Source organism: Erythrolamprus reginae, chromosome 6 (assembly GCF_031021105.1).
Source record: "Erythrolamprus reginae isolate rEryReg1 chromosome 6, rEryReg1.hap1, whole genome shotgun sequence".
Taxonomy (NCBI): Eukaryota; Metazoa; Chordata; class Lepidosauria; order Squamata; family Dipsadidae; genus Erythrolamprus; species Erythrolamprus reginae.
Window position 1 is genome coordinate 55,519,540 of NC_091955.1, and position 72,089 is coordinate 55,591,628.

Consider the following 72,089-nt stretch of genomic DNA (forward strand, 5'->3'; position numbering starts at 1 on the left):
GCTACTAACTGGGGAGAGGGGCCCCCCCGGGGGTCTCAGGCTGCTCTCCCTCCTCCTCTTCCTGACGTTCCTCTCCCCCGTCTGCCTGGTCCTCCCCCTCCTATTCACTGTCGTCCTCCTCCTCTGGGCATGGATCCGGCAGAGATCCAGCCGGTCCCTGAGGAGCCTCAGGCTGAATCACAACAGATAAGTAATGATAAAAAGTAACAAAAGAAGACAAGGGACGGTAGGCACAGTGGTGCGCTTATGCATGCCCCTTACAGACCTATTAGAAAGGGGGAGAGGTCAACTGTAGATAGTCTAAGGATAAAGGTTTTGGGATTAGGAGTAGAAACCACAGAACCAGGTAGTGCATTCCAGGCTTTGATTACTCTGTTGCTGAAGTTGTATTTTTTGCAGTCAAGTTTGGAGCGGTTGACGTTTAGTTTAAATTGATTTCGTGCTCATGTGTTGTTGCGGTTGAAGGTGAAGTAGTCGTTAACAGGTAGGACATTTTGGTATATGATTTTATGAACTATAATCTCTCTGATATCCCTACAAAGAAGGAATCAGTGGAAGGATGTGTGCATGGAGGGCTTAGTGTGTATGTCTGCACGTATATCAGTTTGGTGCAGAAATTAAAGTCACCAGATTAGAAACTGGGAAACTATGAATTCTATTTCTCCCTTATAGGCACAACATTTTTGCCAGTCATTCACTCCTGAGTCCTAGACAGGAAAATTAAAAAAAATCTATTTACCCATTTGCACTAGACCAGCATGGTAGACTATATCCATAATATTCTTCAATAAAAGTCTTATTTCAGAAATGGATTGATTCAGGCTAATCATGTGTACACACATACACCCACGTGTGTGTGTGTGTGTGTGTGTGTGTGTGTGTTTGTGTGTATTATTATTAGTTATTAGATTTATATGCCTCCCTTACAACATATAAAAAAGTAGTATACATCGAGATACAGTTAACATTAGATTATATTTTAAAAGTTACATGTAAAAACTAAAAAACCTATTAAAATACACACATATCCATTCAAACAAACTCATTATATATTCATTGACCAGGGGGCAGAATCTAATAATCCCAAGCTTGGTGGCATAGGTGAATCTTTAGACCAGTTATGGCGAACCTATGGCATGGGTGCCACAGGGGGCACACGGAGCAATATCTGCTGGCATGCAAGCTGTTGCCCTAGCTCAGCTCCAATGTATATGTGTGTGCCAGCTAGATTATTTTTGGTTCTCACAGAGGCTCTGCGGTGTTGTTTTTGGATTCCAAGAACCTCCGGGGGGTGGATAGGGGAGGACGTTTTTACCATCCCCTGGCTCCAGGGAAGCCTTTGGAGCCTGGGAGGATGAAACATGAGCCTACTGGGCCCATCAGAAATTGGGAAACAGGTTATTTCCAGCCTCCAGAGGGCCTCCAGGGTGCAGGGGAAGCTGTTTTCGCCCTACCCAGGCATTGAATTATGAGTGTGGGCACTCGCACATGCGCGATAGCACATGCCTAATCTCTTGCAGTACCCGAGGAAAAGAAGGTTCATCATCTCTGCTACATCTTTCGAAAGGCGAGGAGGGTGGGGGCAATATGAATCTCTGGAGGGAGCTGATTCCAGAGGGCCAGGGCCCCCACAGACAAGGCCCTTCCCCTAGGTCCCACCAAGTGACATTGTCTAATTGACGGGACTCTGTGGGACCTAACCGGTCACTGGGATTCATGGAGCAGGAAGCGGTCCCATAAGTAATATGGTCCCATGCCATGTAGGGCTTTATAGGCCATGACCAACACTTTGAATTGAGTCCAGAAACCAATTGGAAGCCAATGCAGACCGTAGAGTGTTGGAGAGATGTGCATCTAGTGCTTCTCTATCCAGCTGACTGCAATTGCACTTCATAGTGAAGAGAGTCCTAGAATAGAAGGCGATGGGTGCCTCAATGCCATTGGGTAGGGGATGACTAAGGTCAGCCCTGGCACCAGAGGTCATAGGTCAACACAAGTGGCAAGGTCTGCAGAAAGTAGGCATTTGAAAGGGGGTATTTGAAAGGGAATATTTTCTCTCCCAAATGGAGGACTTCACTGAAGCTATGTGCTTCAGTCTTAGAATGTAACAATATCATTCTTTTGGTTTATAAATTTGTGCATATTTATAAATTTGTAAGTCATAATCCAATTTCATTTGTAAATCTAGTATTCCCATTTTAAAATTCATTTTTATTTTATTTAATGAGGCTTTTTCCTCTTCAATAGCACATTTTAGTTCCATTATTATCAGGCTCCCAGGAATCCAAAAAGATGCATGTAGTTAGTTCTGGACAGTTTCATTTACTGCTTCTCAAGTACAGAGGAATCTTGCCACAATTAAGGCAATTATTTATGTCACTTTAGATATATATCTGAGAATTAGTAGGAAGGAGCCATTTAAACTCTCTTTCTCCCAACCAAACTTTCCATGCTTCCCTGGTTCTAGAATGCAGTCTCTTCCTCTTGGGAATGCAGACTATATTCCATCATAATTATAGAGTTAAATAGCTCAAGAACAGCATGAACCCAAGTGCCAGACATCTCCTTTAAAGTAGCCTGGTGCTTCAAAGTACCCAAACCTCAAGGTCTTCTTGTCAGTTTATAACATAAATAAATTCTTCCCATGAGAGAGGATCCTTTTAATTAACTTCAATGTCTTGCTTTAATTCAGTTTCCTCACAACCCTTAGTCCATTTAAAAGTACTTTCTAAAATCAACACTATAGTAACTCTTTGGCTGCATATTACAAAAATTCTGTAGGCATATACATTTCTTTCTAAATTATTATTTTTTAAATAATATGTTTGGACTCCTAAAGTAATTTTTGATATAGAAGGAAAGGAAGGAAGGAAGGAAGGAAGGAAGGAAGAGGGAGGGAGGGAGAGAGAGAGAAAGAAAGAAACAAAAAACAAAAACAAAGAAAGAGAAAGGAAGGAAGAGAGAGAGAGAAAGAAAGAGAGAGAGAGAGAAAGTAGGAAAGAAAGAAAGAAGGAAAGAAAGAAAGAAGGAAGGAAGGAAGGAAAGAAAGAGAGAGAGAGAGAGAGAGAACGAAAGAAAGAATGAATGAAAGAAAGAAAGAAAGAAAGAAAATAATCTCACCTGGTGGGGGAGGACTTGCAATTCTCAAGTTTTCAATTTTTAATAAACAGGAAAAATAAAAGAAAATTCCAAAATGTTTAAAAAGATAAGGTTTGGTCAAACTTTGAGGCCCCCCCCCCCAAAAAAGACTACATTAACAGCTCAGAGACTCATGAATTCCATGACTCCCAGTTGATTGCAAGTGAATGCAAAAATGTCAGTTACTGCCATTTGTTCACTATAAACAGCTGGCCAGAGTGCATATGGGTAATCTCAAACTTACTGTACCTTGTCCTTCATCTGGAGAGAAATTTTAGCAGTCTGCATCCAATATAAGAATAAGAAAATCTAGGAACAGTGTTAGGTATAATATTCTTTTCAGCCTAAGATTTATGTGTTATCATTTCTATGCACAAGCTTTTTCCTTGTATATTTTGTGCAAATAAGTATTTTTTTGTTACAAGTTGCTTCATGAGATCTATTTAGATTAGAACCTTATCTTTTTTGGTTATTTTCCCTTATCCTATCATGCTCCCTGTAGGTTGTTTCAGTATGAAACAAATCCCACACAAAAATAAGAACACAGCAACACTAAATTTAAAATGTTTCTTAATATTCTCTCTTTTCCTTTATAAATGTTATTTAATAAATTGTTAGTGATACTGGTCTATTTCCATGCAAAAAAAGAGGGGGAGAAAGGATCTCATTTCCTTACCACAGAACTTAATTTGAGTGGACTGGGGTATGGTGCATATCAAACATATTTCCTTTAATCAGGTTTTTTTCTTTCTTTTTACTTGCCAGTAAGGTACATAAACACTGGGAGAGAGGTGGGTTCCTCCCAGTTTGTACCAATTCTATAGAATCGATAGCAAACCACTGGTGACATCATGGTGGCATCACAGAACCGGTTCTCTTGGTACTGGTCCATGGACGCTGTCATCTTTTTTTAAATTAATTTTGAATTTTTGAAGAGGAATTTTTTAAAACAATTATTTCTTTTTTTTTTCTTCTGTGCATATGCAGAACCTGAGTTTCTGGCACTGTACATGCATCAATAACTTGTTTATTAAAAAACTTTGGAATTTTTGGCACTGTGCCCAAGCGGCAGCAAGATAAGTTAGAACCCACCCATGTACTTGGACACCAGGTCTCTCATGTGGGGTGGGCTGACATGGTTCTGGATGAAGGCATCTCCCAGGAAAGCAAGTAATAGGAGCAAGAAATGGTTAGTAGATTCAGAGCCAGAAGCTGTTCACCTGGAATATGAAATATAGGAACATTTTTAACATGTTTACCTTTTTCTCCCCTTGCCAGTCCTCTATTTGATTTTATTTAGTATTCAATGGACCTGATTTCAAATTCTATGACTTAGTTGACATATGCAATTCATTAACATTTTACCATTAAAAAAATAATAACAGGCTAGATATACTAGAAGAGAAAAGTGCATTAATATGGACCATTGGATTTCATCATAGAAACATAGAAGTCTGACGGCAGAAAAAGACCTCATGGTCCATCTAGTTTGCCCTTATACTATTTCCTGTATTTTATCTTAGGATGGATATATGTTTATCCCAGGGATGTTTAAATTCAGTTACTGTGGATTTACCAACCACGTCTGCTGGAAGTTTGTTCCAAGTATCTGTATTGTTGTTAGCCGCCCCGAGTCTTCGGAGAGGGGCAGCATACAAATCTAATAATAAATAAAATAAAATAAAATCTACTACTTTTTCAGTAAAATAATATTTTCTCCTGTTGCTTCTGATCTTTCCCCCAACTAACCCCAGACTGTGCCCTCTTGTTCTTGTGTTCACTTTCCTATTAAAAACACCTCTCCTGAACCTTATTTAACCCTTTAACATACTCTATTTAAATGTTTCAATCATGTCCCTCCTTTCCCTTCTATCCTCCCGCCTATACAGATTGAGTTCATTAAGTCTTTTCTGAAAAGTTTTATGTTTAAGACCTAAGACATGGTTCTGGATGAAGTCATCTCCCTGGAAAGCAAGTAGTAGTAGCAAGAAATGGTTAGCAGATTCAGAACCAGAAGCTGTTCACCTGGAATATGAAATATAGGAACATTTTAAATATGTTTACCTTTTTCTCCCCTTGCCAGTCCTCTATTTGATTTTATTGAGTTTTCAATGGATCTGATTTCAAATTCTATGACTTAGTTGACATATGCAATTCATTAATATTTTACCATTAAAAAAAACAATAACAGGCTAGATATACTAGAAGAGAAAAGTGCAGTAATATGGACCATTAGATTTCACCATAGCTTAAAGAACAGGGGGAATAGTGCCTTCCATTAATGTTACAATCTTTTACTCACTTATATCTGCATGTGAGCTGAGTTAAAGTAAATGGGACACAGTTCTGCACTTAATTCTTCTACAGTTTTGTCTGTTGAGATAGAGCACATTTTTACTTCCATTTGTGAAAGCCCCTCTAAATTGGGTTCACAGAGTTTTTTGGCACACATATTCCAAATGACAATTTTTCTTTTGCAATCAGAAAAAATAAAGGTTCACAGTAAAAACAACTCAAGCAATACTAGGAAGCATTGCTCACTAAAATATGCCATTTTTAAAGATTATGCTAGCTAATTATCTGTCATGCCATCCTGTCTAACATCCCAAATGGATTCAAATATTGCAATACTTTAACTAAAAATTCACAAGAAACATTAAGAAACTTTCTATAGAATTACTCAGCATAGTTTGTCATAATTATAAGCTGATCTTTTGCCTCTTTAGGAAATGTGCTCACTCAGGAAGCCTGGAATTAATTGATTAAAAAAGTAAAGAACAGACTGGTATATATCCTCCCAGAGTAAAAACTCATATAAGTTTATTAAAGTTTGGAGGAGTGGAAATTGTTCTTAGGTAGTTGCCCTAAAAGACAGTATATTTGCTGGAAGGAAATAATTACTTATGTGAATTTCACACAGCATCTATGAGTCATAGCTATGTGTCACCATCTGCAGCATTTAAACTGGCCTTTATTATTACCATTTACCTCATAATCAAAGGAAGATGCCAGTTTATGACAATAAATTATATTAGTTTTATGAAAGAAACTTTAAAATGATTCATAAAAGTGGGACTCAAGCACAGAATAAATACAATAAATAAATAAATAAATTCAAAAGAAAGTGAGAGAAAGCATAGCATAGTACCTCAACTTTTGTGAAGAAAAGATAAATTTTATACAACTGGTGGAATGTGTTGCATTGATTCTCATATAATAATCTAAGAAAAGCCCTAGTGTATAAATTCAAGAGCTCATCAAGTGCTGACAAGGACTAAGTCGGGACTTTTATTATATCTTACGCACAACCTGATCTCAGCCTTAACTGATGACCTCCAGAGCATTATCCTGCCACTGCCATGGGCTGAAACAATCCACACAGGTAGGAGTAGAAACACATAGCATCATCATCATCCCCAATTCCCAGCCTTTCTAGGTGTCCCAGAAACATACTGTGATTGAAGACCACAGGAGCCACCACTTCCCCGATCCATTATGTTGTAGCTTGCACCTGCAAATTTGGACCAAGCATTTGAACTGTGAAATATACCAGGATAAATGATTTCTCTTATTCTCTTCTATTATCAAATCTGCATTTTATGCTGTAGTTGTATTTATTCAAAGGTTTGCTCTGTACCTGTGACAAGAAAGAACATATCATGAATGAAGGCAAATACATGTGTCCCAGGACAATGATGAATCCACAAACAGATGTGAGGTTGAACAAACAGCCTTGTGGTGTAATGGAATAACCTGGAACTGAACACACTCAAAACTGTAGAAATGGTAGTAGACTTTAGGACACATCCTCCTATATTTTCACCTCTTACAATACTAGACAACGCAGTATCAACAATAGAGACCTTCAAATTTTTAGGTTCTACTGTCTTGCAAGATCTAAAATGGACACCTAACATCAAAAACATTATTTAAAAAGCACAATAAAGAATGCTCTTTCTGCACCAACACAAAAAGCTCAAACTGCCCAAGTAGCTGCTGATACAGTTCTACAGAGGAATTATTGAGTCTGTCATCTGCACCTCTAAAATGGTCTGCTTTATAGCATCATTTGGTTTTGCAATCCAACAAGACAGACATAGACTTCAGAGGATAATTAGAACTTCAGGAAAAAACAATTGCTACCAACCTGCCTTCCACGGAGGACCTGTATACTGCATGAGTCAAAAAGAGAGCCGTGAAAATATTTACAAACCCCTCACATCCTGGACATAAACTGTTTCAACTCCTACCTACAAAATGATGCTATAAAGCACTGTCTACCAGAGCAACTAGACACAAGAAATTTTTTTTACAAACATCACTCTGAAAAACAAATAATTCCTTCAACACTGTCAAATTATTTACAAAGTCTGCACTATTATTAATCTTCTCATCATTCCTATCACCTATCTCCTCCCACTAATTACTATATGACTGTAACTTTGTTGCTTATATCCTTACAATTTATATCGACTGGTTCCAAATATGATTTGGTTGCTTATTTATACTTGGACTATCATTAAGTGTTGTACCTTATGATTCTTTTATGTATACTGAGAGCATATGCACCAAGACAAATTCTTTGTGTGTCCAATCACATTTCACCAATAAAATTCTATTCTATTCTAGTGTACCCCAAGGTTCAGTTTTGGGACCTTTACTTTTTAATTTATTCATTAATAATCTGAATGTAGAAGTAAATAGTGAGGTAGCAAAGTTTGCTGATGTTCTGGTTAGTGAAAAGTGAAACAGATTATCGAGAGCTCCAGAAAGATTGCTCAAAATTGAGTGAGTGGGCAACAAAGTGGCAAATGCATTTTAACCTAAACAAGTGCAAAGTTATGCATATTGGGGCAAAGAACCTCAATTATACCTATCAACTGATGGGGACAAAGCTTTCTGAGACAACCCAAAAAAGAGATCTTGGGGTTTTGGTGGACAGCTCAATGAAGATGTCAACACAGTACACAGCAGCAGTAAAAAAAAAAAAAAAGGAAATTCCATGCTTGGCATAATTAGGAAGGGAATCAAAAATAGGTCCGCAAGTGTTTTGTTGCCTATGTACAAATTGATGGTGAGACCACATTTGGAGTATTGTGTACAGTTCTGGTCACCGCACCTCAAAAAGAATATAATGGAACTGGAAAAAGCGCAAAAAAGTGCAACAGGAATGATCAAGGAAATGGAGCACCTCCTATATGAAACCAGGTTGCAACGCCTTGATCTCTCCAGGCTTGAAAGATGGCATTTAAGAGGTGTCTTGATTGAAGTGTACAAAATCATGCATGGGATAGAAAAGGAGGTAAGAGAAAAAATTCTTTTCTCTATCACACAATACGAGGACAAGGGGGCACTCCCTAAAGCTCATAGGTAAGAAAGTGAGGACAAATAAAGGGAAATATTTCTTCACACAGAGGGACATTGGTTTATGGAATTCACTTCCAGAAGATGTCGTGACAGCTATCAGTCTGGATATCTTCAAGGCAGGATTAGACAGATTCATGGATGCCAAGTGTATTGGTGGTTATTGAAACGGATGTCCAAGTGCCACCTCTATGTTGGTTGAGACAGGCAGGATTCCCTTGGGTACCATTTGTTGTGGGTCAAGGGAAAGGGATGGTTTTGCCTTCTCTATCTGCTCAAGATCCCCGTGTACAATTGGTGGGCCACTGTGTGACACAGAATGCTGGACTCGGTGGGCTTTGGCCCGATTCAGCATGGCTCTTCTTATGTTGTTATGCATTCTATATCACAGATTCCAATCTGGGTTGGCCACTTACCATATCTCAGGTTCTAGTGCAATAACTATAAAACTTTACCCAACTGTCTCTCATTCCTATACAAACTCATCAATCATAGAGGATCTCATTATGAGTCAGGGCTATCTCAACACTCATTAATTTTGGTTATAGGAAGTGGCATAAACTAACATAGTAAAGTGATTAATGTATTGGACTTGTAATGGGAACACTCAGATTTAACTATAAATCTTATTGTTGACTGTAAATCTTATTGTTGACTGAAACTATCTCATGAGATTTACAGTTTAACAGCTGTATTTCTCTCTTAAATTTAAAAAAGATAGATTATTTTTCATATAATCCAAGGTAGTCTACAATAACTGACAACTAGTCATGAAACTAAAAACTACTTCAGGACAATAGCCAGATTCCTGGAGATTAGGAAATTCCCAAGTGATCAGATTATCAGCAAACAGGCCAAGCATTAAAGCTTTGACTGACATATCAAGTCAAACATATGGGTTCTTGTAGGATTAATACCCCTTAATCACAATGTCTAAAATTTCTTAATAGTACCATTATTGACAATTCCTTAGGGTCTGAACAAAGTCAGATTATCCTTATCTTGGATATAGCCTTTATTTTTGGCATTATTTAGGACTGGTTTATAATATCAGAGTAAATACATTTATATCATTTTATTTTGTGCTTTCTTTCTATTTTCTGAGGTCCACACCAAGTTTTGACATTTTAAATGGAGTGTTCACAAATGTTTTTTATCTGCATCTGTTTGACTGCAACTATCATCTAATTTCTCATTAATAATTATTTTCACAAGTTATTGCTATAGCAATAGCATTTAGTCTTATATACCGCTTCACAGTGCTTTGCAGACATCTCTAAACGGTTTACAAGGAGTAAGCATATTGCCCCCAACAATCTGGGTCTTCATTTTACCGACTTTGGAAGGATGGAAGGCTGAGTCAACCTTGAGCCTACTGAGATTCGATCTGCCAAACTGCACCACCAAGGCTATGAAAGTCTGTAAAGTGATACACAACAGAACATTAAATAGGTTTACTAGAATTTTAAAAATAAGGATGCTAAATTTAGTTTAGTATTTGCAATAAATTCCTCAGAATGTAAGTATGGTTTATTGTATAGAAAATGAACACATTTGTACTAAATAAATTAAACAACAAAACAAGCCTTATTTTTTATTTAAAATTTATCTTGGAATGATCCTGCAATCTTTTATTTTTTCTTATTCATTAATGTGTTACCATATTTTAACACTGATTTACACTACTACGTTTTGACAGAGATTTTCCCTAACATTCTTGGGAAAATTAAATAACTGAATCAGAAAATTCCAAGAGTTTGGTTCATGGACAGCAAATACTGTACTATGAACTGCAGCCATTCCAAAAAAGATATTTTTTATGTCCTGGTGTTACTAAATGTGTTGAAGTACTAACCTTTGTTTCAGTTCTTCATATGTGCATTTTAATAACCATCTGTAAATTAGACCATGGTCCCTAAGTTTTTGAACCTCAGGGACCACCAAGGTCATAATTTTAAATCCCATGGACCACCAAATTCATAATTTTAAATCCCATGGACACTAATTCATAATTTTAAGTCCCGCAGACAACTACTATGATTTGATTTTTTTAAAAAAGATAAATACATTAGTAAAATAATGATCAGAGAACTTTCATTTTATCAATATGAAATACACCTATTTAATTATAATAAAATTGTAAATGCTTATTTAATCATAACAAAATCTTTAAATGTTGTTTTATTAAAGCTATTGTAATTATTACAAAATAATTGAAGCTTATTTGATGGTGGCTTGCTGATATTGTTGGGAAAGTCAGTCTCATATTCCACAGCTGTAGCTGTAATCCCTTTCCTTCCCACTCCTATCTGCACTTCCCCCTTCCCCCTTTTCCTTTTTCCTTTTCCTTTTCCTTTTTCTGTACTAGGGTGGAGGAGCTGCTCCAGATGTCTGGAAAGGGATGGCCAATGTAATAATAATAATTTTAAAAAATCACAATCAAAGGGGATTTGGGCAGCCAATGCTGGAAAAGTGAGCTTTGGAAAGCGCCAGCTGGGTACAAAAAGAGGAAGGGGTCTTTTTTCTTCCCAGACGTAGCCACCCAGCTTCTGAAGATCTCATCCAAAAGGCTGGCCGGGGGCAGAGGATGGAAGAGGTGGTAAGGGCTTTGTGGGGTCTCCCAGTCGGGGGTGACTTGATGTAGAGAAAGGGCTTGGCTTGGCATACAAGAACCAGCACTGGGCTGGAGGAGAGCTGCTGCGGGGTACTGACAAGGTGGCATTTGGGGCTTGGAATGGTAAACCATGTCCAGGAAGCAGTACAGCAGAGAGAAGTAGCTGGAGTCAATTCTAGCTTTGCTGTCCATTACGGATGCTAGATCGCCTCCCTGCAAACTCTCATCTCTCAAGAAGCTCAGCCTTTGCATCCTGATTCTTAATGATCTTGTGGCAAGTAAAATGGGAAATAGTGTGGTTCTGGTGATTTAAAACATCTTACAGATTGCTCATGCTCTGAACCTGTAAAATATAGTTATTATGTTCATAAACCCATATTATGTTCATAAAATATATTAGACAGCTAGACTTTTCTCTTATAGGATTTTTTAAATTGGTGGTATTCACTTCCAGCTATTAATTCTACTCCCGTACAAATGAATTCAATAACATATAACTTCATGTAACTTCATATAACTTCTGTATAACTTATAACAAATCTAATAAATAAATCTAATAAATAAATATACCTCATGATTCTTGACAAATGTATTTTTTCTTTCATGTACCCCGAGAGCATATACATCAAGGTTAAATTCCTTGTCCAGTCACACTTGGCCAATAAAGAATTCTATTCTGTTCTGACTGATAGGACAGTAAAAGTGGACAGAGTTCATCATTAATATGGATAAGACTGGCACTTTTCATTTTGGAGACTTTATGCAAAGATTTCTCTGAAGAAGACTCTAATGCTGGGAAAGGTGGAAGAAAAGAGGAGAGGAGAGGCAGTAACAAGGTGAATGGACAAAGTTACAATGGCAATGAGTGCAGTGCTGGGAGATTTGAAAGAATGGAATGGAGATACAGTAGATTGTCATGGAAAAAGCCTCTATATTTATTTATTTATTTTATTTATTTATTTATTTATTTATTTATTTTGTCCAATACATAATGTAGGATTCGGAGGATATTATCATAGTAAAATATAATAAATAAATAATAAATAAAATAAATAAATTGAAGAAAAGATATAGGAATAATATGGAAGAAATACTAGAGTTCATAAACATATACATGTAGTTCATAGAAATAAAAGAGAAGTATTAGGACTGGGAAAGGAAGGCACGCTGGTGCACTTATGTAAGCCCCTTACTGACCTCTTAGGAATTGGGAGAGGTCAACCGTGGATAGTCTAAGGGTAAAAATTTGGGGTTTAGGTGATCATTAGAAATTGACAATGAAATAATGGCACACCATCATAATCCAGACACTTTCCTCATCTAGTTTATGCCTAGTTTAGGATATAAAGATTTTTTTTGTTTTTTTACATTTTGTTTCTCAGAAGTGGGGAAGGCAGGAGTTCCTTCTAGCCATGAAACCTCAAGTAAGCCATTCTGCCTTAGGTGGCTAGTTACAAATTTTAGATTAGAATTTTTATCTAATAATGCCCAGTTCTTGGTGGATTAGAAAGTAAAACTAAGGCAGAAATTGGATTGGATGTTTGTATTTTAAAATATGGTTCTGCATTGGTTGGGTGGGGGGAGAGAGAAAGACGTCTTTCATTTTCTATAAAAGATTTAAAATTATTTTCATAATCTCTTTTTTATTTACTTCATTTAAAAAAAATGAACACAGAGAAAAATAGTATATAAAAGTAGAGAGGTAACTAAAAACCATTACCTTGAAATACGTTCAAGGATTTTTTTTGCTTAATAAGAAGTTAATATTTGATGTACATCAAATATTTTAGACGAGATTTTGCTATGTCTTCGGCTGTGATGCTACACCTCCCAGCTAGATGTCTATTAGGGTAGATTAGATCAGAATATATCAGCGTCTTCTTCTTGTTGTTGGGATTCTCCTTGCTTGCTTTCACTAAAGAGCATCTTGATTAAACCAAATGCAAAATCTGTAGTGATGCCAAGATTTGTGCCTTGAGATGATTTAAACTAATAAGACTGTGCAGGTAATTTCAAACCACTTCAGTACAGACTTGAAATCAACAAAACTAAGAGCTGGTTCTATAAATAAAAGAGGGGAAATTATCAAGAATGCCTCACCTTGTTCTTTGTTGCTATCACATAGCATTTTATCTACCAAAAAAAAAAAATGCAAGTCCACACAGAAGTTTAATGGATTTTCTATTTCAAGCTTGGCTTCGCTTCAACAATAAAGTTTGGGATAAGGCTTTTCTCTGCATTTACACCTGAATGCATGCAGAGAGGAGATGACAATTCTTTTCATTACAATTTTGAGGAAATACTGGAACCACTCTAAATTTCAGAGATGTCAGATTCGATCTCTGTTCCAATCCAAATGATGTAATGAGAATATAATACATATAATATATTTGGAGGAGCAACGATAATAGAAGTGGAGTATTTATTTTGGTGTTTTCTTTTAAAGGGTTCTAAACTGCACAGTGCTGTTTGGCTGACTTTATTTTGAGGAGATATATAGTCTTCTAAAGTGCAATTGCCTGCAAATTATTTTGTTTAGAAAATTTACAACTACGCCGCCTCCAAACTGATTTAACTGTTGTTCATAAAATCATACATCACAATGTACTCCCTGTTAGTGACTATTTCACCTTTAACAATAACAACATAAGAGCATGCAATAGATACAAACTAAATGTAAATCACTCCAAACTAGACTGCAGAAAATACGATTTCAGCAATAGAGTGGTCAACGTCTGGAATTCACTACCAGACTCTGTTGTTTCTTCCCCCAATCCCAAAATCTTCAGCCTTACATTATCTACAATAGACCTCTCCCCTTTTCTAAGAGGTCTGTAAGGGGCATGCATAAGTGTACCTTTGTGCCTACCGTTCCTGTCCAAATGTCTTTTTTTATCTTTTCTATCTCTACTTTATACTTATATTATGTTAAACATACTACAATACAATACTATATTTGTATGACAAATAAAATAAATAAATAAATAAAAATTAGTAAATCCAATTCCTGATAAACCCAATGGAAAAGATGTGTAATTATACACTGCTCAAAAAATAAAGGGAACACTCAAATAACACATCCTAGATCTGAATGAATGAAATAGTCTCATTGAATACCTTGTTCTGTACAAAGTTGAATGTGCACAACAGTGTGTGGAATTGATCATCAATCAGTGTTGTTTCCTAAGTGGACAGTTTGATTTCACAGAAGTTTGATTTACTTGGAGTTATACTGTGTTGTTTAAGTGTTCTCTGTATGTTTTTTTGAGCAGTGTATATATAATGGCATACAGATAGTCCTCAACTCAGAACTACAATTGAGCCCAACATTTCTGTTGCTAAGTGAGACAGTTGTTAAGTGAGTTTGGTTCCATTTTATGACCTTGTTTTTAAGAAAATTGATGCAATTGCTAAGTTAGAAACAGGATTGTTCAGTGAATCTCACTTCACCATTGACTTTGATTGTCAGAAGATGGCAAAAGGTGATCACATGACCCAAGAATGTTCTACCATCATGAATATGAACGGATTGAATTTTGATCATGTGATCGTGGGGTTGCTGCAATGGTCATATTGTGAAAAACATTCATAGTTTAATTTTTCAATGCCATTCTAACTTTGAATAGTTACTAAATGAATGGTTGTAAGTAGAGGACTACCATTACTGGATTATTCATTTCTCTTTTTAAAAAGATTTATTCTCATTTTTCTGAGAAGTATACTTTAAATATTTTTCAAAAGGGTTTTTCCCCCCCATTTTTTTCTTCCGGGCATATAAAACACTGCAACCACACTGTAGCTTGGAAAATAAATGGAAATACTGGTTATGCAAGTTTTATACAGATTCTGTTCCTAATAAACAAGCCAGCCTAAGGTTTTATGAGAAACAAAAGTAATAAAGGAAATACATCTATGATACACTTGGCCTATTTTCTGACGTTCTTTTTTTGAATCAAACGCATTTTAAAAATCTGTGTGGAAAATTAACATTTGTAGTTATGCCAAACATCACAGGCAAAGGCTTAATTTCTATTTTTATTCATTTTAAGATTATTAGAACAGGTGAAATGGTTCTTAATGGAATCTGTCCCTGTGTGGATTTCTTTCTCTGGCTTAAGAGAAGCACAAAACTTCCTTCACTCATTTCTTTACTGCTAGTGTTTATCATTTAACTAGTTTAGAAGAGTCACAACTCTACCCACATTCCTGGAATTACTGTACTATGCACTATAATATTCCTTCTTGTTGCTAGGACACATTTTGAAAAAGAAACCCATGCCTTTACTTTAATATCTATTTTTAGAAAGGTGCAATGAACATACCTTTTCTTTGCTGGTTTGTTTTGCTTACACATCCATTTGAAATAAATTCATTCTGCTTTGATTTGTATAGGTGGCCCATTGGTGCATTCAACAACTTCCAATAGACTAAATCTGGCCAGGACTAGGTGATCCCAGATGAAGTGGAAGTTAAGAGTAAAATAAGTCTTTTTTATGTCTATTACTAATTTCTGGCTAAAGATTATAACACCAACCTATATTTGCTGCATTGCAAGTATACTTCTTCTCAATCACTTCCATTATATTTTCACATGCCAGTGTATCACACTATTTAAGACAAGTTGTATTTTGAATGTTATAACCTGCAATACATTGTTGCATTCTTCTTGTTGGAATTCAGATGTAAAAAAAAATACATGCAAAAATAAAACATATTTTTACTTGTAATTCATTACAACTTAATATGTTCAGATGCAGTATTCAAATATAAATCTATTTATATATCTGTAAAAAGATCGATATCTACTACCATGTCTCAGATGTACAGCTAAGGGAGAGATCAAAAATGGAAAAATAATGTCTTTAACAGCTGTATTGTATCATGATTCACCCATGATGGGTGTTGTTATCCCAGTGCTTAAAGGCATTTGGCTGGGAATGTTGGGGTTTTCTGGGAATACCCTTATTAAAAAAATAGTTCTATAAAATGTACTGTTTCAACCATGGAGAGTTGTGGGGGGAAATGTTGAAGGAACATTTCTACCAACCTAGTGTTTTTCCCAGGGAAAAGGAGTTAAGAGCTGCATCTGAATTGCAAGTAAGAGATGCCATTCGGGACTCTTCAAAAAGGCAGGTTTCTGCATGGTTAACTGGCATCATTAAGCACTCTACCATTTTTTCTACTGACTTACTTCTGGATGGATGTCAGGAACAAGTAAATGAGAGAAACCAGTTCGTTTTCTGAAGCAAAGATTTTCTTGATTGGAGTTCCCTTTGATTGAACTGTCCCTTTCAATTTCAATTTCATTTTTTTCAAGAGGAAGGAAGGACTATATACTGGGCAATTAGAACATATTTGTAACTGAGCTTCAAGTTCAGAGCATTATGCAGTTTTATTTTTACATATACATTAACCTGTGTAGATTTAAGTTAAATACATGTGGACTTGGAAAAACGTTTCTTAAGGATTCTGAATTCATTTCAGGAATTTAAATTATACTTTTCTAAAGGAGACTAATTGAGATATGTAATTTCAAATAGCAGCATTAATAGCAGCATGAACAAGACTATTTTCTTTTGAATGGGGTAACTACAGGCATTGCCTTCTGATAATGAATCAGAAAATGATAGTCAGTAATATATTCAGAAACGATCATCACTGTTTCCTGAGGTGGAGAAGAGGTATTTGTGATAGTGAACCTTTTTTCCCTCAGGTACCAAAAGGATGTGCGTGATAGCACACATGCACACAAACATACCCATAATGCAATGTTCTCCTCCACACATGTATGCACAAACCCCCCGTGCTGCCTCCACCACTCATGCACACAGGCCTCAATGAAGCCTCTGAACATCTGGCAGGCCCGTCAAGTCCATTTTTCACCATCTACAGGCTTCAAAGTCTTCCCCGAAGCTCAGGGAGGGTGAAAATGGCCTCCTCCACGCCCTCTGGAAGGCCAAAACTCAGCTGGCCAGAATGCACATGCACGTTGGAGCTGACATAGGGCGACACCTTGCGAGCTCTCCGATATGGCTCCACATGCCACCTGTGACACACATGCTATAGGTTCACCATCACCATTCTAGGGTGTCATATTTTAAAACAATCATACTGTGCTAAATACTTCTAGATTCGATGGTGTTTTCTTTCTGGGCACTAATAGGTTTTTTTGTTTTTTTAAATTTGGCTATTCCTTGGGCCAGATTGCTGTTTAGATGTTTCATATTTATTCTGGAAACTACTGTTGAATTGGGTTTTGGTAAGTAAACTTATTTTGCTTCCTAAAAGGACTATAACATCACACTGCGGTAAAACCGTTGGAGCAGCCAATGCTCTTCACTTTTAAATGTTACATTATAATTATAGAAAACTGCCTTGTGATAAGTTGCTTCATTTGCCCTCCACTCACCAAAAGTTTCTAACTCTAGAAACTGCAGGATCTTTTTTACTACCTATTATCTGACATAATCACCTTTGGAGTTGACAAAAGTGAACGTAAGGTTTTATGTATAGAAGCTAAAGTTCTGTGTATAGAAGCTAAACCACATTAGTGGTTTTTGTTAAGGAATGGTCATCCTTGTGAATGTGGTCATGCAACCAGAGGCTGTTATTTGACATTGTAATTACCATTTCTCTATTCCCCAAGCAGTTAAGGGAAATATCTCCTTGGCCATAACATTGCTTCTGGCTAGTAAAATACTTGAAATTTAAAGACTCAACTTTTAGTTGCACAATGCATGAAATTATATATTGAAAGACTGCTATTTAGTGCAGGTGTTGAATAGAGTTTAGGTACACATTTAGAATTCAAATGGAATTTTTGCTAATTTAAAAGAAATTAATTTTGAGTTGCTTTATATTCTTGCATTTGGTCTGTTTCTGGTAGGGAGAATAGTAATAACATTTCCCAATTTCCCCTTTTTGTTTTGTCAAGATTCACAAAAATCCCACAACTTTCTCAAAAATTTCCTGTGAAATTCCAAATGTTCACCAGTGTTAGTTGCTGCAATACAATTGGAGTTCTCTATGTTCTGAAGCTGATGAAGAAATCAATCAATCTCACAATGGAACACTAGCTCCATTTCCTTATGTATCTTCAGAATGCTTGATTCAGAACTGATTGTTCTCCCAAACAATTATGACTATGAGAGCAGATTTGGAGAGGACACAGGAAATTCCTAGTAAAAAAGAAACATCATATATTAGATTTCATGCATGGATTAAAAGGAGCACTTAGGCTCCTATTAAACATTATTGCATATTAATAAAATCAGGCAAGGGGAAACAAAGGTTTATCAGCTTATATTTATTTTTAGTATTTTAACTAAGGTAACAATAGTATTTAAACTTATGTGCCTCACAGCTCTTTCTAAGTAGTTTAGAGAATCAGAATATTGCCCCCAACAATTTGGGTTTTCATTTTACCAACCTCGGAAGGATGAAAGGCTGAATCAACCTTGATCTTGGCGAGAGTCGAACTGCCGAACTACTGGTTCTAACAAATACACACACACACGCACACGCACACGCACGCACACACACACACACACACACAAATGAATATCCAAATTAAGGAAGACTTCTCAAATCAACTCTTCAGTAAATTAACTGATTCTCTTAAACAAATAAATAGGTCAAAAGTGCAGTGGTTTTGTTGGTACAGTACCAACCTTGTACAAAATATCTGTTGATACATATTATACAAAAACCACAGGCTAACTTTATAATACACAAATTTTGAAATAAGCCTCATGGGATTTTATCTCTGTTTAACTAGTGGTCTGCGGGCTGCAAGCATCCAGGAATAAGACCTTTGCGACATTTATGAGAAATACATGTTTTGAGATGTTTAGAGGGCATTTGAATGAAAAATAGAAGGCTAGTTCTCACCTTCTATAGGATTCAACTTTGCTTTCCCATATAAACTGTTATATTTTTTATTACTACAGAGAAAAGGGAAAAAAGGAATATTCCCAAATAGGTTTATATTGTAACTGTTTCTTTTCCTAGCTTCTTTAAAGTGCATTTTCATATAAATGAATTGGTATCCATCGACTTTCCAAAATATATTCAGAGGCATACTGGCACACTGTAGAATAAAATAGTAGTGATTAAATCCTAAGGAAAACTAATAAGCATAATTAGTTAGTATTTCAGTTTAGTTTTAAAGATTGCAATGTTGAACTTTTATCTGCTTCTATACATGAAATGTAAAACCATCTACTAAATATAAAATCATACAAATGCAGGTTGGTCTTCCCTTTACTGCTTTTCCCTTTCTGCAAATCTGTGTTGTCTTTTGATACAATTATAGAATAATCAGTTTTAGTGCTTGATTTCATATAAAGGCTATTAGTGTTGTGCTTCACATAAGAATGTGAAGCCTTCATTATAACGAATGGAAATGTTGTCGAGGATACTGAATCTCTTTAAAAGTTTTGTTTCAAATAAGGCCATAAATACATCTAATCAAAGTCAAGTATTGGCTTAAATGCTATGTTGCTGCTTAATGTTTTATCAGACATTTCATGCCATTTTTTTCGTTACAGTATTTGGTTAAATGAATAAATTTATAAATTTCTATGGTCTGTTAACAGCAACAATGGTGTTTAGCTCTTTCCCCAGGATAAATTATTTTATTCAAAAAAAATTAAATGTATCTGCACTTTTAATTAAATTCAGGGGAAGGCTAAAGGCATCTGTTATACATTATCTTTTTAGTTGTTGTTTTTAAAAAGATTCCATTCCTTTCTCCACTTTTCAGGCCATAGAATACTGTTGTTTACTATAACCCTAAGAGTTTTAACTATAGTCATAATATATAGTTGCATTATAAAACATTCTAAATTATGAAATATCTTGTAATTGTTATTGTAATTGATCCAATTCTGAACACCTATCAGGAAACAAGTTATGGAGGAACAAACAAATACAGGTAATCCTCAATTTATAATCATTCATTTAGCAACTGAAGTTACAACTCTAAAAGAAGTTATAATTGATTCTCCCACTTAGAACATCACAATATCCCCATGGTCAAATTCATGTGCTTGGCAACCTGTATGTTGTTTACAACAGTTGTAGCATTACAGGATTGTATGATTGCCATTTGTGACTTTTCAAGCAGGATTCCAACAAGCAAAGTCGAGGAGGAAGTTGGATTAATTTAATTACTGTATCATTCACTTAACAACTGGTTAACAATTCTCTTAACAATTGCAGCAATTTGTTTAACAAACATGGCCGGAAAAAGATATAAAATAAGGCATGACTCATATTTCTTACCTGTTTCTTCCATCTCTTTGGATACCTATCTCATAAAGAAAATTTTTCCAGTGTCACGACAACTAATGTCTAAAATGTACACATAAAGTAATTTTAAAAATCTAAACCATACTGAGAAAGAAGCTTCTTTTAGCGTGTGAATTAAAAAAACTGGCATAAATTGTAAAACAAATTTCTGTAACAAAGAGAAACCTAGAAATTATGAAGCTGAAGACTTTAAGCTTAAAATGAAAATAACATCAAAGGTAAGAAGAATATTGCTGGTGTAACAGTTTAATGTGATGTTTTTTAAAAAATATCTGCGAAGCCCTGTGCAAACCAATTGTAAGGACACTCCTGCATGTGTTTAATTTAATAGAAATTGCACTGGCATTTCCTGCTTGATAAGTATCTTCAGGATTTCAGTTGAGGCCTATTTACTCTGGAAAATAATTCCAATAAACTTGGAAATTCTGAGTTTAATATTCTGAATATAATCCAGAAATTAATATTCTGGATTATATTAAATTAATATTCTGGATTATATTAAATTAAAGTCAATTGACTTAACCTGATTTCCAAATTATTTGGTGGGATGAATCCAAGCATAATACAATTCTTTTAAATAATATTTACTGGTAAAAAGACAGGCCAACAATTAATGGACAATTACTGGCAGAAAACAAGCTTGTTGCAATGGTTGGTCTGTTTTTTTGTTTTTGTTTTGGCAAGCAAGACACAAAATCATCTTTCATGTCATCTGAGCATGCAAAGTGTAATCATTCCTGTAGTAATATCAAAGCACCAATAGATAAAGAAAGAGTTCACATCATTGTCATGGCTGAATGAGTTTTCTCTTATTTATTCATTCATTCATTCATTCATTCATTCATTCATTCATTCATTCATTCATTCATTTGATTTCGATATCGCCCTGTTCCTCGGACTCATATTATTCTCTTGTACAAATCTTTGTGGACTTGTGATTTGCTAAGTGATATGAAACTTCTGAACAATAGACAACAAGTAATCCCATTTCTACTTCATGAAGGGAGAATTAGGAGCATGTGTATGTCTATGTGGGTTTTTTTAAAGCCATTTTGTCAAATATATGGTAAGACTCCTAATTTTCATTTATCTTCTAATATATAGTATAATGCAACTGGAAAATGAGAGCTGAGTATTTCAACATAATAAGACAATAAAAAGTAGCTTTTATGATCATAATATTAATTAATAATAATAATTTATTAGATTTGTATGCTACCCCTCTCCGAAGACTCTAGAGAAAACCTCTAGAGAAAAAGAGATAGTAGATGGATAATCTTGGACCTTGTTAATCAGAAGGATATATTACTGACCTTCAAAAAGGGCCAACTATCTTCACAATAATAAAGATGCCTGAATAACTCGGTGTGTATATATATTCTACCTATAGTTAATTCACTGAAGCACTTCTTAGCCTGAGGATGTGATTTGATCAGAATTCTAAGGATGTTTATAGAATCCAGTAATTGATGAAATTACTTATTTTCCTGCAAAATGTTATTGAAGCCTAGTTCTCAAGATTCTGGGCCATTAACACCTAAAGAACAAAAACTTATCAAATTAGAAGGATTTATTTTTCTCATTTAAGGCATGGCTTAAACAGCACAAGATTTAAGTATTGCACAGGTGTGGGTGTTATCTTCCACGCCCCATCAATTTAAAAGCAAACTGGCCTTAGTAGACATGGAGATAAAGTAAAATTAGCCCCATGTGCTTCAGAAGCATTCTTCTATTTTGCACTGATAATTTAATTAAAAGTAATTGATAGGGAAAGCTCCTGTCCTTCACCTTGAGCCTTAAAGGAGGCTAGTAAGGGTTGTATGGACAAGTAAAATCTATCAAACAAACAAACGTCTATCATCAAGCAGTGCTAGGACCAGCAATACCCATGCTGCTGATTTAAGAGTGGGAGGAATATCTCAAATATTCTTTGGAGAAAACTGTGAAGGGGGTAGTGAAAGGCAGGACATAAAATATATCTTTTAGCTCTTTTTTGCAAAAGCGATTCTGCATATGCCAATTCGTGTTTATTTTTGACAGCCCTCCCCACATTAATGCAACACTGGGTCATTGTTTAGATGCCCCTGTGGGCTAATAAGTACTGTAGCTCTATTCATGAGAGGGAGACACACAATCATTCCTTCTGAGGCTTTAGGAAAATATGTGTTTGTCAATTATTTGAACAACTCAAAAACCACATGTTTAATTTTTAAGTCACATATTTACAATGAGACACCACAGATTTTGACCTCTTTGAAGCTAATGAAAGTTTATCATTTCAATTAATTTGTTTCGCTTTGCACTCTTTTAATTTTCTTTAGTCAAGAGTGGTCACCTTTGGGTCAGTCAACTTTTTGAAATGTAACCCCATAACTGGTTTTGATGGCCATTGTTAATAAGGTAATTATCATCCCAATTTTTTGTGTTTCATTTCTGCCTGATGTCACTTTTGATCATTTCTTTCCCACTCCAGCCATGTTGATATAAGTATGTGAGTGCCTCTATGACAGGGATGTCAAACTGGCAGGCCATGGTCTGGATGCTTCGCGCACAGGGCACGCTCACCCTAGCTCCGTGAAGGGAAAGATATTGCAATACATGACATGACGGCAACGTGATGCTGTGAGTTTGACACCTATGTTCTATGGGAATGAATCTGAACACATTATTTTGTTGCAGGATCCAGTCTGAGTCTGTCTCCAGGACCAGAGATTTGTTCTTCCAAGCTTTAAGACTCATTCTGGAGCCCATCCTCAGAGAATATCACAATGTTCAAGATATGTGCCTGGAACAAGCATAAAGCAGCTATTATCCAGTCAATGAAGCAGTGGAAGTGATGTGCTGGTGCCTGGAGGCTGTTGGGGCCTGGATGGGTGTCAACAAACTCAGACTCAACCCAGACAAGACGGAGTGGCTGTGGGCATAGTTCCCTCTAAGCTGAGCAGTGAGCAATGGCTCACTTAAAAATCATCATCAACTCAGAGTTTTTCAAACCTGCCCAGAAGCCGAGAGGGAAAGAGTGAGAGGGAAAGAGTGCCGCCCAGTCCCGAAGGAACTGCCGCTCAGACACTATACTTTTCCGCCCACCCCCCAAAAAAATTAGAGGGAACACTGGCTGTGGGTCTTGCCTCCCAAGGACAATTCCATTTGTCCGTCCATTACCCTGGGGGGGGGGAACTACTGAACTCCTCAGAGAGGGTTCGCAACTTAGGCGTCCTCCTCGATCCACAGCTGACATTGGAACATCATCTTTCGGCTGTGGCGAGGAGGGTGTTTGCCCAGGTTCACCTGGTGCACCAGTTGCAGCCCTATTTGGACAGGGAGTCACTGCTCACAGTCACTCATGCCCTCATCACCTCGAGGTTTAATTACTGCAACACTCTCTACATGGGGCTACCTTTGAAAAGTGTTTGGAAACTTCAGATTGTGCAGAATGCAGCCGCGAGAGCCATTGTGGGGATTCCAAGATTCACCCATGTTTCCTCAACACTCCGTGGCTTGCATTGGCTGCCGATCAGTTTCTGGTCACAATTCAAAGTGTTGGTCATGACCTTTAAAGCCCTACATGGATTTGGACCAGACTACCTCCAGAACCACCTGCTACCGCACGAATCCCAGCGACCGATAAGGTCCCACAGAGTTGGCCTTTTCCGGGTCCCGTCGACTAAACAATGTCATTTGGCGGGCCCCAGGGGAACAGCCTTCTCTGTGGCGGCCCCGGCCCTCTGGAACCAACTCCCCCCATAGATTAGAATTGCCCCCACCTTCCCTGTCTTTCGTAAACTACTCAAGACTCATTTATACTGCCAGGCATGGGGGAGTTGAGATATTCCTTCCCCCTAGGCCATTACAAGTTATGCATGGTATCTCTGTGTGTATATTTGGTTTTATAATAAGGGTTTTTAGTTGTTTTATTATTGGATTGTCACATGCTGTTTTTATCATTGTTGTTAGCCGCCCCGAGTCTACGGAGTGGGGTAGCATACAAATCCAGTAAATTATTATTATTATTATAATATATATAAGGGGGGTTGTCTATCACAACTTGAATAAGAGCTAATTACCACCTAGAGGATGTCCTTAGAACCCTTTTGAAAAAAGACAGGTGAGGAAAGGGAAACATTTGGAGGATAACATTCAACAGTTAAACCCATGCTTCCAAACATGTATGAACTTGGTCTCTAATTTATGAAGCAAACAAGCCAGCAAGAATTATGAATACTTGAACACAATGATGGGGTGTCAAGGTTCTAGATACTCTCCGAACTTAAATCAGAATCCAAGTCAAAATATTCCTCAAAGTTCCAATTTATTGTTAGAGCCATTCTGGCATCTACAGTGGAAAACCTGAATCTGAGCTTCCAAAGTTTCCCATCCAGTTGAAAGTTCACATTCTTTGCCCACCCACGGCCGCACGCCCAAATTTGTCACATTGCCCACTCACATTGTGCCAGCAGGGGAACTCCTTCCACCCAGGTGGTGGACAAAGGATGGCCTTGAATCTCTCAAAAGAATGCTTTGTGGCTTCATCTGCTCCCTCCTGAAAATCACCCCTCCCAAATTACCATAAACATCAGGCCTTCTTCTGATAATGTGGTTAGCTATTAATTATTCCCCAACTTCTATGCCAGCTTGACATAGGGTTTAACATACGTAAAACCACACTAAGAGAAAAGCCATACATCCTGGAGTTTCCTGAGGATGGGCTCCAGTGCAAAAGCTTGAAAGAACAAACCTCTGATCCTGACGATAGAATCAGATTGGATCTGCAATATTATCTGGGGACATATATATTTGGCTTCATTCACATGATTTTGTTTCTCTGATGAAATGGATGGCAAACTACAAAAGATTATACCATAATGTATGTGTTTGTCCCAAAACTCTTTGTTATTAGAGAAATATATTATATAATTATGAGTAGCATGCTTGCTAATAAATTACAGAGGTGTATAAATAATAATTCAGATGACCATACTATTGCAGGCAAGAATCCCTCAGAAAAAGGAAGTAGTCTTCATAGGCAATAAGGTAAAGCAGTACTGGAATTTTATTTGTTTGTTTGTTTGTTTGTTTGTTTGTTTGTTTGTTTGTTTGTTTGTTTGTTTGTTTGTTTGTTTGTTTATTTATTTATTTATTTATTTATTTATTTATTTATTTATTTATTTATTTATTTATTTATTTATTTATTTATTTATTTATTTATTTATTTATTTATTTATTTATTTATTTATTTATTTATTTGATTGATTGATTGATTGATTGCTTGATTGATTGATTGATTGATTGATTTTTATGCCACCCTTCTCCCTAGACTCAGGGTGGCTTACAACATGTTAGCAATAGCACTTTTTAACAGAGCCAGCCAGAATACTGCTTTAGTGGCAGGTAAAACATTATTAGTAAAGCAGTACTGGAATACAATCCGCAAAATGACAGAATGATCTCAGTTCAAATCCAAGACAAACCATTCAACATCACAGTACTCCAAGTCTATTTCCCAACCACTGGTGCTGAAGAGGATGAAGTTGACCAGCTCTATGAAGCCTGCAACACCTTCTAGAATTAACATTAAAATGATGTCATAGGGGATTGAAATGCTAAAGTAGGAAGCCAAAAGATAACCAGAATAACAAGCAAGTTTGGCCTTGGAATACAGAATAAAACAGGACGCATGCTGATAGAATTCTGTCAAGAGAATATGATGGTCATAGTAAACACTTTTTTCCAACAACCAAGAGATGACGCTACACATGGACATCACCAGAAGATTAACACAGAAATCAGATTGACTATGTACTCTGCAGTCACAACATGAGTGCCAAAGAATTTGAGCTAAGGTGCTGGAGAAAACTCCTGTGAGTCCCTTGGACTGCAAGGCAATCAAACTGGTCAGTCCTAGAGGAGATCAGCTCTGACTGCTCTTTAGAATGCCAGATCCTGAAGAAAGGCAAATACTTTGACCACCTAATGAGAAGGAAGGACTCACTGGAGAAGAGCCTACTGCTGGAAAAGATTGAGGGCAAAAGAAGGGGATGACAGAGAATGAGGTGGCTGGATGGAGTCCACATGAGCTTAAATGGACTCCTGGGAATGGTAGTGGACAGGAAACCATAGAGGAACGTTGTCCATAGGGTCACAATGTATTGGACATGACTTCACGAATAACAATAAATAAATAAATAAATAGATAGATAGATAGATAGATAGATAGATAAATAAATAAATAATATTGTAAGGGTTTTGAACAAAAGTCCTATTGTGTAGAACAAGCTTGACCTCTGTTGAGCCCAAGATAGAGGTCACTCCTCTATCTTGGTGCTTCTTGACTTCTCAGCAGTTTCAATACCATTGACCATGGTATCCTGCAACAAGTAGGGGAGTTGGGAGTGGGAGGCACCATGTTGCAGTGGTTTTCCTATCTCTCCTGTTGATCGCAGCTGATATTGGTAGGAGAACAGAGGTCAACCCCCAGGCCCCTCCTTTGTGGGGTGCCACAGGGTTCAGTACTCTCTCCTCTCCTATTTAACATCTACATGAAACCACTGGGTAAGATCATCCAACTGCATGGGGTGAAGTACCAGCAATAGGCTGATGACACCCAGCTGTACATCTCCACCCCATGTCACTTCAGTAAAGCAGGAATATGATGTGCCAGTGCCTGGATGCTGTGAGGGTCTGGATGGAAGTTAACAGGCTCAAACTAACCCCAACAAGATTGAGTGGACATGGGTACTTCCCCCAAAGGACTTTACCGACTGCCCATCCTTGGTTCTGGGAAGGATTACCCCCCTCAGAATGGGCTCGCAATTTGGTGTCCTCCTAGATTCTCAGCTAAGATTGGATCAACATCTTTCAGCTGTAGCTAGGAGGACCTTTGCACAGGTTTGCCTGTTGCACCAATTGCAACCCTATTTGGATCAGGAGGCTCTTATCATGGTCACTCATGCCTTCATCACCTCATGGTTGACTATTGCAATGTGCTCTACATGGGACTACCCTTGAAAAGCATTCAGAGACTACAACTGATCCAGAATGCAGCCGCATGAGCTGTTGTGTGTGCACCTGGGTATACTCACATCACACCAATCCTCCATGAGCTGCACTGACTCCCAGTCAGTTTCCAGATGCAATTCAAGATGTTGGTTTTCACATATAAAGCCCTACATGGCTTAGGGCCAGACTATCTTTGGGACCGCCTTCTACTGCACAGCTCCCAGTGAACAATAAGGGCCCAGAGGGTTGCCCTTCTCCAGGTTCCGTCAGCTAAGCAGTGTCGGTTGGTGGGGCCATTGGGGATGGCCTTCTCTGTGGTGGTTCCAGCTCTCTGCTGCCACCCTACTGGCTTTCCAGAAGGCTGTAAAGCCCTGGCTTTGCCGGCAGGCCTGGGGCTGTTGATCAAAAGATATATCATCTAGATCCAGCCACAAAACATATGTATGATTTTATTAATGGGTTTTAAACTGTTTTTTTTATTGTCTCTTTTTATTGTTGCTTTCCTTGTTGTGAGCCACCCAGAGTACTTGAGGAACTGGGCAGCATATAAATTAAATTAATAAAATAAAATAATAAAAATAAAAAAGGAAATGATATTTTCACTACTTAGGGTCTTTTTCCTTAAATAAGAATCCATAAGTGTCCCATTTTAGGAGGCAGGAACAATCTTCCTGTAGACTAGCCTGTACTGCCTTAGTAATGGGCTAAGTGTTTAATCCATCAAGCAGATGTAGCATCCAGATTAGACAGTTTTCTTAAAAAGGTTGACACCTATAATGCTTGCAAACTCAGGTATCAGTGATGGAATGCAAAATGCTTTTCTAAGCATGTCTGGAAACTTTCTCTGAACTCTTCACTAGACACAAAATTTGTGTAACAGTTCAAGCTGCCATTAGTTAAATGGCACCACAAGGAGAAAATTGAAAAGCCACAGTCTAGAATTCCCCAAATGCAGTGTCAGGTTATTTTCCATTTATGGAAAAGAAACACTGGCTTCTCATAACTTTATCCTGGATTGCACTTTTTAAAAGTGTTCTTCTTTAAAAAGAAAAAAAGTCAAAAGGAAAATTAAAAGGAAGATTAAGACTGCCATTTCCTGGCTAGTGGAGAGGGAATGTCAGGTTGGAGGAAGAGAGAATATGTGCAAAGCAGAGAGTTCAATTATAGGACAAGAGAAGGAGAATTATCAAGAGAAATGAGGCAGAGGAACAATTGAGAGAAATCCCAGGAGTGTCTGTGAAAGCATGATCACTAAATTAGCTTCAATCCTTAAAACTTCATTATAAGAGTTGAAGGAAAAAGATCTCATAGATATAAGGAAGTGATGTTGATGACCTAATTAGTGCTAATTACTACCAAAAACTGGCTTGCAAATTCTCTGAAGTTATCTTCCCTTTAATTGTTCTTCCCTAATCCTGGGATTCTTGAGAAATTATTATACATTTCTCTTGGAGGTGTTTTGGAGATGATGGATGGGCGGACCATAAAGTGATATTTTTGGTTTACGTTACACATCATTTCCTAAACTGAATAAAAAGCCCATATAAGTATAATTAATTAATGTTAGCAATAGCACTTTTTAACAGAGCCAGCATATTCCCCCCACAATCCGGGTCCTCATTTTACCCACCTCGAAAGGATGGAAGGCTGAGTCAACCTTGAGACGCTGATGAGATTTGAACCAATTATATGTTTAATAAAAGTAGAGTAAGCCAGGAAGATTGCAAACACCTGGAGAGATGAATATTTACTAAAAGTCAAGACATTTGCACCCTCCTTTTGCTACTATTTAAACAAGTGGGGAAACTATCACATTAGACTGATTCAAGTATGTTCAGGTAGCAACAATATGACAAACAAAAATAGGGACCCTCTGCATAAATTGAAAAGATACAGATTGCAGTATTGCAGGATGACAATCGCATAGCAAAGAGGAAAGAGGCTGAACATATTCATTAAGCATCAAGGGGACAGAGGGGATGGGCCTCAGTTTCACAACTACAAGTATGATAGACTGAATATGGAAAGCAAAAAAATAGGACTAATTAAGAAAGAAAAGAATGCTGTGTGATTGATGAAAAGGGATACACTAGTTTTGCTGCAGACTTAATTGGTTTGATGGTTCAGTGATTCCAGAAACAAGGATGATCATATACCAGAGATGGAATATGATGGGCTGCTCCTCCTACCCATGGAAGTAACGGGCTTTTTAAAGCTGAAAGCCAATCCTAAACCTACTTGTATCCTAGATATTTAGGTAGTAAACAAAATGATATGGAAGCTGCAGAGAATGCAAATAACATCCTTTGCCTCTGTATTTATACTCTGTAATAAAGAACAAATAAACAAAATGAAGTTCAATGTCAAGAAAAGCAAAGTCCTACACCTAGGCAAGAAAAACCCAAAACACACATACACTCTGGGGGAAAACCACACTTAACAGTAGTGACTGTGAGAGAGATCTCGGAGTCTTGGTGGATAACCAACTAAATATGAACCAGCAATGTGCAGCAGCGACTAAAAAAGCCAACACAATCTTAAGATGCATCAACAGAGGGATACATTCCAAGACTAGGGAAGTACTAATACCTCTATATAATGCCATAGTCAAACAACACCTGGAATACTGCATTCAATTTTGGTCACCTCACTACAAAATGGACATAGAAATTCTGGAAAAGGTACAGAAGAGAGCAACCAAAATGATAAACAACAGTGGAAACCAAGACATAAAAAGAGAGATTGCTAGAACTGGGCATGGATAATCTAGTGAAAAGGAGAGCCAGGGGAGACATGATAGCATTATACAGGTACTTGAGGGGCTGCCACAGAGAGGAGGGATTTACACTATTCTCCAGGGCACCAATGGGCCAGACCAGGAATAATGGATGGAAACTGACCAAAGAGAGTTTCAACCTGGAAATAAGGAAGAACTTTCTGATAGTGAGGGCAACCAACCAGTGGAACGGCTTGGCAGCGGAAATTGTGAAGGCCCCAACTGTCGACACATTCAAGAGGAGATTGGACTGCCATATGGCTGGAGGGGTGTAGAGTCTCCGGTTTGAGCAGGGGGTTGGACTAGATCCCTTTCAGCTAATAAATAAAGATATGAACCTGCAAACCAATATGGCTGGGGGATGTAATGAAAATGCAGATGAGAAGTTTCTTTCAGCTGGACCAACACAACCACAGAAAAGGAGTAAAACTTATCTTGCTTGGGGAGTATCACTTGTCAGTTTGAAAACAAAGTGTGATTTTTTTAGTGTGGGTTTTAACTCTGTGTATGAGATTTATATACTTGTCTGCATCAAAAGAAGCTCACAAGAGATTTATGCTTGGTGCTCTTGTACTCTTTGCCTAGCAGGGAGATTAAGGGAGCTATGCAAAATCATTAACATACTAGCTGTTGTTTAAGTTGCTACTGGTGACCTAGATTACATTCCACATATTACTAGATATCACAACATACATTTAATTTTTTTGAGACTATCTTCCAGCTCCATAAATTTTACTCATCTCACTGCTGTAATAAACAATCGAGCTTAGAGAAGCTATGCCAAGATTGTTACTAATAGATTAATGGTTTCACCTAGGCCACACGTCAAAGGATAATGGACAAAGAATGATAGGTATTATGGCAACATAAAACTAGGACATTAAGAGACAAAGAAACATTATTTCGCATAATTCTATTAGTTCCTGACAGAATTTTGTTTCATGTTTTTGGGAAAGAAGATACTATAATTATTTTATTGAACAGATATGGTGTATTGTGTTGGTCCGGAATCAGCATCTTCTTACCTAAACAGATAAGCAGAATGGCTCAGGCAGGCAAAAAAGGGAAATAACACAGAAGTGACTTTCTGTCAGCTTCCCAATTGACTTTGCTTGGCAGGGAGCATCAGCAGTTGTGATTGTGTGACTGCAGGAACTGCAATGACATTGATTGATTGATTGATTGATTGATTGATTGGTTGGACTTATATGCCGCTCCTCTCCGTGGACTCCGTGGACCAAATAAAATTGGTCTTGAACCTTGTGAAATTTCAATTCTATAGAAGTAAAAGATCCTGGATTTTTTACTTATCCTTTAAGTTGGTAGATGGTTGGTTCAAAAATTGTTGCAGCATAATGTACCCTTTGTGCTTAATTGAGGGTAAAAACAGAGAGACACAAAGAAAAGATTTAGTAGCATATAGATTAACACTGGGAATGCTGCTTTTCTGGAGGCACCTGATTCTTTTTATGATGTCGATGATCCATACTTTCTTTTTCTTCTTATTATTATTATTAGACTCGGGGCGGCTATAATATGTTGTTCAAAAACTTATACTTGTCCTCTTAAGCCAGGTATCCTGCAGATGTGTGGCATGCACTTCACAGAACTCTCATTATGCCTGTCATTGTGAATTTTAAGGCAGAAGGCTAAATATAAGATTTTTCCCAGGGTGGGAAAGGCTATCATTGGACTGGAATGCTCTTAGACAACAGACTGTCAAAGGATACTCAGTAAGGGAAATAAAATAGGCCTAAGGTCCCTGAAATAGCTAGAACCTTTAGTGTTTGTCTGAGTAAATTAATCCTATTGATTTTAGTGGGGTTTAACAGTATTCAATTTCCTCTCATTTCCTCTGGATTTTGTCTAATGACTCCAAAGAGACCACTTACTAGATCAGTCTTTCCTCACTTTACCTTATCAAGACATTTCTTACTTTGATTTCCCAGACAGGAAAGAAGCAGCGTAGGTGTTGAGTTATCTATGGATGTCATGATATCTCTGTCCCAGGGGAGCATCCCATTCTCTTTTTCCCCCAAGACATGATGGAGGAAAGAAAATGCACCATCTTAAGTAAACCTGCAAATTTTCAGCAGTGAGGCATTGATTTCAATTAATACAAGGTATTGACTTTCTTTGCTGTCTTCCTGCCACATTTATTCTGCTCTGAATTGTGGCTATTAAAGTAAGTGAACATTACTTGATGCAATTGTGTCCTTGCTTTAAATTCTCCACCCCCACTTACATCATACTAGGTAGTGATTCCTCCCTCCTTTCCCCCCTTCTCTTGTTAAACATCTTAATGCCTATGTCAACTTCCTCCAATTGTTTCACTTGGATAGGATTTCCTGAGCACCTTCCTCAGAATTCTGCAGGCAGACACTTTGGTTTATGCATTAGCAGACTAGTTTTGTGTAAAAAAATAGTGATTTTCTTTGCAACAGACATATTCTGAATAAATGTTATTGACCAGTGAGCTATTTTTTGCAATTTTGTATAATTTATCCTTTTTTTGATATATGACTGAATATGGCATGTAGGAATAGAAGGAGGAAATATGAGGTCATCATTGAGAGAATGCAGATGAAAGAGCCTGAGAACTGCCTTCAGTGACATAGTTTCCTTTAAACATTTATGGTTGCTTAATATATCTTAATGACTATATCTTGTTCCGAATTGGGATTTTTTTTAAATGACCCAGCTGGATGTTCTGTCATTTTGCTTTCACACATTACTAATTTATTGGCTTATTTTATGTATTAGCTTTCTATCCTTGACTATGGATCCAATTTTTCTCTTCTTTTTCTTAGTTTTACTTCAGATGCCTGGTAGGGCAAGGCACTCAGCTAGTATCATGCCAGCATAGTTAAGGCTCCAAGAATAAGACTTTCTTAATACTGAAGATAATAATACTGGATATAATACTAATACTAATAATATAAGATAAAATAAGTTATGATATGATAAGATAAAATAAGAAAAGAAAAGATAAGATAAGATAAGATAAGATATAAGATATAATATAATAATACAATACAAGATAAGATAAGATATAATATAATAAGACAAGACAAGACAAGACAAAACAAGATAAGATAATAAGATAAGATAATAATCTTCAGACAATGCTGGCTCTTCAGCTTTGCAACAGAGATGACCACTGTCCCCTAGAATTGGGAACGACTACCACATATGTGCGAAGGGAACCTTTACCTTCACCTTTAATACTGAGGACTTGAAGAGGCAAAAACCATGTATAGTACTGCTTTAAAACTCCAGTGTACAATGCTTTCTCAGTAAAATTAGTCCCAGGGTCTTGCCATCACTTTTGTCAGTATAGACTTAGATTTAAACAGAAGGAAGAACCATTTAGACAACCAAGTCCAGACCCCACTCAGTGAAGGAATCCAATTAAAAGAAACCCCATCAGATAACTGTTTAGCCATTGAACACAATGAAGGGGGGCATAGCACCTCTTTGGTTCTACTGTCAAATAGCTGTTACACTGGGAAAACTAGAGGGAGGAGGACACAAGAGATCATAAGCATTTGGATGAGGGCTACATGTTATATTATTGTATCTTATGGTCTATAATTATTATTTATCCAGGGGTGGGCTGCTGCCCAGACTTTGGGAAGGGGGGGTACGCAGTGGGGTAGCAAAAATGGAGCTGCACCTCAGAGCACCCAATTTGCCCTGAAAGATGTTGAAAGAAAATGCAGGGTATCCTGCAAAAGCCATGCCCACAGTGTGATAGTAAAGTTTTTGGTAGCCCTTCACTGGATTTATCACTTTGTTGTTCATATCTACACTGAAAACCTATATATACAGTGAACTTTGTTGTTTGTATGTACACTGTATGTACATTGTATGTTTTTAGTTACATTGAGAGCTTATGTACCAGAGACAAATTCTGTGTGTGTTCAATTATAGCTGGCCAATAAAGAATTCTAAATGGGGAAGATTTATTTTAAAGACAAACAATCTAAACTAAAGTATCAAACACAAGTACATCATTGATTTGCTGCCTATTTCAATTGTGGATTGCTACCAAGAATGAGATCTTTGTTTACATACCCTCATATATATGTACATCTTAAGAACCATTTTCTACTTAAGAACCTGACCCAAGAAAAATTTCCCAGGAAATTTGAGAGTGGCATGAAAGCCCGGCCAGTTTCCTGCCATTCCCCCTTTAATCCCGACCATCTTGGGCTTTTCTGGGCTGCCAGAGGAGCCTTTTGGTGGTGCTTAGGGAGGCTTTGGCAACCCAGAGTGAACGAAACATTTTCCTTTCTCTGTGCGCTGGGAGAGGGAATAAACCACTTTGCTGTGGTGACTCCCTTGCACTGTCTCCCATACACCTGGCTTGAGGTTGCCTCTCAGAGCATCTGAGCATGGAAAGGCAAAAGGGTGCACTTCACCCCAGCCAGATCAACTTGGCTTCAGTCTAACCAAGGAGTCACCACAGTGAAGGAAAGGCGCCAGCTACAAAGCGAGCGAGAGGAGAGGGGAGCCCTTCAGCATGGGAAGGAAGAGGAAGCAGGTAGCAGCAGCAGCAGTAGCTGCTGCCTTTTGGTCAAAGGAGCAGGAGGTTCCTCCCTCTTGCCCGCCTGGGTTTCTCTCATTGGTGCAGTGTATGGGAGGCAGCTATCTGTTAGATATCTGGCTAATACGTGGCTCACATAATTTCCACCTTTTCTGTTTTTTGTTTTATTTTGTATCTCATATGTGGTACCTGTTTTGTGATTTTTCTATAACTATATCATATTAAATTATATAATAATTAAAAAGAAATTATTGACTTGAAATAATAACAAAATTAATTTAAAAAAAGAAACAAGTGAAGGCTTATAAAATAAAGAAATTAAAGGTTTAAGATAAAAGTAAAAAAACAAATGTAGTTAAATCTAGTTTGTATCACAACATTCACTGTACTATTTATATCTTTGTATTATTGCAAACCATACTTGCATCCACTACAGCTATTATCTATTTGATATTTATTTTTGTTTTTTATATTTTTTAGTTACCTCTTCATGAGGTTTTTAACCAGCTCCATTGAACCATGGCTTTCAATCTCCTGTTCATTCACTCTTCCTTCATTATTTGTTTTGTGATTTGATCTTCATTCATTCTCTTTCAATGACCAAACTATCTCAATATTCTTCTTTTATACTGCTACTTATGCTTGTGTTAAGTCTTCAATCATTCAGCACCCATAGTCTTCTGCATGTCTCTTCTTGTTTGACCATACATATTTTTGAATACCCCATTCCCACAGCATTCAGTTTGTCTGACCCATATAATTAAAAAAAAAATCAATAGGAGATTAATTCTATTTCCAAGTGTGAACTTGAAATGTGCTTCCCTTCACATGGATACTTCAGTAAGTATAACATCTAGCAATACTGGGAAATGTATGTATTCAATCCTTGGGTGTCTTTGGGGAAAATGGCAATGGTGAAGTCATTAATAGCATTGCACCAAAGATTCACTCTATTTTTGCAATTATGCTTTGCCTATTTCCTATTCTATTTTACTTGTTTCTATCATCAAAGATAGTTAATGCCATTGATTTGATTATATTGTAGCTCTTTCCTTACTTTCTCCTAGGTTATTGATATGAAGGATTATTTGTGTACATTATCACAATTCAGTTGTGTCATTTTGATTCTTTTTCTTGTGTTGTCTTTGAAAGCCAAGTTGAAGTATAAACTTCATTAGTTAAAGAAGTTTCTCACATTTTGAATTTATTGAGTAATGAAAGCATAAAAACTGTATACATAAATATAGTTCTGGTATTCAATAATACTTTGTGTTTTGAACTTTATATTGGACTTTATATTAACTCAAATAGAAGTGATCTAGTGTTGCCCTTATCAAAATAACCTTTTAAAACTTTTTTTAAAAAATTGTTTTGCTATAGTATACCATTCATGTAAAAAAGCAAACAAAATAGGATTCTTAGATGTACATTAATTTGCATAAATATATATTACAAAATATGGACAGTGAGAAATAATGAAGCATTTCTAAGAAGTGGAACTCTGTTCACGTAAAAGTTGCATTACAAAAACATCCACACCAATACTTTAACTAGAGGACAGGAGCAAAGAGAAGCTAACTTCCACTCCTTGAACCAGACTTGACAGCTACTTAGACAAAATCATTGCCAAAAATAGTAGTCATATAAATTTAAACAAGCAAGAATAAGAGAGAAGCTGAGGGCTTTCCAAATGAAAACCAAAGGGTGGGCTTTTATCACAGTTACTTCATTTCTGCACATTCATTTCTGTTTTCTTTTTGCCTTGAATAGCAGCATTGTGGTTTTTCCCTCCATTTTTTTACTGCCACTTGTCTACTATTCTTCTGTCTCTACATATCTCTCATGATACTTGGTAACTCAACTTAGAGCCAAACCAGGGTAGGAAGAAACTGTTCCTAAATCAAAATCAGCACTATCAGTAATATAGCAAAAAATTACTCAGTGAGTAAAAAGAATTAACTTAGTGTTTGGGGAAATTTCAAACATGGAAAGCAAAAGCATCATTTGGTAGCTCAATCAATGACAGACAGCTTTCATTTTATGCCAATTTTTTGGTAAAACCTGCCCTGGAGTATGAGAAATTCATATGTGTAAGGTGTGAGGCAATAATTCCATTATTAATATAAATATCATTATCTTTTTGCTTTTATGCATTGTATCAACATGATTGGGACTTCAGGCAAATGAAAGGTGATAAAACTAAAGTTCTTCAAATACCTTCTATATATACTGGATTTCTAAACTTAAAATAATGAAATTGAGCACAGAATAATGAAGAGAAGAAAACATCCACATGCCACAGGCTTGTTTTGCTCCCGATAGAATCTCCCGACAAAGTTTCCTCTGACCAAGAAAACGTGAGTGACAGGGAAGAGGGGAGTTTGGCAGACAGCCCAGGAGGAGATCAATCTTCCTTATCATCCCTGGATTCTGAACAAGAACTTATGACAGACCCACGCATGTGGAGAGTGATGCATAGAAGAGAACAACTGAAGGATTATTACAGGAGATAAGTGAGGCCACCTGTGGTTGGGTGGGGCTGCTGTAATTAGTGCTACATATAAAAAGAGCGGTGTGCTGGTTTAGCCTTGTGGAAGTTTATCTGATTCATAGTTTTGTCAATATCGTGGTTTTGCTGTTTCCCTGTTCAAGCCTGTGTGTGGACTTTCTGGACTTTGGTATTGGACTCAATTTCCCAGTTACTAGGTGAGAAATTGGATTGCATTTAACCTTTGCCTTGTGTGTATCAGAAAATCCCTTTGACATTTTAAAAGGGAGTTATTCTGCTTTTCTGTTGATAAAGACTTTTGGTTTTCCTTCTATTGTGTGGTGTGTGTCTTTCTGGACTAATTACCCTGTAATTACGGGCAGTTGGGACACGCTGGCAGAACACTATGTAGCTGAATGGTCTAACAACTGACAACTCCAAATCTCAGCCAAAAAATGCTCTCTCCTACACATTGGTAAAAAGAATCCAAATGCTAAATACACACTTGGACAAACTGAACTTGCAGAGGACCCTCACTCAGTGAAATACCTTGGAGTATTTATTTCCAATGACCTTAATGCCAGAGCCCACTGCAACAGCATTGCCAAAAAAGCATCAAGAGTCACAAACTTAATTCTATGCAGCTTCTTCTCTAGAAACACCGATCTACTAACTATAGCATACAAAACATTTGTCAGAGCAATTCTTGAATACAGCTCACATGTAAGGAATCCACACTGCATAACAGACATTAATAAAATCGAAAGAGTCCAGAAATACTTCACAAGAAGAGTCCCCTACTCCTCTTCACGCAACAAATTACCTTACTCCTCCAGACTTCAATTACTATGTTTAGAAAATTTACAGCTACACCACTTCTGGACTGATTTAACTGTTGTTCATAAAATAATACATCACAATGTACTCCCTGTTAGCAAGTACTTCACCCTTAACAACAACACAAGAGCACACAATAGATACAAACTAAATGTAAATCGCTCCAAACTAGACTGCAAAAAATACGATTTCAGCAATAGAGTTGTCAATGCCTGGAATTCACTACCAGACTCTGTTGTTTCCTCCCCCAATCCCAAAATCTTCAACCTTACATTATCTACAATAGACCTCTCCCCTTTTCTAAGAGGTCTGTAAGGGGCATGCATAAGTGCACCTTCATGCCTACCATCCCTGTCCTAGTGTCTATTTGTCTTATACTTATGTTATGTTAAACATACTAAAATACCTCATTTGTGTGACAAATAAATAAATAAATAAAACTTTGGAAGAGTGAAAGAAACAGAGGAACCAAGAAACAAACAATAAGAAAGAAAACACAACAAAGGGATTATTTAAACATAGAGGGAGAAAAATGTAGTAAAGCAGAAGGGGAAAATCTCTGGTAAGGGAAAGATATTCAAGGAAAAGAAAGCTAGAAGGGGAAAGAAAGAGAAGACTAGAAAAAAGGAAAACAATATTAGACAACAAAAAGAGAAATAGAGAAGAGAGATGAAATGAGGATTAAAAGTTTGGAGCAGGGTAAAAGAGAAGGGAGAAAAGGAAAATAAAAATGTGTATGTTTATTTAGTAGTAATATGTTTGAATATAAGTTGGATAATAGAAAATATGAAGATTGAATTTTAAATATGTTTTATACGAGGAAAAAAAGAAAAGTGATATCTTTGAATATGAATAAATTGTTCACTGTAATGAGGATAAAATATATGTGTGAAGTTATAAAATAACACAAGAAAAGATGAAGATTGAAAAATATAAGAAAATAGAAAGGTTAAAATGTGTAATATATTTTTGAATATAAGTCTGATGATAGAAAATACGAGGATTGAAAATATATAATTTTTAAATATGTTCTATATGGGGAAAAAGGAAAGTAATATCTTTGAATATAGGTTTGAGGACAGAAATGTGTAGAAAGGAAATTATATGTATTGGGATATAAGACAAAAAATAGTGTTAATCAGACTTGGGTTGTTACGGTGCTATAGATGACTGTGCACCGGTAGCAGCTGCCAGATTACGTAATTTGTGCGCAACTGCTCCAGTGCCAGTCCTTTGGGAGCCACCATCTTTTTTGTTTAATAGTTGGTACTTTTTGCTTCCTGTACATGTGCAGAAGCAAAATCTCATGAGAGGATGCTCACACGTGCGAGATTTTAGCTATTTTTGGCTTCCACGCATACATGGAAGCAAAAATCCCTGAAATCTCATGCACACATGCATCCCGTCATGAGATCTTGGTACATTTTTGCTTCCTGAGCATGCGCGTAAGTAAAATCATTCTTGGACATGCACGTGTGTAGTGCACGCACATACACAAGACTCCACATGCTGCATGCACAGCCCACCGGCAGCAACAGATAAGAGAAATCCGCCCCTGGTATTTCTTATGTTCAATTAATGTATTAGTATTATATAAATATGAACAGTTGTTTATTTTAATAAAAATAAAAGTATGAATAACATGCAGAAATGAAGTTATGGATTAATATAAGAAAAGATGAAGATTAAAATATGTAATTTTGAAATATATTTTGTATGGGAAAAGTACGATGTGGAAAAAGAGGATAAAAAATTATAAGATTATTTTTATTAATGTGTAGAATATAAGTGTAGTAAAATATATCAATACTAGAAATATATAAATTGAGAAAAAAACAATCTTTGATTGCTGGAAATAAAATAGGGATAAAGTAAGAGGGGACAGATATTGAGTAGGAAAGAAATGTGAGAGATATATTGAAAATGAAATGAAGATGGATTGTAATTATTTTAAGAACAAAAATATTGTTAAGAATATTATATGAATGCATTAAAGCAAATGCTCATGACGGGATATTAAAAGACCAAAAACAAATTTTATTTTTTTTTAAAATCCCTTCTAGTAAAAACAATAGACTCAAATGTATTAAAATGTATTAAAGGTATTAAATATTTCTGAATGCAATAAATCTGACTATCATATCTATTACTATTTACCTATCTATCATGTATGCATCATCTCCCAGCAATTGTTACATCAACAACTGTTACACCAGCAACTGTTACACCTTTAAAATATATTTTATAATATTCTAAAGACTACTTTAAATGCCGTATTTAGTAGGATTTATTCAGAGTTGTAGTGAAGGGGAGAATAAATTGGCATTTTGCACAGCACACTTGGAAAATATGACATATAGGTAATCCTATGGTATAGAAACCATAATTGAGAGCAGCAACTTGGTTACTAAGCAAAGCAATTGGTAGATGAAACCACAATTGTGGTTATGCACTTACTTCTACTTTTCTTATCTTTACAAGCTGGCAAAGGTCACAAACACAAAGATTGATTTATTCCAACCTTTATATTTCAGAAACTAAGGCTCAATTCTGAGATGCTTCTCCCTCCTCATTCCTGCTTTGGACTCAGATGTAATGTAAGTCTGATATGTAAGACAAAGACAGGTTTGTAATATTATTATTGTTGACTGTGCTATTTCTACAGTAAACACTATTTTACATACATTAATGTATCTATCTTGTATAACTGAATGATTACTCATGTTGGATATCTGCTGGAATCTCACATTTTCCTCCATGCATGTCTTTGATAACTCAAGGGTTCTGCACACTCCTTAGCAGCTACCAGGGAGTTTTCTAGCCCAGCACAGTTCCAGGATGGTGGAGAGTTTGCTTGAGAGATCCAGCGGTGGTAGCAAAGCTTGCTTGGGAGAGCCCAAGCAAGGACTTTGCCATCCCAGAACTGCACCATGCCGTGCAGTTTTCCAGCACAAAGCAGCTCTAGGATGGCACAAAGCTTGCTTGGGCTCTCCCAAGCAAGTCTGCCACCACTGCTGGTGCCAGCACCATTGCCACACAGGAAAAATCCACAGCGCAGCACAGTTCTAGGATGGCAGAGAGCTTGCTTGGCCTCTCCCAAGCAAGTTCTGCTGCCACGGCTGGCTCTCCCAAATGGTGTGTCCCCCAATATGGGCTGGATGCAGGAGTGACCAAAGGCAGTCAGATGAGCACAGTGGGTCTTCCTCCCTCTCCCCACAGCCAGCATTGGCTTTACCTTCTGCTGCTGCAGCGGTGGTGCTCTGGGATGGCAAACAGATTCCCAACTCCAATGACTGCTGCACATGAGTACCACGTTGGACTACTGGTGCTCCCGCATGACATCAGGTTGACCCAAGATAGGTCAGAGCACATGTGCAGCCCTGGACATCTGTTTGAAAGGTGAGTGAGCAATGACCATGGGACCGGTTGGGGGGCATGGTCAGCCAGCCACCATTGATGGTGGCCACTCTCAGTATGCCAGTCTGGAGCTGTAGCATTTCCCCCCAGTTAAATCCATGTCTCTCATGGTTGATAATGGCTTCTCAGAAAATGACCTGTGATTGGGTTCAAAAGTGATAAATGTCTCTTTATTTACATTTCATCCAGTTTGCAACCTTTCTTTTTGAACTGAGAAGGTAATAGAGTTACCATGCCAAAGGCTCTAATTATCTGTTTGTGACTGCCTCCCTCCCTGCCTAGACATTGCCCAATCTCTCTTTCTCCAAGGCCAGTTGCAGTTGGTGTTTTTATTTATTTATTTATTTTATTATATTTGTTAAACAAGTATAGAATTATAGTTTGTATTAACATAACAAAGTATAAAGAAGTGATAAAAAGGATAATAGGACAGAAGGACAGAGACGGTAGGCACAATAGTGCGCTTATGCGCGTCCCTTACAGACCTCTTAGAAAAGGGAAGAGGTCAACAGTAGATAATTTAAGGTTGAAGATCTTGGGATTAGGGGAAGACACAACAGAATCAGGTAGTGAATTCCAGGCATTGGTCACTCTGTGGGTTGATGCTTTACCTGCATTTAACATCTACATGCAACTACTGGTATCAAAAGCCACTGTATGAGGTCATACCTCAGTAGGAGATTAAATATTATAAATACAGTGATGATACTCAGTTGCAAATCTTGACTTTTGGGCTGGCCAAATGGTTTCCCAGTGCCTGGAAGCTGTGCAGATCAGGATCAGGAAATTCTGGTTTTGGCTTAATTCTGACAAGACTTGCATGGCCGCGGGTTTTAGTGACTTTCTTTCATTAACCCATCATATGATTAATATGGATTCTGAATGCCAGGATACTTAGGATAAGTGTTTAATTTTTCTCAGAATTCTTAAAACATGCCCAAGATTTAATTGAAATAAAAGAAGTAAAGCTATGATAAAATGCAACGTGTCAGAATAAACTCTAGTGTCAGCAGAGACTAAAGCAGAACTGCATCTGGTTGCGCCTTCAAAGTAATATAATGATTAGAAGTCAGCATAACATCTCTTGCCAGACTAATTTTATTTCATTTTTTTAACTGCATAACTTCCTTAATAGAAAGTGCTTCAACCTAATTTGTAGAGGAAGGAATATTTCCCTTATATCATCAGACCAACACACAATGCACACCATATTATGCTTCTGTATCTGGACAAGGAAGAGTCAAATAACATGAACATGGTCCTGTAAATAAGGACTATGACTATAAGAACTATGAAAGCACAAAAATATGGTGAGAGAATGAGCAGTGGGATGGAGGATCTGCTTCTATTCCAGATGTATATTGTGTCGGTGCTGAGTCAGCATATCATATCCAATAGGAGTGTCAATAATTTTCCTGTCTGAATCCTTTAAAACAAAACGAAATGAATCTAAATATCTTTTGTTTGATGTCTGATTATCAGCTGATAATTATTGGCAGCAGTTTGCAGCTATTTCTTTATCTGCACCCAAGTTAATACATCTTTCTTCCTTGTCTTATTTATTCCCCTTGAAACATTGTTGATAAATCTGACCTTGGTAACCACTGGCTCAACGAATCTCAAATGATTCTTTCTGTGGGAGTTGAAATGGGTTAGAATGAGAGACTCGTGTCTCCAGTATTTGGCTACTGTTGTAATTTTCAGAGATTAAAAAATGCAGCTTGGTATGGAATTTCAAATTGGCACCATATATAGGAATCTGTTAGATAACCTCTCCTTGGACAATTAATACAAATTTATATTAATACTAATTTATCAGGCTTCTCTTTTCTTTTATTTTGCGTGTACCTATTCATAAATATCTGGGGTTCTTTTTTAATAATGGCCAAATATGTTGTTTCAATCCTGTAGTGAAAAATATTAAATCCATATTAGAATAATAATCAGTCTAAAACCTTGTATACAAGTCAATACCTTGTATTTTCTTCATATGTAATAAATCACATTCTTCTTTCACATATGGATCATTAACTAATTTTCAATTATTTTTTAATTATTTTTTTCTTCTGTATTTTGTCGGATGTAGATGGCATACATTTTGTCTTTGAAGAGCAAGCACTGTTATCATTCAGACTGATCTGAAAACATAGTAGATGTTAGCAGGTCAAGAGCAATCAGTAACCAGTAACCATTCTACGTTACTATTGTAAAAATGTATGTATATATTATGCTACGTGTACTACCTTGGCTTTCTATCTTGCCAAGTATGCTAGAGCAGTGTTTTTCAACCTGTGTGCCGTGGCACACTAGTGTGCCGCGAGACATGGTCAGGTGTGCCGCGAAGCTCAGAGAGAAAGAAAGCAAGAGAGAGAGAAAGCAAGAGAGAGAGAGAAAGAAAGCAAGAGAGAGAGAAAACAAGAGAAAGCAAGAGAGAGAAAGAGAGAGAAAGAAAGAGAGAAAGAAAGCAAGAGAGAGAGGAAACAAGAGAAAGCAAGAGAGAGAGAGCAAGAGAGAGAAAGAAAGCAAGAGAGAGAGAGAGAAAGCAAGAGAGAGAAAACAAGAGAAAGAGAGAGAAAGCAAGAGAGAAAGAAAACAAGAGAGAGAAAGAAAACAAGAGAGAGAGAAAACAAGAGAAAGAAAGAGAGAGAGAAAGAGAGAGAGAGCAAGAGAGAGAAAGAAAGAGAGGGAGGAAGGAAGGAAGAGAAAGAAAGAGGGATGGAGAGAGAAAGAGGAAGGAAGGGAGAGAAAGAGGGAGGGAGAAAGAAATAGAGTGAAGGGGAGGGAGAGAGAGAGAATTTTTTTGTCCAAACTTTTTTAGCGCCCCCCCCCCCCGCTCAATGTGCCCCAGGGTTTCGTAAATGTAAAAAATGTGCCGCGGCTCAAAAAAGGTTGAAAATCACTGTGCTAGAGCACACCTCTCAATCCAATCAGTTTTGGTTAGAAGGGAATGCCAAGTGAGTGCCATCTTACCTTTGTCTTGTCCAAAAGAGTGCCCTAAAGACTGCTTTTCGCTGTCTTGCAGTCTTACTCAGTGTATTTGCCATCCTTTTCAGAAGAAACCAGGCTAAAATACAGAAGCCATCTGATACTACAAGGCTGCCAAAGCCTTCTTATGGAAGTCTGCCATTCCAACAATAGTTCTTTTTAAATGTTTTTAAAATATGAACAATTTTAAGGATCTAATTCTGCCAACGTTGAAAACGTGAAAGTTTCCAGATGAGAAAGTCAAATATGTTCAACTAGGAAACAAAAGCCTTGAAAATGGGTGTCATATAGTGTTTATTGCTTAATGCATTGTTGAGGGTTTTTCATTTTGAAAAGAAAATCTGGGCATTACGGAACCACACCTGTTTAAATATGTTTTCTTTCCTAAATAACAAAGCAGAATAGTTGAATGTGACCTGGAAAATTGAAAATCTACTTACGTGCAGGTGGAGCATCTAATCTAGGAGTGAAATTAGGCTGTTCTCAATGAAGTTGCAATTCCCTAATTTACAATCTGTGTGTGCTACTAAATCTCTTGTACAATTCTCAAAAGTCTATGTATAAAATACGTTTCCCCAAGTAGGCTATTCTTCTAATTGCAGCTTTTCTTACATAGTAATAATCTCATTCATGTTACACAAGCTCTGGTATCTCATTTGGATTCATATATGTTTTCTGCAATGGCAAATGGCATATCTGTTGAGAAACAAAAACTGATTCTGTTTGGTTACTGCTTGACTTAAATGAGGTAAGTGGAACATATTGCTTCAATGTTTTTAACAGCTGCATCAGTTCGTAGTGCAATTCAAAAGCTGATCTTGGCTAGTAATGTTTAAAGCCACTTTTAGTGCCCAGATCCTTCAGGAACTAATCCATCTAAGTTTCACTATGGTGTAGATCAGGGGTCTCCAACCTGGGCAACTAACTCTCAGAGCTGGCTGGGGAATTCTGGGACTTGAAGTCTGCCAGGCTTAAAGTTGCCAGGTTAGAGGTGTTGAATGAGGCAGAGAGAGAGCAAACAATCAGGGCATACTACTTTATCTCTTTTGGACCCATTGGGCATCCTGCATGTTCATTTTCTTTCAGAAATCGAATTGATTTGCTTTTGATTTAGTATTTGTTCTTTGGTTTTGGTTTTATAAAACTTTTTGTGTGTGTGCCTTTGATTCAGTGACTGCCTGGATTAGCTGACTACTTGAAAAGTATGCATTATTGAATGAAAAGGACCAAGGTCATTCATATGCAAAACACCTTCCTTGACTGCATTTTATTGCTCTCCATTTATAACTCTATGATACAGCCATGTTTGTTTTAAAAGTTAGTTTTGATCTTATCTTTTTATAAGAATCCTTTTAGAATGCTTGTAAAGAACACATAAAAATATTCCTTATTCCTTATTTCTATTTCTTAAAAGACTTGCAATGAAAATGTAGTTTGTAGTTTAGAGATCCCATTGGAAGGAGAATTGCAGTAAGATTTTATATATATATTTATTGGATTTGTATGCCGCCCCTCTCGAGGATTCGGGACGTCTCACAACATATCAAACAATATACAATGTACATATCTAAAAAATCCAATTAATATCGCTAAAAAACTTTAAAAACTCTAATAACATTTAAAATCATTCATTCCCATACACACAGCAAGACATACTACATTTGTCAGCCAGGGGGCTAGGGTCTAATGGTCCCAAGCCTGGTGGCACAGACAGGTCTTTAAACTTTTATGGAAGGCGAGGAGGGTGGGGGCAGTGCGAATATCTGGGGGGAGTTGATTCCAGAGGGCTGGAGCCCCCACAGAGAAGGCTCTTCTGCTAGGTTCTGCCAAATGACATTGTCTAGTTGACAGGACCTGGAGAAGGCCGACTCTGTGGGACCTAACCGGTCGCTGGGACTCATGTGGCAGGAGGTGGTCCCAGAAGTAATCTAGTCCGATGCCATGTAGGGCTTTATAGGTCATAACCAACACTTTGAATTGCGTCCGGAAACCAATCGGCAGCCAATGCAATCCGATGCATATATATATGTATGTATGTGTGTGTGTATGTATGTATCTATAATCCAGGGATATCAAATTCATGTCATTATGTTGTCATCAGATGATGTATTGGGACTTTTTTCTCCTTTGTTAAGCCAGGCTCTTTATTCAACAGAATCAAAGCATGGCTTGAAGAATTAAATTACTTCCCAAACAGGAACGATTAAGTAACAACTGTTACAGGGGGGGGGGGGGATCAGCAGTAAACAATTATCACTTGCATTTTAATTTATAATCCACTTTCTTGAAGATCTGTTCACCAAAATGGGGGCCATTGCAGAAGCAGCATAATTTTGACGCCTACAAAACCGACTGATGCTGAAGATGGTAAAATCCCTTTCTCATCTTCTTCTTCCCAAGAGACTTGTGAGTAAAAGTTAACATATAAAAAACCTGGCTCTCAGAGTTTCATTTCAACAAACTTGTAAAATCATAGTGATACAATTTACCTAACCTTTGTAACTGGAAAGAATATGTCTTGTCCTGAGGGTGGGGAGGAAAGCTAAAAGGAAAAGGGTTTTTCAGAGGACACTATCTCTATTAATCTTGGGTTTTGTGGTATGTTGGTTGAAACTGCAATCTCCTCCACATTTCCTGGGAGAACTCCTGAACTCAGAGGGAAGCTCTCATTGTGTTTTCAGAGCCACATTCAAAAACCAAAAGTCCTACGCTTTGATCTCTACTCATTGTGAGCTCAGTGGGAGGATTAAGCAAACACGTTTTTTCTCGGTACCTCAGTTGACCTACATCTATAATATTGGGGACAGTAATCCTGGCATTATCAACATCTGTCTGAGTCTTGGGAATCACTTTATGGCAACTTTCTATCTGAAAAGAACCTCAGACCCTTCGTTGTATATGTCAAGGTTTATTGTGAAATCTCTGGATCCCAGCCAGAAGTTCTAGGAATCGTTGCAACAAATGTTTATATATCATTCCCATCACAATGTAAGATCTTTGCTATTTTCGTATAATATGTAATACTGTAGGATTTTTGTTTAATTTTTACGGTCCAAATTTGAGTTTATGAGCACAACACTGACATTTTCAAGAACTATTAATACTAGTTACACACATTTCTAACAGGAAATAAAATATACACTAGATTTAAAGAAAAGCAGAATGCTAGTTTTGGACTCAAATAACAATCACATTTCCAGAAATTTAATGGAAATTGATGCATTTTAAATACAGATAAAGAGCAGCTGAAAGTAGAGATGTTTAAATAGATCTGTGTGATATAATGATATAAATCTGATTGGTGTCTTATGACTACTGTCCTTGAGTAGGATATCCCAACTGAATCTGGATTCTGACATGATAGTATCCACTGTCTGTCATGATATATCAGTCCACTGGTTCTCTTTGCTTTTGTGACCCCTTGAGAGCTTTCTGAAGAAAGTGCTGAGTAAAACGCAGAGTAAAGACCTTTCAGGGGCTAGTTCAAAATATGTGAGTGTCCAGAATTCTGATTTTCACAATAGACATACCTGTCAATTTAAAGTTTATGAACTTAATCAAACTCAACCCAGACAAGACGGAGTGGCTGTGGGTCTTGCCTCCCCATCTGTCCGTCCATTACCCTGGGGGGGAACTGTTGACCCCCTCAGAGAGGGTTCGTAACTTGGGCGTCCTCCTTGATCCACAGCTGACATTGGAACATCATCTTTCGGCTGTGGCGAGGAGGGCGTTTGCCCAGGTTTGCTTGGTGCACCAGTTGCGTCCCTATTTGGACAGGGAGTCACTGCTCACAGTCACTCATGCCCTCATCACCTCGAGGTTCGATTACTGCAATGCTCTCTACCTTTGAAAAGTACCGTATTTTTCGCTCTATAAGACGCACCTGCTGATAAGACGCACCTAGATTTTAGAGAAGGAAAATAGAAAAAAAATATTTTGAGCCAAAAAGTAGGCTAAAATATTTATTACAATAACACTGCCCTAGGGGAATTGGGAAAATATACAAACAAGCAACAACAAATAAATAGCTCTAAATATTTTAGAATCCAAAGAAAGGAGAAGGCTGCATTCTCCTCGGAGAGCGTTAGCTTTACGGGCTAATCTCCCAAATACGTCGTGGGAGGGGGAAGAGGAGGCATAATAGGTGGGGGGCTGGGCTGCTGGTGACCGAAGCCTGCATACTCTCTCGTTCAGCCTCTGCTTGGCTGCGGTGGCCAAGCTTGGGAAGCAGGAAAGCCAAGAGCGCCCAGCCATGAGGAGTGCGGGAAGGGAAAGTTAATAAGGTTACCCAAAACAACTGAAGTGAGAACGGCAGCAGCTGTTGTCACTTCCCCTTGGCTGCCGCATCTCTCCACCGACCGGCTGCGAGCGACTGGCTGGGTTTTGGGTCTTCGAGACCTCCCCGCTGCCTGGGAAAGCGTTTTTCAAATGCGCTGCTTTCCCAGGCAGCCGGCTTGCTGGCCGGGGAAGCAAGCGATCCGGGACTGTGTGGCTTTGTGCCGTGAGGACAACAACGGCGCCCCACCACCCATTCCTGCAGACGCGACGACGTATGCGCCGCTGCCTTGCGCCTCGTTTCCTCTTCCCGCCGCCGCATTCGGAGCCCGAGAGGGGGAAAGAGAAGAATGGAGAGAGAGCCGCACGCCGGAGGTGGACGCCGCTGCCGCCTCAACAGCAGGCACGGGAGGGGAGTCGCTGGAGCTGCCCCCGGACTTTCCACCAAGCCCAATGCCGCCAGCCCACATGCCCGCCTCTCCCCGCAGCGGTGGCGGCGGTAGTGCTGCCCAGCGCTCCGGCGTTGTCCGGGCTTCTCCCGCCATGCGCAGCCCAGCAGCTCGCTCCGGCTGGCAGCGGCGGAGGAAGGCGAATGCGGCTTGGAAGCTGGGTGGGGGGCGGAACGTCTTTGGCCACTTAGCTCTTCCTCCGAAAGGAAAGCGTGGAGGCTGCTTCTCTCCTCCCATATTCCGCCCCCCTCCCAGCTTCCAAGCCGCATTCGCCTTCCTCCGCCACCACCAGCATCCAGCTCTTCCTCCGTTTCTCGCTTCTCTACAAAATGACAGCCGGGCGGAGCCTGGCGGCGGCGGCGGAACACAAATGCGGCTTGGATATCGCCGCCCCCCCCTCTGCTCCAGCGCCTCCCCCCCTCCCTGCCTGCATCTTCGCTCCATAAGACGCGGCTGATTTTTCATCCTACTTTGGGAGGAAAAAAACTGCGTCTTATGGAGCGAAAAATACGGTATTTGGAAACTTCAGATCGTGCAGAACGCAGCCGCGAGAGCCATAGTGGGGCTTCCAAGATTCGCCCATGTTTCTTCAACACTCCGTGGCTTGCATTGGCTGCTGATCAGTTTCCGGTCACAATTCAAAGTGTTGGTCATGACCTTTAAAACCCTACATGGCATTGGACCAGATTACCTCCGGAACCGCCTGCTACCGCACGAATCCCAGCGACCGATAAGGTCCCACAGAGTTGGCCTTCTCTGGGTCCTGTCGACTAAACAATGTCGTTTGGCGGGCTCCAGGGGAAGAGGCTTCTCTGTGGTGGCCCCGTCCCTCTGGAACCAACTCCCCCTGGTGATTAGAATTGCCCCCACCCTCCCTGTCTTTCGTAAACTACTCAAGACTTATTTATACTACCAGGCATGGGGGAGTTGAGATATTCCTTCCCCCTAGGCCATTACAAGTTATGCATGGTATGTTTGTGTGTATGTTTGGTTTTATAAATAAGGGTTTTAGTTGTTTTATTATTAGATTGTCACATGTTGTTTTTATCATTGTTGTTAGCCGCCCCAAGTCTACGGAGAGGGGCGGCATACAAATCCAATAAATTATTATTAATATTATTATTATTATTATTATTATTATTATTATTATTATTAAAATTATTATTATTATATACAGTTTTGTGATTGATGCATAGATATTCTGGTTTAGATGAGGAGTAGCTTATCTCAGACCTTTTGTCACTTCCCAAATCAGATGTCTCTGATTTATACTATAATTCTTTATCTACCTCTTCCTTCCTTCTTTCCTGACTCTGTGTATATGGAATGCACACAAGTTGCATATTTCATGAAGATACAGGGAGGAAAAAGTGGGAGCACATTAAATGCTACCTTTGATTTGTCTACAGTGGGATCAATGAGCTTTATTTTCATTGCTAATATTGCTTGGTATTTACTGAACAATTAATTAGAACAGAGTAAATCAGATTAGATTAGTTGTGTCTAATCTTCAGAAAGAGGTATTTTTACTATGTTAGGAGAACAACAGCATGCCCTAAATGCTTAGAACACATATCCAAGAATGTCAAAGTATTACTGCCTAGCTCTAAAACAAATATGAAGACTTCAAGGACATTTTCTTTTACTCTTAGTGATGCTGATCCTTGTTTACATTTGTCTTGTTTTATTATAAGATTAGTAATGAAGGTGTATTATTTTCATTAACAGTAAAGCATAAGTGAGGACAGCTTAATCTTCTTTCCAGCACACTGTTTGCCCATATTATATCATTTTATTCATTTTGTTTGTGCATCTGATGTCTAATATTTGAACAGACATCAGTAGTTAAAAAGAAGGGAACTTCAATACTTTTTTCCCCTTAACTGATTATGAGGGAAAACATGCAGTTTAATGCACTGATTTTAATTTTTGGTTTTTCCTAGGTTTGAATTCCATATACTGACTAAAATTCTTTTTTTTACTTTCCTAACAGTTGTCTAACACCTATTTATTTATTACATGAGTTCTCACATGATGCCCAGATGGATGGATGGATGGATGGATGGATGGTGTGTGTGTGTGTGTGTAATCCCAGCCATTAATTTTTGGACTTTACTATGTTGCAAGATAGTGAGAGCCCAAGTATGGCCTTTCATGTGGACTTTTGCACACATAGATCACATACTATAATACTAACAACAATAAAATTGGAATATTGGTGGACCAATAATGAGCTCCTGTGGGAATGCATGAGTCCCTGCAAGAGATGTCCCTGGAGTAACACTGGTGAAAAAGTATAGAGAAAGGGCTTATTTTCTCCAGTTTTAACAATAACTTAACAGATAATATGAGAAACCTACAGACAGTTGCTTTGTAATGCACAGAGGACATAAAGGAAATCTGTATCAAGATAGGAGATGCTTGGCCAAAATTCCTTTACAGGCATTCACAAAGAGCTCACTTTTTCCAAGTATTCTCTTTCCATGATCTGGCTTCACAACTCTCTTTGTTTTTCCTTCTATATCCAGGCAGCCTGCCTTAACTCTGAGAGAGACAAAAGATAAATGAGCCTACACGAGTTAGCCTAAGAAAGGAAAGGAATTAAGGTGTTTGAAGCACCATCAGGCTTCAGGATCATGAACACTCTCTGTTGGTGTATTTCTCCAGTGCTTCACTCACATCTATACTTCTTCACCAACAGAAGAGTTAGATCTAGCAGCAAGGCACCATTTTGTCATTAACATCTCCAGGCCTGGATTCACATTACTTTAACTGTATTATAAGGATGGTTGACATGAAACATATTTGTTTGATTTTTTTCCCTTTATTCTGAATGATCTGAAAGGTTATAAAAAGTTTGTGACATTTTATAGTCCTAATAAAATGGATTCCATTAGCCAGTTTTGTATATTTTTTCCTTGGGACCAAGGTAGCTGTTATTGCTTTTTTATTGGGCAAGGAGATTTCAATCAAGATAATTAAAAATAAACAGAGTGCAATTAAACCCAGAGATAGATGACATAGAATAATCAGTCATGAGGGAAAGAGAGAAGGGGGGAAATAGTCTTGGATAATAAAAAAAAAAGTCCATTGAAATCCTCTTTGGTGGTCAAGACCTCCAGAAGTCTTGTTTTTTAAGAAATATCCCTGGTGTAGGAGTAAAAATAAATAAATCCACTGCTTTTTCTTTGACCTGTACATATCACAACCTCCTGCAAATATTTGACAGGAGCCAGATTAAAGACCCCCTTTGAGATTAATCACCTAGCTTGTCTCATCTGCTGCTTTAATTCTTGGCCTATTAAAAATGAGGTTGTTTGCTGCCTTGAATCTTTGTGTTCCAAACTGCTTGTGTGTAATTTATGTCTTAGAATCCAAAAAAAATGATGGTCTTAACAAAGAAACCTCATCCCCCTTGATGATGGGACCCAGTGATGCCCTTTGTTTTTCAGCAACCTCTGCTCGTGTTCTGAAATAGCCCTCTTGTTGATTTTCCAAAGGCAATTCCAAGCCTGTTGATTTATACAAGCTGGAAAGGAAATGGAGAGCAAATAATGCTTTTGGTGGATGAGGGGAAAGGTGGGCTGGAGAAAATGTTTTTCAATTCTGAAAGTGAGAGACATACATTTCTTAAGCTGTTAAAAAATCCAGGCCTCTGAAGGTTTGAGTTTTACATCCTGTTTTATGTTCCCTATTTATCCCTCAGTAGTATTGCATAATGAAAACAGACCAATAATAAAACAGAGCCAGACTAAAATGACTCCAGGGGAGGTAGCTGTGTTAGTCTGTTGAAAGGGAAAAAACAATAACAAGGAGTGTTTGTGACAGTTTACACATTTAGTATGACTTAAACTTTTATGGAATACACTTATTGCCTGTCGCCAGCACTTTTAAGTAATGTGTGAATGGTGCCAATTACAATAAATGTTTTCCCAGTGCAATTTCATATATGTCTATGGAGAAATAAATCTGACTGATTTCTCTGGCTATTGATTACAATTTACCCTTACCCTTCTATTTTTTTAAGCAGTTTTGTAAGGGACTTCTATCAAACCTCAAGTAATTAAAGTTTGAAATTCTAATGACAATATTGATTTTTCTTTTTTTTAATTGCAGTCATTAAGAGGAAAACTTTAGGTGGATGGCCAGTTTGTGCATTTTGCATGTGATGTTCACACATAGGTCAACAATTCCACACTTCTTTTTTTGCCTTGTTGGCATAATTGGATTGGCCATGTCAAAGAAGTATACTTAAAAGTCTTAAAAGTCACAATTCAAAGTGTTGGTTATGACCTATAAAGCCCTTCATGGCACCGGACCAGAATATTTCCGGGACCGCCTTCTGCCACACGAATCCCAGCGACTGGTTAGGTCCCACAGAGTTGGCCTTCTCCGGGTCCCGTCAACTAAACAATGTCATTTGGCGGGACCCAGGAGAAGAGCCTTCTCTGTGGTGGCCCCGACCCTCTGGAACCAGCTCCCCCCAGATATCAGAATTGCCCCCACCCTCCTTGCCTTTCGCAAGCTCCTTAAAACCCACCTCTGTCGTCAGGCATGGGGGAATTGAAAAATTTTTCTCCCTTCCCCCTAGGCTTATAGAATTTATACATGGTATGCTTGTTGGTATGATTGGTCTCTTAAATTGGGTTTTTTTAGATTACTTTTTAATATTAGATTTGTTACATTGTTTTTTATTGTTGTTAGCCTCCCCGAGTCTTCGGAGAGGGGCGGCATACAAATCTAAATAAACTAAACTAAATAAACTAAATGGATGTGAATCTAAAAAGAAGGTTTTTCCAGATGAGGCTTTTTGGGTTATTTATGGGTTTTATGGGGGATGTGCCAAAGCACTACCTCTTCACAGGGACAGGTTCCTCTTACCTTCCTATTGGTGCGCTGCATGCCCTCACCTGATTTTCCTTCTGCGCATGCTCAAAGATCAAAAAAATCACCAAAAATTAGGAAAAAAAGATAGTTACGCACATGCACCAGCAAAGACAGCACCGGAACCGTCACGCGTAAATTGCACCATTGGCGGGCCACTACCGGAGTGGTGCACCAGACCACATGGGCAGGAACCCACCTCTGCTCTTCCATATGTAAATCTCCTACACTCAATTACTTCATTTTTTCTTATTTAAAGAAAAGTTTTGTTAAGGACAAAAGGTGAAGGAACTATGTAATATCTTTTAAGTGCACTTAGTAATATTTCTTCATCTGAAATAACCACCCCAGGGGTAGGTTCCACTTACTTTCACCACTGGTTCACATTGCAGCGTTCCATAAAACTGGTCCAAACCGGAAGCAACCCATCTCTGACAGACACCCCTATTTGGATCCAAGTATCTCCCAAGTCTTTTTTAAATATTATTTTTATTAAAGATTTAACTAGAATCGTAACAAATAATACAAAATAAAAAGACAAAATAAAAGTGTCATACTGAAGTATTAGCAAAAGGTCCAAATGGAACCTTAAAATGATTACCTCATCATTCTATATCTGAACTTTTAACTGTGAATAAATTAAATATGCAGTTCCATTTCCAGTTCAAATGTCAGCAAGTTCAGAAAAAATCTCCCCAAATAACAATATAAAATAAATGTAATAACAATATAATATGATCAAATAAGACAATTTTATATTCCTTCCTTTTACATAAAATTGTTTTGTTCTTTAATCTATTTGAATGATTATTAATCCTTGTCCCAGATTTCTTCAAAACAATTTTTAAACAATTTTTAAGCCTTTTTTATAAGTCCATTAGGAAGTAATTATTCCAACTATTGTATTGAATTCACAATTTTATTTCCTTCTTAATTTTTAGAGCCTTGTCCATTTTCTTGGCTATGTCCAATAATAAATTCTTGTTCACATTACACTCCATAATCATATCAAGTTTTATTCCACACCATTTTCTGTAATGGCATCTTCTTGGGTAATTGCTTCTTTTGGGAAAAGGATGCTCATAAAAACACATGACATAACTGACATTATTGAAGTTGCATTGTCATTCCTCAACAATATCTCTGAACACCATTATAAGTTGCTTATCTTGTTAAGTCTCCAATATGGAAAATGATTTTGTTAGACATAAAAATGCATTCTTTAAAATTAATTCTAAAGTCTTAATATTCAAAAGCAAATATTTCAATGTTTCTGGACCTTAATTGTTTTAAAACGTTCTATAGTCCAAACCCTGCCTTGCTTTTTGTTGTTTATTTTGAATTTGTAAAATTTATATAGTTTCATTTTCTTATAATAAAGATTGAAAGCATTCACCTAGTGTCTCCAGCTGTGTCATTTTGAAGGTAGCTCATTTATTTAAAGCACTTAATAGGCAATTCACAAAGGTCATTAAGAAAGGAAATATGAGCTTAGTATCTTTTGAATGGTTTGGCTGAGTTTGGTGTAAGAAAAAAGCAAATTCTCCCATCTTCTGGTTTTTCTACCTTCTGGGGTCCATTGCCTAGCACTCTCATAAGGAATAAACCATATGAAGCACAATATGGGCAATCACATTCCTCAGTTTCTCCAGAGAGGGTTGAAGGGTTAATTACCACCTTATTGTTCCTAGCTTCTATTGTCAGGTCTGCTTTTTGTCTCTTCAGTCCACTATTTCTTCCACAGAAGAAATTCTTCACAATATCCCCAAATCCAAAACAAAAAGTTGAGAGTAACTGTTTGAGAAAGTTTGGGAAAGAAAAATTGCAAAAACAAACAGTCCTCTGCAGTTTGCTGAATATTTCAGCATTATTTTACTTCATTTTAAGATTCCTTATTCTGTAGACAAAATAGAAATTTCTTCATCATAAGACATTCAGAGAAGGAATCTCCAGCAATTCCCAAGACAAATTATTCCACAATATAGTTGCAAACGATTTAAGCTTATTGTACAACTTCAGGGAGGAAATGATGTTGTTTAAATAGAAATATAGCAGTGTGAGTGGATGATCTTTTTTCCACTCTTCAGGTTTTTCTTAAATCAGATTTGATCTGGATAGTCAAATTATATTTTCATATAGATCTGGACTTTTAAAAAGAAAGTAGATAACTTCCCTGCTCTATTTATCTGCATCACTTCTGTTTTAAAGATACATTTAGATAGATGTGATTTTATAACATTTATCTGTTTAGACATTTCTGATACACAATAATCACAAATGTACTAAAGATTTGTGGTAGTATATCGTCAGGCGTGAAAAACCAGGTCTACACATAAAGGTCCAATTAAATCAGTTAAATTGATGTATTGCTATGCATAGGAAATGGTTAGCATCTGCTTAGAATTAAATAAAGATTCATGGAATTCTGGGGGTTGGGGCTGGATTTGCTTGCAGTAGTAATTCTAGATTGATCTCTCTTTTTCTCTATGTTCTGCCACTCCTATGTGTATTTATTGAAATGATCAAGCATGATTATTTCAATCAGTTTCCAAATTTTTTCTTTTCAGGTTGAAAAGAAAAGAAATATTCATATTGAATATTCCTCAATACATCTTTCTTTGATTAGCTTTATTGTTTTTGTTTATTTTTTAAAAAATGTGTTAGCTGTAGACAACTGAAAGGTTTTACGACAAGAATAAGTGAAAGTTCTAAAAATCCTCATGGATGCAGCTGATATCAAGAGCATCCTCTTTTTTGCTGAACTATCATCTTTTAAGTGGCAAGTTGATGCCTTTATTTTTTTGGCTAAATAAACATGAAAGTCCACTTGGAACTCTGCAAAAGAAGTAAGAAAAAACTTCCTCTTTCAATAATATAGAAACTCTAGAAAACAAAGAATATTTGTTCATTTATTTATTCATCCATTCATAAATGTGCCACATTTCTTAAATAAAACCACACTGTCTTCTTTCGGAACATTCCAATTAAACCACAATGCCATGGTCCTGGCATAAATTAAACAAGTACTTGCTTTAAAAAGAAAACAATGGGACATCTAACTTTCAAAGGGGATATTTGTTAGTTTCAAAGGCATGAAATCACTCTGGAGTGTGATTCCGTCTAAGAAATTTGGAACATACTTTTTAAAAAAAACCTTGCCCATTGGCATGTGGGCATGACTGATGACAGTGAAAACCCAAATTTCTGGCCTTCTAAATTAAATACTTTGACCTACTCTACTCCGGAATCATCACAGAGTGGGTCTTATTCTTGATTTATAATTTTGCCTGTGAGAAGATGAAAGTGGAATATGACCTCAATAAGAGATTTACCAAAAAAAACAACAACCTGTTGAAGAACTCATAGAAAAGAACACACTGAGGCCTTGATAATTTGAAGTTTTAAAGTATTATTTCTCCATCTTTCTTGCTCTACACATAGAGATACAAGATTTATAATAAATATCAGATGGTTTGAAGGAACATATTAAATGCTATTCCTCATACAGCCATATATTCAGGGGTGGGCAGCAGGCAGGATGGGGTGGAATGCAATTCCACTGGCAGAAACAAAGATACATGCGCAGCTCCAGCTGATCGGCGGCTCTCACTTCCTGGATTACTGGTCTCGGCTCGGCTCTCCTTTTTTTCCTCTGCTGCTGCTGCTGCATCTGCGCTCCTTGCTTTTTTTCCTCTTTCTTCCTTCCTGGCCTCAGACGAGCTTCTCTCTCTCCTGCCCGGCTCCCCTACAGCCTCATGCGGCCACCTCCCGCCTGAGATGCAAGCAGAAGGCATGGGTGGAAGCAGTGCTGGCAGCATTTATGTTTCTGGCAGAACCCGTTCACCTAGCTACCTAACCTGAAGTGGGGGGGGGGGGGTGACCCACTAAGGAGAGTGTGGGAAACACTAAACAAATTGTCACTCCAGCAGGTGACACTGATAAGGTTGTAAGTCAAGGACTTAACAGTTCACTTGAACAATCGTTCAAGCCACTCCCACCTGGTCACATGGCCGGCAAGCCACTCCTATCCAGTCACATGACAGTGTGGCAGTAAAAAATTTGGCTGCCCATTACTGCATACATTGTATACCAGGAGATATGATATAATGTGATTCTGCATAGAGAAAGGGAAGTTTTCACATCAAAAAATAATGAGATCCAACCTGAAAGGAGAAATTTTGATTTCAGTCAATGGCAATTTTTTTTCTCATCCTAGACTAGACCACATTTTTAAAATAAAAATAGGTCAGCTGTGTCCACATTGAAAGTAAGGCAGTGAAAGACAAAGATGAAATTAGAATGATGATTTTTGCAAAAGCCTTTCCCCATACATGTCCCAGATACATTGGAAAAGGGGCACTGCAATCCTAATGCAGATGAAATGGCCTTTGGCTTCTGTTATAGAAGAATTAGGCTCTGCAGTTGCAAATAAATGCCTAAACTCTTTTGTTTGATATAACATAGATATCAAACTACAGTATATGCGGGCTAACTGTATTTGAGACATGAAGAAATAAATGTCTTTTTCTACCAGTTGTCACTCAATCCATTAACAGAGAACTTGTGTCTAGGTTCTAGGTAGCATCCAAATTAAATCAGAGCCCAAGTCAAAGTATTCCTCAAAGTTCCAATTTATTTCCATCCTGGCACCTACACTGGGGAATCCGAATCTGAGTTTCCCAATTAGTTTAAAGTTCACGTCCCTTGTCCCCCACCCACAAACTTGTCACGTTGACCACTCAGATTGTGCCAGCATGGCAAGTCCTCCTTCCGCTTCTGCCCACTCAAAAGAATGTTTTGTGGCTGCATCTGGGAACTAGGGAGGGGTGAAAATCACCCCTCCCTAGTTCCCATAAACACCAGACCTGCTACAGATAGTGTGGCAAGCTGCTAATTTATCGCCAACTTCTGCACCGGCTTGACAAATTTATTGTCATTGTTTTGTTTAAAATGGGGAGCGACGGAGAACAATACAATATTACCAGGTGGCCAATATCTGTGTGGTATATTTCATTTATGGCCCTTTATAGCAGGGGTGAAATCCAGCAGGTTGTGACAGGTTCTGGAAAACTGGTAGTGGAAATTTTGAGTATTTGGAGAACCAGTAGCAGAAAACTTGAGTAGTTCAGACAACCGGCAAATACCACCTATGGCTCCCCCTCCCCCAGAGTGGGCTGGGAATAGAAATTTTGCAATATCCTTTCCCCAGGAATGGGAAGGGAATGGGGATTTTTTAGTATCCTTCCCCTATCACGCCATCAAGCCATACCCACCAAGCCACACAATGCTCACGGAGCCACGTCCACAGAACTGGTAGTAAAAAAAATGGATTTCACCATGTACCTTCCCATATTTCCATTAAATCTGAAAAGAATATATTGTGATTTAACAATTTCCACTTTACATATGGTTTTCAAATTATGAACTGTAAGAACTCAGAGAAACACCAGAATAATGAAATAAAGGACAACACAAAAGAGTTCAAAACAATAAGCAACAAAAAGCCCGCCCATCCACCCACTCCCAACTCTAAAACACAAACAGATTGTCTACAGAATTCAGAATAAGAACATGTCATGATATTAAGAATAAAATAGAAAAATAAAAGTCTCTTTCATGAAACAAAGTGACAAGAATTTTAGTGGTGATTTAGTTCTCTTCTGCTTCACTGATGTGTATATATGCACTGGAGACATCAAAGAGGACATTTTAAATCCATTTTACAGTTGATGCTTTCACTGAGCCCATTCAACCAGAAACCTCAGTAAAGGACTTATCTCCATAGAGCTTACATTTTCCTCTCTGTCTACCCAGTGGTAGGTTGCTGCCAGTTTGGACTCATTTTTTAGAACTGGTAGCAGAAATTTACTCCGGCTTACCAAACCAACAGTTGTGGTGGTTTACACTTCCAAACCAATCCTCCTGTTGCCGCGGCTTGCAAAAAAACCCACCTTTGTGCATGCGCAAAGTCTTCTGCACATGCACCAAAGGCTCATTTCTGGATTATTTGCACAATGTGATGGGGCGCAATTTCTATTGTGATGCAAACCAGTAGGGAAGGTAAGTGGAACCCACCTCTGTGTCTACCGCTGTCAGTGTCATAAACTTTAAGATGTATGGTCATTAATATCCCAAAATTTCTAGTGGAATTCTGGAAGTCTACACATTGTAAAGTCCATGAGGTTGAAAAGTCTGCAGTGATCCCAAGTCAGAGTTCATCTGATGTTTGCATTTTTTAAAATAATTCAAAGTGAAATGCAAAGTCTGTGCAATTTTTGAAGTCTAATTTGTAAATGTTTTTATAAATTCTAAAATGAATTAGCACTAAATGGATCCAAAGAATATTTGTTGGGAGAGAGGGTTGAATGACACTGAGAACATTTAAATTGGAATATTTAAATACATAATTGTTGTGGTGACTCTGGCCCAGCTCCTGCCCCAAGGAATGTGGAGGTGAATGTGGGGGAAACATCCACAGGCCACAGGTCTGTTTTGCTCCCGATAGAATCTCCTGACGAAGGCTCCTCTGATGAAGGAAGCATGAGTAGCAGGGAAGGGGGGAGTTTTCGGAGAGGGGCGGCATACAAATCTAATAAATTGAATTGAATTGGATTGGATTCTGAACAAGAACTTATGACAGATCCACGCATGCATAGAGTGATGCATAGGAGAGAACTGAAGGATTATTACAGAAATTAAGTGAGGCCACCCGTGTTTGGGTGGGGCTGCTGTAATTAGTGCTACAGATAAAAAGAACAGTTAGCCTTGTGGAAGTTTATCTGATTCATAGTTCGTCAAGATCGTGGTTTTGCTGTTTCCCTGTTCAAGACTGTGTGTGGAGTTTCTGGACTTTGGAATTTGGACTCAATTTCCTAGTTACTGGGTGAGAAATTGGATTGCATTTAACCTGTGCCTTGTGTGTAGCAGAAAATCCCTTTGACATTTTAAAAGGGAGTTTTTTCTGCTTTTCTGTTGATAAAGACTTTTGTTTTTCCTTCTATCGTGTGGTGTGTCTTTCTAGACTAAGTACCCTGTAATCCCTGTTCCTTGTAAGGAGGAACAAGGAGCTGGGCATTGGAGTTGGGGGCGGGGAGCGATGAAAGTGCAGAGGCGCCACGCATGCTCCCCATCCCTCTGCCAGCCCATGGGGTGGTGGTGGTGGAGAGGTGCCGGCAGTAAACATGGGTGGAAGGAAAGGGAGCCGCGGCCGCCCCCGCCTCCCCACGGTGCCTCCGGCCCCCTCACACCCCTGGCCTCTCGCCACTGCCCCCTGCCCACCCGATCTGCCCCCTCTCTGGCTTTCTCCACCTCCCTCCTTGGGGCACGAATTCTCCTGCGGCAGTGGCGGCTGCGGCACCTCATCATCATCATCCGCGCTCCCAGCCAGGGGGCTGCGAGAGGGTTTTCTCCGTGTGCTTCGGGAATGCCCGCCCCACCCATCTCGCAACCCCTTCGCAGGGAGCTCTTTCATCCCAAGCTTTCAGAAAGGGGGCTGCAGTAGAGGCAGGGCAAGCATTCCCAAAGCGCTTGGAGAAAGCGCTCTCGCAGCCCCCTCACTGAGAGAGAGCAACAGGCAGAGCAAGATGGAAAGAGAGAGAGAGAGAGAAAGTACGTGAGAAAGAGAGAGAGAGAGAACAAGAGACAGAAAGAAAGCAAGAGAGAAAGAGAGAAAGAAAATGAGAGAAAGAGTGAGAGAGAGAGAGAAAGAGAGAGAGCAACAGACAGAGCGAGATAGAAAGAGAGGGAGAGAGAAAGTGAGAAAAAGAGAGAGAGAGCAAAAGGGGGAGAGAGAAAGAGAGAAATGACTCTTGATTTAAAGCATATGGTAAAAATCACCCAAATAATACCAGAGGAAAAAAACCCAGCCTTGTGTGTGTGTGTGTGTGTGTGTGTGAACTCTAGAACCATTTCCAATAGTCCTCACCTGTTATTAGAAATGGTTCAAGAGTTCACATACACACACACACACAAGGGGGGAGGAGACAGGGATGGAAAAAGAGGAGAAGATAGTAATAATAGTAATAGATTTTGGTTTTGTTTTATTATTAATTTCTTTTAATAAAAAAGAAGGAAATTATTTTCTTGTTTATTTGTTTATTTATTCATTAATTCATTAATTAATTCATTAGGTTAGGTTAGGTTAGGTTTATTGGATTTATATGCCGCCCCTCTCCGCAAACTCGGGGCGGCTCACAAATTAATTAATTAATTAATTAATTAATTCGTTTATTTATTTATTTATTTATTTATTTATTTATTTATTTATTTATTTATTTATTTATTTATTTATTTATTTATTTATTTATTTATTTATTTATTTATTTATTTATTTATTTATTTATTTATTTATTTATTTATTTATTTATTTATTTATTTATTTATTTATTTATTTATTTATTTATTTATTTATTTATACTTGTATGCTGCCCAGTCCCAAAGGGGCTCACACCGAAAAAAAATTAGAGGGAACATTGCCTGTAATTACGGGTGGTCGGGACACGCCGGCAGAACACATAATATATGTGTACCGATATATTTCATTAGTTTAAAATGCCACTCTATATTTAAAAAATAGCTCAGAGCCCCTATTTAGTTTAAGAAAATTGACACTTCTTTCACTTTATTTCATAAACCTTCATATACCTACCCACACTTAGGATGATAAAAAATAAAATTAGAACGTTTTCATTGGTATCAATGCAGGATTTGTGGGTTAAAATCCCTATTTGCAGTACAAAGATCTCACATAGTGAGTCCTACAAATCTTTTGATTTACTGGGTGGTAATAAGGATTTCAGTAGTGATACTAGCTGAATTAAATCAAATCTGCACTAATTACAATTGTTTTTTTAATCCCTTTTCCACCCCAAAGCAAAGGCTCTGTCAAACTGAGAATTTTGCAGTTAATTATTGAAAAGGCCAGGTAGATGTTGTTTTTTACGTAACATATACAATTATTATATTGAGGGTCTCTTCTAAAGACTTTTGTTTTTTTTAAAAACAACAACAACAACCTCAAGGGTTGCCATTTTGTGGTTTATATGGAAGTTTCTGATGTGTTCCAAAAGTAGAAGTCAAAATGCTTTTCTTATAGAAAGAGATAGATATGATTAGTTAGCTTGGTTTTTAAAGTAAAATGTAGCATGAATTACACAATCTGCCTTTACAGAGAATCAACAGAGTGAGGGAAGTTTTCAAATCAGAAACTTTACTTACATTAACATTTGAAATAAATCCTCTGTTATCTCCTGGCAGAATGGACTCAGGATTTGAAAACTGATCCAATTTTTAAAAAATTAATTTCCGCTTTAATTAGTTGCAAGCAGGGAGATAATAAGGATGTCTTTATTAACAATCCTTCTATGCTAGAAGGACTTCTAGTGGCTATGGAAGTGAACTGCCCTTTGGGTTTTTTTGTTCTTTGTGTTTTTGGCAATAAAGCAATGAGATTTAATGTTATACACTGTATAATCCGTTTCTATGAAAGGCAAATACATCCAGCTGAACTGGATTTCCATATAGAACATTGAACGGAATTGTGCTCACATGAACAATGTTTTTCTTCAACAGGAAGAGAAGTATTGTTTTTTTGGTTTTGTTTTGTTTTTCTAGCATTAAACACTATTGAAATGCCATCATTGCACACTTTGGTGCCATGCTTAAAATATATATACCTCCCAGAGACCAATCAGATCCCACAGGGTTGGTCGGGTCCCATTGACTAAGCAGTGCAGGTTGGCGGGCCCTTGGAGGAGGGCCTTCTCTGTGGCTGCCCTGGCTCTTTGGAACCAACTACCCCCTCCCCTCCGCAATATCCATACTGCTCCCACCCATCTGGCTTTCCTAAAGACTCTGAAGACCAGGCTTTGCCAGCAGGACTGGGACCATGAGAATAATATCTAGTCACAGACGAACTACATTTTGCTTGGTATTCAGGGGTGGGCAACAGACAGCCCGGTATGGAGCACTGTTCCACTGGCAGAAATGGAGCTGTGCATGCAGCTCCATCACTGCCAGCTGTACACATGCCATGCACTTGAGATTCAGCTTTGGCACATGTGCAGCAGCCAAATCTCGCCACCCCAGCCAGCATCTGCCATACCACAGGCACCTCTCAGAGCGGTGATAGCGGCTGCCCGAGTGAGAAGTGGCCTTCAGGAGCACAGCACTGGAGACCTGGCTCAGCATTACTCTCCACTGAGCCCAGACATGGACAAATTGGCTGCTGCTTGAAGGGCAAGGGGAGCAAACAGAGCACCCCTCCACTGAGCGAGATCCTCCCTCCTCCTCACCCACTTCTGTACATGTAAGACATTGCAGTGTTGGGGGGAGGATGTTGCCCGATGAAGGGGCACTCTGTCTGCTCCCCTCGACCTCTGCTGCTGCAGCCGATTCATCTGGGTTTGAGCTCGGTGGAGAGTGGTGCGCCACCAGGCCAGGCCTCCGGTGCTGTGCTTCGGGCCACGACTTGCTTGGCCACCCCATCGCCATAGTGAGAGATGCCTGCTGCAGCACAGGAGAGTACAACCACACTGGAACACGAGGAGGCGAGGCAGGTCCTTACGACTTGGCCAGGGGAGAAGAACTCAGGGATCCCATGAGAGGGGGACTGGAAGCCCGCAGCCAAAAAGCCTCCATGGGGGCAGGGGCAATTTTCTCTGTTTGGGCCAAGCCCCCCGTCCCCTCAGCCTTGCCACCACTGGGCAGTGGGAGTCAACGGCCACACCAGGGCAAAGACAAGCCAAGATCTCCACCAGGTGCAGAAAAGTAGCTGGAAAGGCGGCATCCAAAGTTGCCGAGCTCTGGCAGCAGAACACAAGTGCACCTGAGGAGAAAAGTGAGCATAGCAGGGTGGAAGCCGGGGCAGTGAACTCAGGTGCTTGGTTGGAAAAGTTTCCTTCGAAGAGCTTTTCCTGCATGGAAATTTCCCTGGCACGACCTTCACCTGCCATTCGATTCCAGGGCAACTTTCCCAATCGAGCACCTAAGTCCTTCCACCCACCCACCCACCCGCCCTTCACATTGCTTGGAGAGCACAGCTGTTCAGGCACTCGGCATTTCCTTGCTACCACCCATGCGCAGAAGCAAGGAAATACCAGGGATTTGCAAAATGGTACACTGCACATGCACAGAAAGCTGAAGGGTATGCATGTGCGTGCACTCACATGCCCCCACCACTAGAGCGTTCCAGCATGGCTGAGAATGGCTGCCCTTTGCTGTTGGTATGTATCTGTATACGATTGTATAGTGGAATGCAGGGGTTTTTATTGATTAATAAACTGTGTTTTTCATTGTTTTTGTCTCGTAAAAGCCGGCAATGAGTCTAAATGTAGTTACTCCTAGATGCTGGCTTTCTTGGGGTTTTAATTTTGTCTTGAATGGGTGGCCTCCTCAGTATCTGCTGAGGCAGGGAGATCCCACAAAGTTAAAGAAGGTTGGCCTGGTTGCTACATATAGGAATTTCAATTCTGTTGGCTACATTAGGAAATCAGAAAAATATTTCAGAAGAAGTAAATGGTAAATCACCTATGTCAGAGGTGGACTATGTGACATTTGGAGCTCTACTCGCACAAGCAAAGTGTACTTGTAATTGCGCATAAAGCTCCATTCATATGAATGGAGCTTCAAGCATGAGCGCCCTCCATGAGCACAAGTGGAGTATTGTGTGTAAGTGCAAGGGCAATGCCTGCCACTCGCATGAGTGGAGCTTCACATGTGAACACAAGCAACCCCCCCTCTCCGGCTCACACATAAAACTCCATTTACATGAGTGAGGGGCAGGGGTGGGCTACTGCCTGGACAGGGGGGAACACAGTGGGGTAGCGAAAATGGAGCTCCACCCCAGAACACCCAATTTGCACTGAAAAATGTTGAAAGAAAATGCAGGACGTCCTGCACAGTGTGGTAGTAAAAATTTTGGTAGCCCTTCACTGGGGGGGGGGGTATGCATGCCCACCGTTTGTACAAATGGAGCTGTGCATGCACCTGCCACTCATATGCCTCCCCTCCCAGTGATCCAGACTGCCTTAATGGGAGCAGTATCTCTTGTGATGTTGATGACATTGCTATATGCTCAATCTGTATACATAAATAACTTATTTTTAAAAAAAAAAATTAATAGTTTAATATTCTCATTGCATCGCAAAGAAACAAAATCCAGAATAAGGTTTGCATCATTTGCAGATTTTTTTTAGTTAGGCGAAACATTAAAAATTCTTGGGCTTGTTTCTAGATGATGACAAGTTGACGACCAAAGCTTTATATAAATTGAATGTTTCCATTATGAATTCTGTCAAAGTCAATACAGACTAGAATTCTAGTTTAGAGTCTTCTGAGTGATACACAGCATGAAGGCTTTGTTGTAGCAGAATTGCCCTGCCTTTGAATATGGAAGCTTTATGTGGCACTTGAAAATAGCATTTGATAGGTCTGATTCAGAAAGCAGCAAATTTAGCTTGTTACAGTGAAACCACAAATATTGCCACATATGGTATAAATCAAGGATCCCAATGCTTAGGCTGCGGCCCACTATCAGGCCATGACCTATATGGAATTGGGCCATGTGATTGGCTGGCCAAAGCACGTACAAGCACACAGTTCAATTTGCATGGGCAAGTGGACAGTTGGACACATCTGTGCCAGCCTGCCTTTCATTCAAGGGCCCAGTTCCTCTCTCCCCAGCAAAGCTGCATAAGTTGGGGACTGCTGGTATAAGAATCAGCCTGAATGTGGAATTCTGGGAACAGCAATTCTGAGATGCCTGAGGAGACCCTAGCTCAGTACACCCTAGTACCATGATGGCGAACCTTTTTTTTCTTTGGGTGCCGAAAGAGTGTGTGTGAGTGCTGTTGTGCATGCATGAGTGCCCTCACCCATAATTCAATGCTTGGGGAGACAAAAATAGCTTCCCCTGTCCCCAGAAGCCCCCAGGAGGCCAGAAATGGCCTGTTTCTCAACTTCTGGTGGGCCCAGTAGGCTTGTGTTTCTATAAGGACCTAGCTATACTGAGATATCAGAAAGATAAAAAGAAGGGAAAGCAGCAGTATCTTTCATGTAGAGTAACCTTTTATTACTATTAAATCATAAAAAGGCAATAGGCCAATGGAACCCAGTATACCATAGCTTGACTGCAGAAAACTACATGATTTCCATTAGATCAGGGGTTCCCAACCTTTTCCATAATCCAGATGCCTAGGACATTTTTGATGTATTCTCACACCCTTTACAAAAATAAATAGTTATATGCATATAATTATGCATATTCACTATATTTTTTAAATTTCTAAACCCAAATTTTGCACCTCCTAAATTTAACAGGGGTCACCAAACTTGGCAACTTTAAGGCTTGTGGACTTTAACTCTTAGAATTATGCAGTTATGCTGGCTGGAGAATTCTGGGAGTTGAAATCCACAAGTCTTAAAGTTGCCAAGTTTGAAGACCTCTGTCCTAGAATATCGTCAAGCACCCTCAGGAGGTGTGAGCATCCCCAGTTGGAAAACCCTGCACTAGAAGAACAGTAAGAGATCAAAAAAACATTAAGTTTTTGCTGACATCTAATGGTCATCTATATATTTGCATAAATGTAATATGCCTTTTTAAAACAAATGACTCAAAAGCACTGTCACAGAGGCAGTTTTCGTAAGTGAGTTAGTGGGTCATGATTTATACCAGCTTACACCCTGCTTATGTATGGTTAAAGAGATGCATGCTCCCTAATCTGCATTAATAAACCTCAAAATAACTTTCCTAGCAGCATGACATTTTGACCTATTTAAAGACAGCAATTTAAAGTCCTTGAAGAAACAGACAGAGAAACAAAATAGTTTTGCCATATTTTCTCCTTGAATCTTAAAACTCTTTCTGCTTTTTATTGTGCCTAAAATGCTTCCCCAGTCTAGCAATAAAATATTAAAGAACTGTGAATTTATTTCTTATTTATCATGAGAAGCAAGAGTAGGCTTGTTTTTGTGATCCACAGATTTGGATGAAAAATTTTGACTCCTTAAAACAGGGGTCCTCAAACTTTTTAAATGGGGGGGATTGGCTAGGTGGTCATGGCTAAGTGGTCATGTGACTGGGCAAGCATGGCTCGGTGGGTGTGGCTAGCTGACCAAGTGACTAGGTGGGTGTGGCTAATTGAGCAGTATATTTTGCCTTTGTCCTTCCTAAACTGAACCTAAGCACATCTATTTATTTAATAAGACCACCCCACCCCACCCGTCAGAGGGAAAAAGAGCACAAACGTTCTTGTTACTTGCCTAATTTCAGTACAACAGAAAATTCAGGCTTCTTAAAATAGGCCATTAAAAAAAGAATAAAACAAGCAGCATGCAATATTATACAGCTTGGAAAAATGCTTGTGTGAACACAGAGGCTTCATTGTGCCATTCCTCTGAAGCTTGCAAATCAATTAGTCCAGCAGCAGGCAGAATTTGACTGTGCTCTCCACCACCCTGGAATTGGGGCGGGGAGTTTTCGGGCATGGTGCAGTTTCAGGATGACAGAGAACTTGCTTGGGAGAACCAGCAGCAATGGCAGAACACACCCTGTTCTTCGGGGGCCAAGGGCAGATGGCCCGGCAGCAGAGGAAGTGCTCCAACTCAGCAGCTGGACCCAGCCCCACAGCCGCCGGCCAGCCGCATCAGCAGCATCAGCAACAGCAGAGATATCCCACACTTGCTGGACGAGCGCCATGTGCCCTGGGGCCAGCGTGGGGGAGGCCACGGGGCTGGGTCCTGCAAGGCTCAGTGGTGGTGGCAGTGGCAATCAGTCCTGGCCAGGAGCCACCAGCAGGGAGAAATCCTCCAGGAAGGAAAGCAGCTCTTTGGGGAGACAACACTCCCTCGTCACCCCCGTCGCCTGCTTGCCAGAGTCGCCCTGATGAGTTGCTATCCTTCCTGAAGGATTTCTTCCCACTGGTGGCTCCCAGCCAGGACTGACCGCCACTGCCACTGCACCTCACAGGACCCAGTCCTGCGGCCATTGGCAGCTGCATCGGCAGCAGCAGCAGTGGCAGAGACATTCCACACCCACCGGACGAGTGCCATGCTCTCTGGGCCCACTGCAGGTGCGGCTTTAGGGCAAGGATTGGTGGCAGCGGTGGTCAGTCCTGGCCAGGAACTGCCAGTGGGAAGAAATCCTCCTGGAAAGAGAGCAGCTCATTGGGGAGACGATGCTCCCCCATGTCCCCCATCACCCGCTTGCCAGAGTCTCCCGATGAGCTGCCCTCCTTCCTGGAGGATTTGTTCCCAATGGCAGTTCCCAGCCAGGACTGACCTCTACTGCCGCTGCATATCACAGGACCCTGCCCCACAGCTACCTGGCCGGCCCAATCAGCAGCAGCGGCAGAGGTGCCCCACACCCGCCGGACAAGTGCTGCACATGAAGCCGAATCTTGCGTGCACGGTGTGTTCATGGCCAGCAGTGATGGAGCTGTGCGTGTAGCTTTATTTCTTCCAGTGGAACAGAAATGGAAAGTCAAACAGGGGAAACACATATGTGTCTTACAGCAGTAGCCTGGACACTATGTTGCAACAGAGCTGTTCCACTTCCTGCCCACCCCTGGTCCTCCTCCTTAACAGGCTCCAAAACTGTTCCAAGTGTCAATTCCTTGTAAGGGCTGGCATGCCTTCTCCTCTGCCAGCAGACATGGGAAGCAGGTAAGTCCGGTGGGGATGATGCACGCAGCACAGCCTGGAATGAAGCCACACTGGCCTTGGTGGCTTAGCCAGCCATGCAAGCTTGGAGGGAATTATAGGGGGTTGCAGCAAGCTCCATGGTTGGGGGGGGCTTGCACAACCACGATTTATCTATAGAAAGGAGGAGGCAGCTCAGTTGGGGCACAAGGCAGACATCACATGGGAACTAGGAAGGCAGCTTAGGTGGTGAGAAGCAAGTGAGTGGGTGGGGCAAAAAAAGCCCAAAACAAGATGTAGACTCATTCACAGTGCTGGAAATTCACCTTTTGTGCATGCGCAGAAGAAAAAAAACTGGAAAAATTAAAAAAAAGATAGTGGTGCCCACGGACCTGCACCAACCATCTGGATCAGTGACATTATTGTGACATCACTAGTAGGTCATTACCAGTTCACACGAACTGGTCTGAACCGGTCCGAACACACCCAGGTATGTACGTGTGTAAAAATATTGGCCACTGAATGCCAATGGGTTGCATACAAAGCTAGGGGGGAAAGTAGCATAAAATCAAACAGCCCAGACAAAAATAATCCAAGAGACACAAAATCAACAAATCAAAGCAAAAGAAAAGAAAATTGGGATCTAAATAATAAACATCAGTGCCAGACTTTGGACCAAAGCCAGGTTTTCATGTTCAAATTGTGGGAAGCCCTCTCTCCTAGAGAATGAAATATTTTGGTTAATATTAAAAGAGATAGAATATTATATTTTTCCAAAGGAGAAATGGACAAAAAAATTAACAGAAGCAGAAAGCAGCCTCAACAGCAGAAGCCCGGAGATGGATATTTTGTACCCATTAAGAAAGCCTACTCACAAGCAAAAAACCTTCCTCTCCAAGAATGGAATTAAAATTTACATTCTTCTCCACTCAAATTCTAAGAAGAGGACATCATAGAACAGGATTAAACCACTAACATTACATTGCACAATCCCCAGCAGCATTTCAGGAACTATAAAAGTCCATCCACTCATTCAGCCATTTTGTTACCTGTCCTAGAACTGCATGCTGTGGTTCTGCTCATCAATAAATGGACCTACTTTCCTAAACTGCTAGCCTCTGTTTTAATTCCAGCACCTCTCTCCTAGATTATAACTGAACCAGATGGATTTCTCTTCCAACAAAAACCTAGGAAAGAGGCTGCAGTCCTCATCTTAGAGAGGTTACTGCTCCAGAGAGAACTGGGGCTGCAATAGAGAAGGAGCTCATAGATTAAGTTTTCAGCAATCAACAATACCATATTCACAATATTTTGTCTTCCTTTTCAAGCCATAGCGCATAAAGGGCTTTAACTGTAAAGGGCTCCAACTGTCAAACAAAACTGAGATATATTCAAACATATTCTATTGCTACGCCCACTGGAGTGCTGCAGCCTATTTGTACTAATTTGTGAGAGCTGATTGTTAACATTTTCAGAAATTTTGTAAGTTGCTTGAGAGCATAGCTGAGCACTGATGCCCAGCATACAATCAAATCTTTGATAGCTAGTGATGTAGCAGGGCAGCAACCAGCAAAGTGCATTGTCAAATATTTATCATTACACCACTAGATAGGGCCCAAAATGTCTGGTATGTGAATTTAAAGTACACAGGTACTTTCCTACATTTGAAATCTGGGCTTGCTGTGAAACTGGTGGCTGACAACCTTCACAAAGCTTCAATATATTAGATACATGTGATTACATAACAATTGTAAAAAAAAAGTAGGCATACGATTTCATAATATTCATAGAAGAAAAACTAGGGTAATTATTTTTCCCACTGACCTGGGTGCTTTATAACCACAATTATTTTCATTTCTCTAAACACATCTTCGTCCTACGTTCAGCAGGGTTGGGCAGCAGGCACCACCAGCGGAAATGAAGATGTGTGCCCAGCTCCAGCTGACCATCCCCCCTCCCATCCTCCTCCTCCTCCTCGGAAAGAAGCAGGGAGACCAGCACCGGCAGGAATTGCAGGGGGCTCATTTCCTCCCCCATCTTTTCTCAACAGCTGATTGGCACCCATTTGCCTAGCTACCCAGCCTGAGGCAGGGGGCGACCCAGGAAGGAGAGCATGGGAAACGCGAAGCAAATTGTCATTCTAGAGAGTGGCACTGGTGAGGTTGTAAGTTGAGGACTTAACAGTTCACTTGCACGATGATGATCGTTCAAGCCACTCCCACCTGGTCACATGGCCAGCAAGCCACTCCTGCCCAGTCACATGACCACAAAGCCACACCCACAAAATAAGCCACATCCACAGTGTGGCAGTAAAAATTTTGGCTGCCCATTACTGACGTTCAGTATAGCTTTGTCATCTTGAGTTAGGT